Raw genomic sequence first — 71,613 nt, 5'->3', positions numbered from 1 at the left:
TCTTGGCTTCAGAGTTTTATTTTTCTTTAAGACATTTTGAGACAATGTGTAGACATGTGAACTTACAGGACAAAGAACTCTTTTACCCTGAATCATTTGAGACTAAGTCCCATCACCAGACATTCCTACAAATGAGGACCTTCACACGACTAAGATGCCACCATCAGAACCACAATGTGTGGGGACGGTACTGCCAGCTAAGCGTCAATGCTGTTTCAGTGTTGACCGCTGTCACAATGATGTCGTTTTCAGTAGAGGAGCCTGTGATGGTCATGTGTTGCATTTGATCATTGTGCCATTTGGTTTACTTCTGTCTGGAAAATTTCTCCTTTCTGCAACTCCATGACCTTGACACATGAGGTCACTCTTCTCACCCACCCCATCTCTGGGAGGGTGCCTGCTTTGCTCTGCCCCACCCCGCAGCTTTAGGGCTCAGCTGTTCAGGAACAATTAGGGAGAGGGCCCTTGGGTCTGACTGCAAAATCATACTTGAACTAGAAAACCTTGGCATAGGCATGGGTTGTCATATAGCAACATTTTCCAAAGTGTGCCCCGCGGAACACTTGTTCTGTATGTTGTTAACAGATGTTTCGCAAAAATTGGAAAGAACCTGAGCTCTAAGTTTGGGAAATGCTGAGTTAAAGTGAAACAGCTTTGCCTGGTATGAGACCTCTCAGAGTCTTTAAAGGAGAGTTGCTGAACGAAATCACGATAGAAAATGGCCAGCAGGCCTCCAGCTATACAGCAATTCCTGGACATTTGCCTGTGTTGCCTGGGGGAGCTGGTGGCCTGTGGACCATCCACTGGGAAATCCCCTTCTGTGGCGAGGTTCTGTTGTTTTCCAGAGGCTCCCTTGGAGCACGCTGGGTGGGTGGACTGTATGAGACCACACCATTAATGAGCAATGAGGCCCAAACAGGTATATGAAAAAAATGCTCAGCACCACTGATCATCAGGGAAATGCACATCATAAACACAGTGAGACATTGCCTCACACCTGCCAGAATGGCTACTGTCAGAAAGACAAAAGACAGCAAGTGTGGGTGAGGATGTGGAGAAAAGTGAACACTTGTCCACCTTTGGTGGGAATGTAAATTGGTACAGCCATTATGGAAAGCAGGAAGTTCCTCAAAAACTTAAAAACAGCTACCAGCAGTCCCACATCTGGATGTATGTTCAAAAGAAATGAAGTCAGTGCCTTGAAGAGATCTCTAAGAGATCTCTGCAGCCCCTGTTCATTGCAGCATTATTCACAATAGTCAAGATAGGGAAAAAACATCAGGGTCTACTGACAAATGAAGAAAGATGGATCAAGAAAATGTGTGTATGTATACACACACACAATGGAATACTAAGTCTTGAAGGAAATCCTGTCATTTGTGACAACATGGATGAGCTGGGAGAACATGCTAAGTGAAATAAGCCAGACACGGAAATAAAAATTTCGCATGATCTCACTTATATGTGGAATCTAAAAAGGTTGGACTCAGAAGCAGAGAGTGGAATATGGTGGTGACCAAAGGCCAGAGGGTGCGGGACGTGAGCAGATGTTGGTGAAAGGGTACAGAGGTTCCGCTATGCAGCATGAATGAGTTCTGGAGATCCGCTGTGCAGCATGATAACTACAATACTGCTTTGTGTATTTAAAATTTTCAGAGAGAGTAGATCTTGTGTTCTTTCCCCTTTCCAAATAAAAGGAAATTATTCGAGGTGATGGGTATGTTTAGCTTGATTGGGGCAATGATTTTGTAATGATACGTATCTCAAAACATCATGTCGTTCACCGTAAGTATACAGTCGACCCTTGAACAATACAGGTTTGGACTCTGTGGGTCCACTTACATGCGGATTTTTTTTTCAGTAAAAGTTACACGTGGTGTGTCTGCCCCTCCTTCCACCTCTTCCGCCTCTGGCACCCTTGACACAGCAAGACCAACCCCCCACTTCCTCCTCCTCCTCCTCAGCCTACTCAGGGTGAAGACAAGGCTGAAGACCTTTATGATGATCCACCTCCACTTAATATATAATAAATATATTTTCTCCTCACGACTTTCTTAAAATGTTTTCTGTATTTTATTGTAAGAATATAGTATGTAATACATACAACATCCAAACTATGCGCTAATTGACTTTTTGTTGGTAAGGCTTCTGGTCAACAGTAGGCTGTATTCGTTGTTAACTTTTAGGGGAGTCAAAGTCATATGGGGGTTTTCGATTGTGTGTGGGGTCCGTGCTCCTAATCCCTGGGTTATTCAAGGGTCAACTCTACATAATTTTTCTGTCCATTACACCTCAGTAAAACTGGATGAAAGCAAAAACCAAAATACTACGGAGGTTAAGAGAAAATCAGTACGTGCCACTCCAGCACCCATTCTCCCCAGAGGCAGTCTCCACTTCCTCCCCTCAGCTTTGTCCCCTGTCAACTTAAGATGAGGTTCATAAATTTGAAAAGGAAAGCTTTATTTCTTGTAAAGGGTCATAACCTGCAAAATCGCCATCCTGGCAGGCTACGTGTACCTCTGGCAGAGACCAAAGGCAGGCACTTGGAGAGAGGGAAGGATGAGACAGGAATCTATGCTGAATGGGTTGGCCAAGCATACATATTCAACAGGTTATGGGGGGAGCTATGAATATTCATGATGGGGACGTGCACATGCATCGTAAACAACCATTCCTGTTACATAGCCCCATGATCACTTTGGGGTGGAGACTTAACATTTAAATGCATTACAGTTAGGCCCTATGTGTCACAAGGTGAAGCAGGGACATGAACACCCTCAGTGCATGCCTCAGTAAACTGGACAGGACCAGTCCATGCTTTGTGGTCTCTTACCGGGAGAAGGTCCCTGAAATCAAGCTCTCGTTGAATCAAAGCTGTAGTTATGGCTGGTAGAGCAGGGGCTCAGTTAGTCTGCATCTGGCCATAGGTGGTGTGCTGAAATTGTTGCCGTATTGCTGATCTCCAGGCCCCTGCTTCTTTAGCTGCCAGAGAAAAAGGGAAAACAAACAAGGAACAAAAACAACAAAACTTCATGGCAGTTAGAACCCAGTTTATTTTTTCAGTGCAGGAGTGCCTGACTTAACCGTTGCCTGGCATGGCTGTAGGTCGTTTTTAATTTGGCATCTTATTGCCACATAGAGTCTGTTCTGTCATCTTAGGATCTGTATTTTAACACCACCAACAGACTTCTCTCTCCTTCGGGTCAAATTCTCTTAAGTTAACCTTGGCATTGACGCTGCTGAAATACTGGAGCCATTGAACTGACACTTCTGACCTGTTCCTACACTATCCTCCCACCTTTGGGTGCTGAGGTAGATTGCTATGGGTTGAACTATGTTCCCCAAAATTCACATGTTTGAACTCCTAACCCCAGTACTTCAGAATGTGACCTTATTTGGAGATATTGTCTTTAAAGAGATAATTAAGTTAAAATGAGGAATGGGATGTAATTTAATGTATGTGTCTTTATAAGATGAGGAGATTAGGACGCAGACACGCACAGAGGCATGGCCAACTGGAAGCCAGGGAGAAAGGCCTCAGAAGAAACCAAACCTACCCATACCTTGATCTCGAACTCCCAGCCTCCAGAAGTATGAGAAAACAAGTTGTTGAAATTACGCGGTCCGTGGTACTTTATGGCAGCCTAAGCAAACTAGCCCAGACGCACCCAGCAACCTTCCCACTGCCAGTCACACCATGCGTGCACATACGTGCTGGTCACTCCCCAAGGCCCTGTGCCTCCAGGACAGTACACAGAACCCTGTGTCATGATTCCTCCCATCGGAGCTGAAGGAAGCCAGAGCGTGCTGATGTGCAACATGCTACTTTAGCCTAAGGATTATTTGGCACTGGAGGCAGTTAAGAAGCAGCAAATGTATTTGCCTAAAAGCAGGACGTACATTTTTCAAAGGTTTCTCTCCTTCCCTCTCTGAGCAAGAATTGATCACAAAGACAGCTCAGACACCGTTCAGCTTGGAGATGGCAGCAGAGGTGTGCACGTAACCAGCCTCACGAATTCGCCTTCTCTACCCCAAGCTTTCCACTTGGTGCAGACGCCTCCCTGCAGCGCCGCCTCTGGAAGCCTGAAGCCACTTTCCTGTGTCCGAGCGTTTCTCTACAAATGAATTGTTCTTAGTGAAGATGCTGCGTACACCACAGTGTGAAGCCGCTCTTTCAGCTGCTGTTTCCTGAATTTCTCTCATGTCTATATGAGATGCACATGCTAAAAACTGTTTTTCTCTTCTTAATATTTTAATTTTTTTAATAGGAGCCCCAGTAGAAAACTGAGAAGAGTACACAGAATAGGACTTTTCCCTCCGCTACGAGGTTCTGTGTAGGAAGGCATGAGCATTTCTCTTCGTATCACAAGTGTCTATGCCATGGCACCTGGGCTAAAAGAGACATTCAGGAGCACGTTTTCGAACAGATAGGAAAATGAGTGGATTTTCTGCATCACATTTTCAGTAGCTCCCGGGAACAGTTAGCCTAATGGGCCGTGAGGGCATGGAGGGTGGTGAGTGGACGTGGTGGGGGCCGCCCGGATGACAGGCCTGGCCTGGGGCTCCTCATGGCCGCAAATCAGCCTCCCTGTGTTAGCTCTGCCTGCAGGTCCTGGGCCTCGTCTCTGGATTTGTTTGGGAGGGCTGCCGTAATAAAGCACCACAGACTAGGGGCTTCAACAACAGAAATGTATGTCTTCCAGTTCTAGAGGCTGGGAGTCCAACATCACTAACTCACCTGATGTCGGCGGCTTGATTCCTTCTGAGGCTGCGAGGGAGAATCTGTTCCAGGTTCCTAGGAGCACAGCGTTCCCCTCCGGACAGGCACAAAGCGGGAAACTGCCAACCCTGGGGGCCTGTTGAGGAGGACAGAAGCCTAGGACACGTTGCAGGGCCCTAAGCACAGCCCAGGGGGAGGGAAGTGGCAGGAGCAGGAGTCTCCACCCCAGGCAGGTGCCCCCTCTGCACCTGGTACCATCGGGTGGGCCCAGTGCCCAGTGACCGACTTGCTCAATCATGGCTGATTTTCTCACACATACGTGCTTCCCCAGACCTCCATCACAGCCCTTGGGGCCAGGATTGGTCTGCCCTGTGTGCTGACAGACACTTCACTGGAAGGCACCTGGATTCAGGTACAAATCTGGGCCTGAACCCGACTCTTGCCTTCTCTCTGTTTCCAGGTGAGACCTGCCTCTGCTCCGGCTCCGGCAGCTGGTTTGATCCCCTTCTCCTCCCTGGCCTTAGGGGGCACTGAGACCTGGGACAGATGAGATGCCCACCTGGAGTTTGTGTCTAGTGGGACATTAGGTGAACTGGTTTCAGCACGGGGAGTTTTGGAAAATCAGTCCCTGGTGACAGGGCTTGGAATGAGTTGATTTATTGAGACTTGACATAGAGCCAGGCATGTGCTTCTGGGCAGGTGACTTGCCCCCTTGAGCCTTTGTTTCTCATTTCTCATCTGCAGTACGTGGAGGATCAGGGGTTCCATCAGATCAGGAGGGGGTGCTCAGAAGGAGCCTGGTCTGCCATCCTAGATGCTCAGGATGGTGGCAACGGCTTGTTCTCAGTTGGCCATGGTCCTCGGTCACGTCTCCCCTTTGCAATTTTGATTGCCTGGGATATCTAGTCATCCCTTCATGGATCTAAACCATGGGGCTGGGAGATAGTGGAAAAGGAGGGATGCAGGGGTGGGTAAGGGCCCCTCTGCTCTCTGGTCCAAGTCAAAGAAAGGAGGCCTGAGTCCATTGAGCAACCAGAGTAGGGGGCAGCTGCTTTCTCCATGGAACAGGTGAGTAGTGGCACCAGGCTTGGCCTGGCGTGGCCACTGGGGAGGTGGTACCACGAGGGGCCTAGTTTCTCCTCAAAGTGTGCTGAAAGTGGGCCCCTTGCACCCTGGCTGCTTCCCATTCACATGCAGGACACTTGCGTCAGGGCTGTGGGCACAATAGGGCCGGCACTGAGTGTGTGCCACCAGCTTCCTCTGGGCTGGGGAGCGTCTGCCTTTGGCTCTCCTCCCTCCTGCCCAGGGCATGCTCAGCCTTCTGGGCGGCAGCCCCCTTGAGCCCTCCCTTGGCAGCAGCTGAGCATTTCCAAAGAAGAACCCCCCCCAAGGAGTGGGAATTATGGAGCTGCAGTCCCCCAGGCGGGGCATGCTTTTGACCAAATCAGCCAGTGGGTCTACTGGGCTTGAGGCTCAGCTGAGAGTCTCAGAAATCCAGAGTATGCCTGACACCATGGGCCTCTGTTTATCTGTACTTCCTATGTGCACGTGGAGGGACTCACCCCCCGTGCCACATGCACTCCTAGGTCCAAAACTGGGGGAGGGATGAGGTGTTTTCCACCTTGCACCACTTTGATGCCTTCTATCAGCAAGTCTGAGCCAGAGCCTACTGGGGCATTACCCCTGTGCAGAGGTAACTCCCTGGCCCAGGTTCCCAAGGAACTTGGGCTATTGCACCATCAGCGAGGAGCCTGCCCAGGAGAGGTAGTGGCACCTGCAGGAGCTCAGGTGGGTTCTGGAAAGCCCGGCCATCTGGGTCATTGACAAGGAGCAGACAGTGGGCCTGCTGGAGAGTGCTGGGCTGCTCAGTGTAGGGCAGGGAGGAGCCCTGCAGCTGCTCTGGGTTTCCCAGGAGCCTGAAGTGTTTTTGTCTGTTGCTGTGACACCATATCACCACAAACTGAGCTGCATAAAGCATGCACACTCCATGTCTCCTGGGCTCTGTGGTCAGGAAGGTAGCTGAAGGGCAGCTGGACATTGCATTCAAGGTGTTAGCTGCAGTGGTGGCCTTGCTGCAAGGCTCGTCTGGAGAAAGATTTGATTTGGAGCTCAAGTGGATATCAGCAGGATTCAGTCTCTCCTGCTGCAGGACCAAGGGTCTTGGTTTCCCGCTGGTTGCCAGCTGGAGGCACCCACAGCTCCTTGCCATGTGGGCCTCCACCACAGGGCCAGGGCTCCATTGCAGCCAGCAGGGGAGACAGACTCCCAGCCATGTGGATGTTACAATCTTAAAGAACATGATCACGGAGGTGTCATCCGTGACACTTGCCATTTCCATTGGTTACAGGCAAGTCACAGGTTCTGCACACTCAGCTGAGAGGTGAGGGTCTGTGGGCCGCTGGACAACCAGTCTGCTACACCCTCTGGTCTTCTTTCTTGTCTCTTGCTCCTCCCTTCACCTTGTAAGGCACTTTTTGGGTGGTGGGGCTGGTTTTGGGGTCCTGTGGTGCCCCATGCCTGCTGCTGTCCCAGCTTTAGTGACTGTCTCTTTGTTACGGGATCTTTGAGTGCCAATTTTCCGGCTGGAAACTTCTGTGGCCATGGTTCCTTTGCATGAGCTCTTTTCTGCATTCGGGAAGAATGAGGTATGCAGACAAGTGAAGGGTGAGCAAGACGAAGATGAGCTTTATTGAGTGTTACAACAGCTCAGAGGAGACCTGCACTGAGTAGCTCCTCTTGTAGGCAGGTCATCTGTTGAGTGTTCAGTTCTCAGTAGAGAGGAGGCCCTGGAGAGGTAGCTCCTCTCTGCAACTGATCACCCTGATGTCTGCAGCTCTCAGCAGAGAGGAAGCCCTGGAGAGGGTGGTTCCTCTCTGCCAGCAGGTTGTCTCCGCAGCTATCAGCAGAGAATGTGGCTCCTCTCTGTGAGTTGTCCCATCATCTCCAGTTATCAGCAGAGAGGGTACTCCTTTCTGCAGTTGGTTGTCCCGTCATCTCTCTGCCCTCTTCACCCTCTGGCTATCCTCTGCCCTGCTCCGGCTGAGTCCAGGGCTTTTATGGACCTCAGAAGGGAGGAAGTGCATGCCAGTTGTTCCATGGGAGGCCATGGGTGGGTCAGGAAGAGGCACCACAAGTCCCCACTCTGGTTTCTGGGACTGGCAGCCCAGGTCCCAGCCTTCAGGCCCTCCTTGGCCTGAAGGCAGGGCCTTGCTGGGGACATACCTCCTTCCTCCCAGGACTCTGTCTGCACTCCTGCTGCCATTCATGGCCCTGAGTCTCAACCCCAACCCTGCTCTGAGATCGGAGAAAGTGCTGGGACAGGAGAGAGGCCAGGCAATGGGAGCAGACTCTTCTGAGCCTGGGATGGGGACTAGTGGGGAGGCCTTCCCAGGTCCCTAAGGATGCAGGCTGCAGAGATGCCCAGGTCTTGTTCCTGGGAGGGCAGCCACAGCTGCATCCACGGAACTCCCACCCTGCCAACTCGGAAGAAGTGGGGTTCCTGCTTGTCCCTGGCTCCTGCCTGCTGTGTGGAGTGAGAGGCCCAGATCTGCAGCCACAGGTCAGGTGATTGCACCTGCATCCAGGCAGGCAGATCTTGCCTGCTGCTGGTCCCCTCCAAGAGCACAGGAAGGCTTGGATCCACAGCCCCAGGAGGGCAGGGCTTCCATCAGCTCCATGGAGTGTGCAACCCCAGCCCTGCCTCCCTGCTGCAGCCAGCATGATGGCAGCAGCTGCTGCCATCATTTCCCCGTCTGAAGAGGTACACCCAACTGCTGTTAGGATAGGGACGATAACCACTCTTAACTGCTTCATGCGGACAAGGGGCATTGTTTTGGGAAAACAACAGTCAAGTCTCTCTCAGAGACCTATCTAAGAATACCCAGTACAAGGGAGTCATCATCTGAGGCTCCATTTTCATGACCATTTGGAGTTTGATGGCCCATCCCTTGTTTCTTCTGAGCTGTAGTCAGAGATCACTAGTTGGTTCACCTTCACAATTGTCAAAAGCTACAAATAGCTCGAAAGAAAAGCTTCCTTGATTCTGAAAAACAAGATGAAGGGTCAACAATATTCCAAGCAAAAAGTCAAAACAAGATTGCTTCAGTCTTCTATTAGTTCAGCTCACCCAGTAAACTCCTATTCACAATCTCCAAAATTATCAGAAATCTGCATTTGAAGACTACAATCCATCCCTTGAAGAGGATCAAAACATGACAACAATTGTCTGTGAATGTCAAAATGTCATAGGGTATTCATAGTCAAAAGCACAATTGATGAAGAAATTTGGTCACTTCTGTGATTTACAATAACCTAATAACCCTAGCTGTGATTGATAACACAAACTCAGGCATCAGAAATCTAGAAATCCCATACAATTTTGAAACACACATTAACATTTTTCACTAAGATATAACCTGAAGATCAAACACCTTATTTTGATAATCTTATGTAACTAAAAGTGTCAAATAACCCTGTTTACCTCTCCCTTTGGATGCTGCAGGGGTCTTCTGTAGCATCTGAAACTCAGGGGTTAGGAAAGACAATTCTGAAGCTGTAAAGGCTCAAAACACTTAACATAATTTCTGGTTACTCTAAGTCATTCATTTAAATGACTCAAAGCAAAAACCTTTAGTCACTAAGAGGGAAGACCTAATTTTCCAAACAATCTATCTCTTGTCCTTCCCTTTGTTTATCAGTAGTTTACTCACAAAGAAAACAAAATCTTTCATTGCATGAAAATCTTGTTCAAGTGAAAGCCAAATTTAACCCTTACATTAGTCTATTAATGTCAACCCCAATTTAAAAAAATAAAACCTTACACAGAAATCCATCCAATCTTGATCAGTTTGACCATGAACTGAGATTGTTAAATCTTTTATAAACTTTTACATTTTTTTTGTTAAACAGCATGTAAGTGCTTCAAAGAAAACCTTGTTGTGCTTGTATTCCAATGTTCAACTTACGGAAAACCAATTAATATCCTTTTTAGTTTAGTCAATATGTTCACACACAGGATTCCTTTTACAAGATTAATTTTTTACAAACCTTCCATAACTTGTTTGAACCTTTAGCTTTATCTTACGTAATTTAAAACAATCATTTAACCTTCTGAACTAGGCAAAAATTTACATTCCCATACCTTCTTATATTATTTTGCTAATGATACATTTTAATCTCTTTACCTCGCATGTAGATCTATTTTCAGTAGTCGTCACTACATGCTATAATGGTAGCTCTTAGCAATTCTTAATTTTGGTGAAATATCCAGTAAGTTATTTTAGTTATGTACTTAGGTACAGATGAGGTCTGACTATTTCTAGCATAGCTAGGGCAGGCCTTACCAAACAGTAAAGCAGGAAAGTTGAACAATTTTCAAAAGCCAAAGCAGTTTACAACCTTAAAGCATTTAGCCAACCTAGTTTCTGACTTGCATAATTTAGACCATGTCTATATTTTGAAGACATTTCTATTTTTGTTTTACCAATAATTTAAAAGCCAGCCTATTTAGCAAAGTCTTACTTCAGTAAAATGAATTTGAAAATTGCTTAGACTTATTTACTTAATTTATGAACACTCTTTTACTTATAAGCCAATTTGGTAGACACAACATATAACAATAAGTGTACATACAAGTAAACACATCTAGACATGTATACACACACACAAACGAAGATCCAATAGCTTGGAACCCTAGCCATAGGACAGCAACATGAGCTCACCAGTTTTACTTTGTTTGCTCCAATAGATAATCCAATGAAGGCTGTGAACCAAAATTTCAGGTAAAGCAGTTTCCATGGCAGGTTGATTTGTAAAGGCCAAACCTCCACCCACTCCAAAGAACACTGGGGCCAAACAGCACCAAAGGATAGCATCACATGTTATCCAGGCTCCCTGCTTAGAACAACAGCACAAAAGCCTGGATACATGCAATGGCATCTCACTTTCCCATTCAACAGTAACCTCCAGATTCCATATAATATTGGGGCCAAACAGTATTGCAGCTGTGAGAGAAAATTCTAAGGTGGGTTCAGTACTAGATCTCAGAACCTCTGCTAAGGGGTTAACCTCTGCTAACCCCTTTAGAGGGGTTAAGGTCCAGAGGATCCCCCAGGGCATCCTTCTTTGGGATCCAATCTTAGAGTGTCAGAAGTCTCTGACCTTAGGTGGGCACTGGTGCTGTTTCATGTTTTCCCTCCAGAGGCAATGGCCTGCTGTGAGCTTTAAGGCCTTGCTTTCCCATGCTTCCCATTCCACTAGAGTGATAGCCATGAACTAAAAGGCATTACAGCTCTATTTTTCTTCAAAATATCTGATCTAAGCACTCATTTTCTTTAAACCAATCAATTAGAGCTCTTTTTTATATAAACATGACACATATGACACATATATATCAACACAGACAAACAGATGGAGATCCAGTACTTCCAAAATTTTTCATGTGCCAATCTCCTAATTGGATTACTGGCCCCAGGGTGGTGCTATTCAAGAAGGAGGGCTAGGAAAACATGCAGTTTCCAAGGCCCAATAAGCAGGCACAGCTGGAAGACAAAAACAGGTTTTGAAAGGGATCCATTTGCCTCTAATCCCCGGGGCTCTATGAGGAAAGCAGGTTTTCCTCAAAACGGGTCGGTGTTGTCCCCTCCATTTTCCCAAAGGAGTCCCAGGGCATCAGAGGTTATCTTGGGGCCCCCTCATGTGCACATCAAGAGTGGCAAGACAAAGATGGAGAAAGATAATTCAGTCAACTGAGAAGAAAAACTCTTTTTCCAGAAAAACAAGATCCACAAAGAGAAATGATATAAATGCCTTTTAAATAAACCTATAGCTTGGATATCCATGAACATTTACTTTTAATTAAACTAACTTTTAACCATGGCACTCCTTTTTAAAGAAGTCCTTTTAAGTCTCTTATTACCCAACTTTAGCCATGCCAAATGGCCAATTTTAACTCATGGAGGGGCAGATAATATAGTGATTTTTTAAAAAATCATTCCAGCAACCAGTTTGCACAGAGAGAGAAGCCAAAATTCTGACTGGTAAGAACGTTTACCCTTTTGCCAGCATGTTAGGCTGCTGGGTTCCCTTCCTCTGAGCCATGAAGCCCTATTGACCCTGGAGTCCTGTGAAAGGGCAGAAGCTTTTTTCTATCTCCAGAATCTGAGGGTCAAAGGAGTTCCAGTGATTTAGGATGCACTTGAGTGCAGGCTGAAATGACTGGTTGGTTACCCATCTGGGAAGAGAGGAAGAAGGTGTCACTTTGTTCCTTTCTCTCCCTAGCAAATACCCAGAGTATGTGATGGAGAGAAGAAGAGGTGTCCCTTCTTTTTCTTCTGTCCTTATGTCCCCAAGTGCCAGTGACCTGTGCAGGTGCCAACTATGGGTGCAAGTGCAACCTTCGCCGGTGAAGTTGGAGGCATAGCTGACAGGAATATTTGTATTCACCTGAACAGAGCCTACGTCTCCTGCTGTTGGTAACCTTTGAGTTCCCTAGACCTTATCTATGTCATGGATGCAAGCATGACCTCCATCTATGAGTGGGATAGCCTAATTGGCAGGAATTAGTCATGCTTACCTGTGCTGTGCCCCTTGACTCCTGTTGTCATCTGCCTCAGGTCTAGTGTTCCATTCCAGGGCTTCAAACTGAAGCTTGGGACAAAAAAATGCCTCAGGAGGGTGTATGAACCCATTAAATTAATCCTAGATGGTCCTTGCCAAATTGCAGTTAGCAACTGGCAGGGGCCATTCCTCTGTTGCCTCCCTATCACAAGCAGGTGAAGCTGTGGGGCCAGGTCCTCCTCAAACAAGAGAGAGAAAGGGAGTCCCAGGAATTAGGGACCTGGCCTAATAAGGTGACAACAAAGAGGTTGGGCTTTCCTGAGACACCCCTCATGGTTGTGCTAAGAGAGGATGGGGCCTAGATTGGAGAGAAGTGAAAGGCCCACTTGAGTCCAGGAGGAGGTCCACCTTCCTTCCCTTGATCCCCAGAATCACCTGGGGCTCCTGGATAACAATGGCAGTCTGAACCACTGGAGCTGGGAAGAGCAGCTCTGGGTCCTGTCAGTCCTGCTGACAGGAGACTGGCCCTGGACCTTGCAACTCACATCTCTGGGGACCATCTGTCCCCCAGTGGTCCCCACTGCAACCTGGACAGGGTCAAGGTGGCCTCCTCCTGCTGTCCAGACAGTCCCTCCTAAAATGCCCTTGTCCACCACATTTGTGGCAGTTAGCAGGTGCATCTTGGGGACTCCGGGGTTTGTGAGCCAGCGAGGAGGCTATTAGAGCCTCTGCCTTTTTCTTGTGTCTCCTTTCCCTCTCTTGGGCTTCCTGATCCCTATTGTAAAAGACAAAGGTGGCTATTTTCAGGAGGTCCTCTAAAATACTACCTGGTCCTATGGCCTGTTTCTGCAGCTTTCTCCTGATATTAGGGGCTGCCTGAGTAATAAACACATCCCCTAGGACCAGCTGTCCCTCTGTTGAATCAGGACTCCCATCCAATCCCTGGTCTACCATGGATAGCCCAGAGAAATTGAGAGGCCTTGTCCCAGTCCCTCACAAACCCAATATGCAGACCTGAAAGAATTTCCTCCTCCATTCTCCCATTTCATCATTGAGGTCCCATTTAGGGTCCTCCAATGATACTGCTATTCTTCCAATTGGATAAGTCTCATTCCCAAAATTCTCTGCCACTTACTGAGTGGCCTACTTTTCAGCAGTGGTCAGGGTTTGTTTCAAAAGTAACATGGCCATCCTTCCAGGGGAGCTCAAATACTTGAGTTAAGTTCTGGAAAGCCTCTCTATACTTATCAGTGCCATCTAAAAACTCACCAAGATTCCCTTTAATTTGCCTTAAGTCCTGGAGAGAAAAGGGGACCTGGAGTTTAATGGGGCCACATTCACCCCATCTTTTGGAGGGGCAGTGGAGACTAAAACCTGCCTAAAATGAGGATTCATGGCTGGGGTAAGCTTCAGGAGAACCTGGATAGGGAGGTATCTCTAGGGTTTGCTTTCCCATTTCCCTGGGATTGCCCCTAGTAGCCTCTCCTGAGATGGCCACTAGGAGGGCTGATAAATCAATCCTATAACGTTGGCAAAGGTCTGGGTTACCCTGCAAGGCAAAGAAGGCCTGCACATAAGGGACCTTGTACCCTTTGCCCTCATGTTTATAGAAAAGCTGCCTTCGTGAGGCAATGCTTCTTTTCTGTGCCTCAGTTGCTTGGCCCTAAGTTGGCAACCAAGTAAATTACAAGAACATTTTCACCACAAATTTACATACAGATACTAAGGCACACTTTCTTTGTCTGTGGTACTCGTAACCTTCTATTTTATACTTTTGATGACTAAGCCAAATGCTCATTCTACCGAGTAACATCTCTGGTTTAATACAATATTCTTAACATTTATCATTGTATATAAATAAGAGATAGGAACCATGACAGACACAAGAAGAAAGAAAGGAAGAAAGGAAGGAAGGAAGGAAGGGGGGGAGAGAGAGAGAGAGAGAGAGAGAGAGAGAGAGAGAGAAAGGGAGAGAGAGACAGGAAAGGAAGGAAGGAAGGAAGGAAGGAAGGAAGGAAGGAAGAAAAGAAAGAAAGAAAAAAGAAAAGAAAAGAAGAAAGCCTTCACGGAGGGCTAGACCTCTAAACTGGGTTGGAACAAATTCCCAGCACCCCAGGGTGATGGGTAGACAGCATCTTCCCCAGCAAGCCTGTCCTCCGCGTCTTCAGTCCAGCAGCCATGCTAGTAGCTTTTAACTGGCTGACACAGGCCTACTACTTTTCCTTCATTTTAACTATTAGGGACTTTAGAGACTCCGAAATAAAGGACAGAAACAGATACGCTTTTATTCACCCTTCCACAGATCCCAGACAAGCCCCAAAATGTTACAAGATCTTTGAGGTGTCAATTTTTTGGTCAGAAACCTCTGTGGCTGCTGTGCCTTTGCGTGAGTTCTTGTCCTGAGTCCAGGAAGAATGAGGTATGCAGACAAATGAAGGGTGAAAAAGACAAAAATGAGCTTTATTGAGTGTTACCAACAGCTCAGAGGAGACTTGCAGTGGGTAACTCCTCTTGTAGGCAGGTCATCTGTCGAGTGTTCAGTTCTCAGCAGAGAGGAGGCCCTGGAGAGGTAGCTCCTCTTTGCAGCTGGTCATCCTGATGTCTGCAGCTCTCAGTGGAGAAGAGACCCTGGAGAGGGTGACTCCTCTTTGCTGGCAGGTCATCTCTGCAGCTCTCAGAAGAGACAGTAGCTCCTTTCCACAGGTGGTGGTCCCATCATCCCATCGTCTCCTGCTATCAGCAGAAAGGGTACTCGTTTCTGCAGCTGGTTGTCCCATTGCCTCTCTGCCCTCTTCATCCTCCGGCTGTCCTCTGTCCTGCTCTGGCTAACCAGGGCTTTTAAGGACCTCAGAGGGGAGGAAGTGAATGCTGATTGGTCCACAGGCAGCCATGGGTGGGTCTAGAAGAGGCACCACCAATCCTCATTCAGTTCATGGGATTGGCAGCCTGGCCCCCAGCCTTCAGGCCCTCCCTGGCCTGAAGGTGGTACCTTACTGGAGACCCACCCACTTCTGCCCAGGACTCTGTCTGCCTCCTGCTGCCAGTCATGGCCTCAGGGCCTGGCCCCAACCCCCGCTCTGAGATCAGAGTGGGCACCAGGAAAGGATAGAGGCCAGGCAGTGGGAGCTGACACCCCTGAGCCTGCAGGGCTGGGGCCGGCCGGGGGAGTCTTACTGGGCCGCTGAGGGTGCAGGCTGCAGAGATGCCCAGGTCAGGCACCTGGGAGTGCTGCCACAGCTGTACCCAGGAAGTTCCCACCCTGCCGACTTGGAAGGGGTGGGGTTTCTGCTTGTCCTCAGCTACTGCCTGCTTTGTGGAGCGGGAGGTCCAGGTCTACAGTTGTGGGTCAGGCGGGTGCAGCTGCACCCAGGCAGGCAGATCCTGCCTGCTCCTGATCCCCTCCAACGGCACAAGGAGGCTTGGACCCCCAGTGGAAGTTTGGGCGGCTGTAGTCCGGCCCAGGGGGGCGGGGTTTCCACCAGCTCCATGGAGTGTGCAGCTCCAGCCAGCGCCTCCCTGCTGCAGCTGGCGTTATAGCAGCAACTGCTGCCATCGCCCTTGGAAGTATCTCCCCCACTGGACCATAGGCTGCTTGAAGTTGGGGACTGTCCCATCTCTGTGTCCCAGAGCCTGGCCCACTGCTTGACATGTATAGGGACTCAGCAGATATTTGTGGAATGAACAAAGGATCCAACACGTGAGCTAGAGAGGAGTCCCTAGGCGGCCAAAGGTGGCTTAATAAATCCAGAGAGCTTGCTCCGGAGAAGAACGAGGCTCAAGTACAGAAACTGCCTACTTTGAAGGCTGCTTTTACCTCCGTAAGCCCCTGCTTTCCCAGCTGTGGATGGGGATAGTCACAGCATCTACCTTGAAGGCTGCTGTGAGAATGAACTAGATCATGTGTGTTTAGCCCTTTGTAGGTGCACCCAAAATGGAGGCTGATGCTTTTATTACTGAGGTTCGCTGATCGGCTTGTGTCTGGCTGCAGCCCTTTCTTGGGGTCTGTGGCTGTGCGATGCTGCTGCTGTGTGCCCCACTACCCAGTGGCAGCTCCCTTAGGACCTGAGCGCAGGCCAGCCCTGAGGCCAGGGCATTGCAGCAGGGCAGTGCTAGGGCTGGATGTGGAGCTGGCTGTGGGGTTCCAAAGTTTTGGCCTGCGGTTGCTCCACTGCTCCCTTTTCCACCAGTTTCTGGCCTGAAATCCCTTAGAGACAAATAGAAGTGGGGCCTGGAGGACACACACACCATGCCCCCACTGAGGCTCGGTGGAGGCGAGTAGAGCAGGCTCTGGGCACAGGGGTATGGGCTGCAGGATAGCCAAGAACTCTGCCGAGCAGTCAGCTTGCTATTTTTTATTTTGATTTGTCTGGGTTATAAGAAATTCTTTAAAATGACACAATGGACTTCAAGGAATCAGGGGGAAAGAGTGGGAAGGGGGTGAGGTGTGGAAGACTACAAATTGCGTTCAGTGGGCTGGGTGCGGTGGCTCATGCCTGTAATTCCAGCACCTGGGGAGGCCAAGGTGGGCAGATCACCTGAGGTCGGGAGTTCAAGACCAGGCTTGCCAACATGGAGAAACCCCATCTCTACTAAGTATACAAAAATTAGCCCGGCGTGGTGGCCCATGCCTATAGTCCCAGCTACATGGGAGGCTGAGGCATGAGAACTGCTTGAACCCAGGAGGTAGAGGTTGCAGTGAACCAAGATCAAGTCACTGCACTCCAGCCTGGGTAACAGAGCAAGACTCCACCTCAAACAAAACAAGACAAAACAAAACACCCAAATTGGGTGCAGTGTATACTGCTTGGGGGATGAATGCGCCAAAATCTCACAAATCACCACTAAAGAACTTGTTCATGTAACAAAATAACACCTGCTCCCCCAAAACCTATAGAAAACAAACCTAAAAAAAAAGACTTAAATGGTATCATGGAACTAATTAGCCAAATACAGTATCTAGTACCTGGCTGTCACCCAATACTTGCCTCATACCATCACATCTAGAAAAAGAATAGATATGCTCTTTGGAAGAGCTCTGAGGGGGCTGCTAGGAGGTTTGCACGGCCTGCTCTCCTGCCCGCCTCTTGCTCTGCGGCTGAACTCCACTTCTCTACAGGCTTCGACCCCACTGACTTGCTCCCTGACAAAGCAAACATTTGATCAGGCAGCCACGTGCATTCTCCCATTTCCTGAAACCAGCACCATGGGGTAAAAGATTATTTCTACTTGGTTGCCTTCCAGATGTTTCACACTTGGACGGCAAACTGATTTCAAACCACTCCTTTCCAAAGATCTCTAAGGGAGACACTGCACCTGGCCACTGCAGCCCAGGGCAGGTCTGGCCACGCTCATAAGCGTGCTGAGCCATCATGCCCACCGTGGATGACATTCTGGAGCAGGTTGGGGAGTTTGGCTGGTTCCAGAAGCAAGCCTTCCTCACCCTATGCCTACTGTCAGCTGCCTTTGCGCCTGTTGCTGTGGGCGTCGTCTTCCTGGGCTTCACACCTGACCACCGCTGCCAGAGCCCTGGGGTGGCTGAGCTGAGCCAGCGCTGTGGCTGGAGCCATGCGGAGGAGCTAAACTATACAGTTCCAGGCCGAGGGCCTTTGGACGAGGCCTTCCTTAGCCAGTGCAGGCGCTATGAAGTGGACTGGAACCAGAGTGCCCTCAGCTGCGTAGACCCCCTGGCTAGCCTGGCCACCAACAGGAGCCACCTGCCGCTGGGCCCCTGCCAGGATGGTTGGGTGTATGACACTCCTGGCTCCTCTATCGTCACCGAGGTAAAAGAGCCTCTGTAACACGGGAGTTTCTGGGACAGGGAGAAATATAAAGCAAACCCTGTGAGGTTCAGGCCCACATCAGGAAAAAGGTAGGGGGCTGTGTTTATTGTGCACTTAGTGTCTGTCTGGCTGTGTCCTAGGCACGGGGCATTCTTTTCTCTAGTTTAATCCACCACAAACTCTGGGGTCTTTGAGGAGGACGCTGAGGCAGGAGAGACCAGCCAGCACAAGTAGGGGGCCAGTTTGCTGAGTTGCTTGAATGGGATTCAGCTGGGAGACCAGGAGCCTCTCTGCCTATCCCACTGGCTTCTCCCAGAACTACCAACTTGCTCTGGGCCCTGCTTCCCCACCAATAGTACCATGGGCCCCCTGCTTCCACTCAAGAGCGATGACAATTGACCTAAATGATGGTGCTGAGGTGGCCTGAAATTGCCCTGGCTTGGGAGTGAGAATGTTTGGTGGAATCCCAGCTGTGCCCCTTATTAGCTGAGCATCACTGGGTAAGTCACTGCCTCTCTGAGCCTCATTTCCTCATCAGTCAACCAGGAATGAGGGCAGCTGCCTCATAGGGATATGAGGTTCAGCTGGGATCTGTGAAAGCACTGAGCAAACCCACACTGAGTCACACCGTGCGGTCCGATGGGGCCTCTGGGATAGGGCGATGGCCTCAAAAGGGCCTTGCTTGAGTAGTTTACTTGATTATTTGAGCATTTTGCTTTGAGAATCTTTTAGTAAAAAGTGTCACCACATTTTTTTCCCATCATGAGCCCGTTTGAAAGTATTGCACGGTAACAAGTGTGGACGCTTGGTCGGTTGGAGAAGCCGTAGGCCAAAGCCTGTCAGAGCCTCTCTGTTAGTAACGAGCAATGGCGTGGTTTTGGCGCGGGCACTGCTTCCCTGAAATAAGAGGTAACCGGGTCCTCCCTGCTTCTGGTCCTGCCCAATTGTCTGCCCCCACTACCCTCGCCCAAGCTCTCAGGGCTTCTTGAGTCTCTGCTCTTCCTGTCTTCCCTTTCCTGAGTGGTTTCAGTGGTGACACATGTAGGGCTATTACTGGAGGAAAGCGTAGGGTCTCTCCCCTCTGGGCCTCAGCATTGCTTTACCTGCTTGCCTGGAGCAGAGCAGCTGCCCGTGCGACTGGCTTTATGACGCTTAGGAGACATCTTGTCTCCAAGGCATCCTCCAACAATGGATGACAAGTTAGGCAGCCCTCCTTCCAGGGATCTCCAACCATCTGACATTCCCAACTGGGAATCTAGAAGCAGAGCAGGATGGGGACGTGTTTGCTCTCTGGGACTGAGACATACTCTGCTTTGAGGAGATCAGATGTGATCATTCCTCCAGTCAGACATCCAGCCAGTATGTGCGGCACGCTCCCTCTGGTCTGGTGCAGGGGCGTGATGCCGCAGGGGAGATACAGAAGAAGATTGTGAGGTCCCTCAAGGAGTCTGCAGTCTTGTGGGGACTGAGAGGGGAGGAGGGTGGCCAGAATGAGACCAATGTTCATTTAATGACAGCCCAAGGCCACCTGTGGTGAATGCCATGAGCGGGGTGGAAAGGGACTGGTGGGCTCTAAGAAGGCAGAGATCTCAGCTGCTAAGCTCTGATCTGATCATGGATGTCTTCTGGGAGGAGGTATCTTTGAGCTGAGCCTCAGGTGGTATTTTGACCAGCAAGGAGAGGGGACAGGTGGGAGGGGAAGTAGATCCCAGATCAAGGGGAGAGCTTGAGCCCAGGCTCAGGGCCCAAGGAGTGTGTGCTGCATTCAGGGTACAAAGAGCCCTGATATGAAGGTCGTGATATGAGGAGTTGCGGGGAGAACACTGGTGTCTAACCTTGGGGCCAGAACATGGAGTGCTTAGTGTGGGGTTGCCAGGTATAATACAGGATGCCCAGTTAAATTTGAACATTTGAACTTCAGATAACCCAACTGGATAAGATACGTACGTCCCAGATACTGCATGATATTTGATACTGGGATAACTCAGACTGCAAATATTGCATGAACATACTTATCCTAAAAAAAGTTGTTTATCTGAAACTCAAATTTATCTGGGCATTCTGTATTTTTATCTGTGAACCCTGGCAATGCTACCTCAGCGCCCAACGAAGGAGTTTGGGTCTTTTTTAGGCAGGCAAGCAATGCGATCCTAGCTGGACTCATGAATGGGTGGGAAGGGGTGGTGGTGGGATTGGAGGCTTTAGGACAGGTAGAGAGATGCTTGAGGAGGCCAAGAAAGAGCCCCGGTGAGAAGTGTTGGCCAAAACATTGTTGTCATGGGAATGAAGGGAAGACACGATGTAAGAGATGCCAGCATTGTTGGGGCTGGGGAGAAGGAGGCGCAGCTTGGCAGAGGGCTCTGGCTTGGGGAGTATGTGCAAATGGAGCTTCTGAATGCTGAGCTGGGAGCCCCGGAGAGGCAGCCATGTGGGCAGATGGAGGGGCCTTGTAAGAGGGGACCTTGGGGTGCAGCAGCAGGGGGGAGATTGGGACAGATGAGAGGAGCCCGAGAGTGCTTTAGAACAGCCTGCCTGTCCATGGTAGCTGTGGAGGGGACTTCCAATAACCCCAAGATATAGAGCCTTGGGGAGGATTGTGGGAATCCTGGAACTCTAACAGGTAGAGACGGTGAAGAGGATATGATTACAGGAGAAAGTGTTCTTTTGGGGCCATGGTGAGTTGGAAGGGTGGTGGGATTCATGTGAAGATTTTCCAAGGTGATTGGAAGCCTAGGGGTAAGTGGAAGGGTGATAGAAAACTGGTTCCTGGGTAGGAATTGTCTCCCACTGTAACCCCAACTTCGTTGACCCCAGTTCCTCCTCCAAAACTGAAAATTATTGTTGGGGAATCAACCTCAGTTTATTCACTTCTGCAGAACTAATTTTTAACCTAGCATTGCCTTGGACATTGGAACTTGCTTTAGGAGGGAAGATGAGCTAATTTTTTTGAACACCAAGTTTAACTCCCACCCCAAGGCTAGGTGCTAAGATCATGAGGTTCACTGGGGGACGAATGTGGGCATTTTCCTGGCTTTTGACTCTCCCAGCAAGAGGAGCTCCTCTGTCAGTCCTGGTTTCAGCCACAGCCCCCACAGCAGGCCAGGTGTCTTCCATCAGCCATGAATGCTGAGGAAGGGAAAGGGGTCTCAGGCCAAGGGAGACAGAGGTAGTTACATCAGCGTTTCCCAAACTTGGCTTATCCTCAGGATCACCTGGACTCCTATTTGGGACCCACTGAGGCAGAATCCGCAGGGAATCTGTGGTTTCACCAGGACCCTGAGTGGCTCTTGTGACGAAGCAGTAGGTTGCTTTATAACGGTGCCAGAAAGAGCTGCCCCGGCCCTGGTGAAATCCCAGCAGGAGCAGCGAGTGGGCTTAGGAGATTCCCACCCTCCATCCCGTCCCTACCTTTGTGCAGCCCCAGCTTCTCCCAGGGCTTGGCCTATCTTCTCAAGGTGCACAAATGTTTCGGGGTACTCATGGTTGGGCTGGCATTTTGGAGCAAAGGAAGCATGGCAGGTTTACAAGCTTTGCAGGTGGCTTTAGAAACATCCTCAGGGTAGCCTGGGGGCAGAGTCAGTTCTCTGTGGTGTTGGAAGGTGCGATGCACTCCAGCTCTAGGAGCTCGCTGGCTCCATACACAGTCCTGGGGCTTAATGGCAACAGGGTGTTTCAGGAAGGCGGCAGCCACATCTTACAGAGACACCAACTTGCAAAGATTATAATGAAAACCAGAAAAACAATGGCTGAGAAGGGAGTAAGCCGAGGCCCCAGGTAATAATTGCACATCTTTCCCTGACCCCTGCAACTTGAGTGAAATCCTGTGCAGTGGACCACACAGGTGGAGGCTGCAAAGAGAGAGTTGGGCAGTCGGAGACACAGACCCTGGGAAGGCCAGATAAGCTCAGGAAGGATGTGTCCATGTGTATTCTAATGGCAGAGCACACGGCAGGCAGGAAGAGAACCACAGTCGAAAAGAGTTATATGTCAGGCGGGTGACCTGGGAGGGGCTCCATGGAAAAGATGTGTTTTAAGCTGAATTTTAGAGGAAATCAACATCGAGATTGGCAGAAAACATGAAAGTGACACTGAGCAGTAGCTTGTCGCACGCCCCAGAGCTGTACCACCCACAGGAGCAGACACTGGGGTCTGGGCAGAAGGCAGTTACTAGGAGAGGTTTGTATTTGTTTCTGAGATTCAAGTGGTAACACAGAGTTTAACCTGTATTTCAGGAAAAAAAAAGTGCTCATGTCAAGGAACTAGTCAGGCCATCAGACAGAACCCAGGCTGGCTGAGTTCAGAGTCCTTGAGGCTTTGAATGTTGTTTTGTTTTTGAGACAGGGTCTCACACTGTCATCCAGGCTAGAGTGCAGTGGCTTGAACACAGCTCACTGCAGCCTCAACCTCCCGGGCTCAATCGATCTTCCCACCTCAGCCTCCCAAGTAGCTGGGACTACAGGCATATGGTACCATGTCTGACTAATTTTTTAAAATATTTTGTAGAGATGAGGCCTCACTCTGTTGCCCCAGCCTGGTCTCAAACTCCTGGGCTCAGGCAACCTTCCTGCCTCAGACTCCCAAAGTGCTGGGATTAAGGCGTAAGCCACTGCTCAAAGCCAGTTCTGAATGTTTGACCCCAGGATCGGGGCATGGTGTGGCTCAAACTGGCAACTTCAGAGATTTGAGGGTTGGAGGTTGGGGTAGTAAAACCTGTTTCTAAAATAAAAGGGTTTATTATTTATTAAAGCTGTTTGCATGTGATTCCTCCCCTCCAATGCACACAGCAGCCCTATGGGTGTGATGGAATGGGTACAACACACGTTTCAGACAGGGAAACTGAGGCCCAGGGTTGTGAAGCGACTTGCTGCCATCACACTCAACAGTGTTCTGGTTAGGGAAGCCATGGACCTGATGCGGACAGAGCAGTGCAGAGGGACAGGGTTGGGAAGGTAGGATGTGTCCCCCACCCACCAGGAACTGAAGGGTTCAAGAGGCCCCCACCCAGCACCCTCTGTTCTCCCCAGAGTCCACTCTTTCTGCCTGTCTCAGCTCTAAAGAGGAAGGGGTCATTCTTCTGCTATCCAGCCTCTACCATATCTAGGCATGTGCCAGTGTCACCATGCTCTATACTGGGGGAGGTAGGACTCTTGGATGTCCCTCCACTCCTGGTTTTCTTCCCCAAGGCCTCTAAACCCAGGAAGCATCTGCCTTCTCCAAAAACTCAAAGAAAACAAGCCCTTCCCAGCAACCCACGCTTGTCTTTTCCTTTGTCCCTGCCACCTTGATATCTCCCCTCTCCTGGCTTTTGGTGCATGGGAGCCTCTGATGTTCTTCTAATCCTCAGTCTCACCACGTGACCCTAAGGAACACTCTATTTCAAGGCAACCCCACTGTCTTTGCTTCCCTCTTCTCGGGTTACCACTCACCGCCCCAACAGCGACAATAGAATGTACAGAATTGTTGGTGGCACTTTTATAACTAAATATATACTAACGAATATGGAATGAAGGATCTTTGGCCAATTCCGGAAAACATGTATTTCTCTTGGTACATTTCTGTTTTGGAAAAATTACTTCCTTGGCTATATTTCTTTTTAGAAATCTTACCTAGCAGTTGTGTCTCTTTTGAGAAGACATTTTGCTTTCTTTTCCAAAGACATTTTGTCCTTCAATAACCAACTACTAATAGCAAGGCTGTTGACAACAGCCTCTTTAATTACTGCATGATGAGAGTGGTACCAGGTGTTAGGAATACAGCTGGTGTTAGGAATACAGCTGATCTTAGAACAACGTAGGGGCTAGGGACACCAAACCCCTTTACACAATTGAAAATTCACATGTAACTCTTGACTCCCGAAAACTTAACAGCTAATAGCTTACTATTGACTGGAAGGAAGCTTTGCCAATCACATAAACAGCCCATGAACACATATTTTGTATGTTATATGTATTATACACTGTATTATTACAATAAAGTAAGCTAGATAAAAGAAAATGTTAAGAAAATAATAAGGAAGAGAAACTATATTTGCTATTCACGAAGTGGAAGTGAATCATGATCAAGGTTTCACCCTCATTGTCTTCAGGTTGAGTTGGCTGAGGAGGAGGAGGAAAAGAGGGCTCGGTCTTGCTGTCCTGGAGGGCAGAGGCAGAAAAGGTGGAAGAGGTAGAAGAAGAGACAGGCACACTCAGTGTAACTTATACTGGAAAAAAAAAAAATCTATAAGTGGACCCGTGCAGTTCAAACCCATGTTGTTCAAGGGTCAATCGCATTTGATATTTGCTGAGTGATTCATCAGAAACTTTGAATTTGTCTTATGAAAATGTAGTAGGAGAAAACTCTGTGAAATAGCCCAGGGATACCAAGTTTCATGAAACGCATTTGCTTTGCTGAAGAGAAGATGGAAAGGTATAGTCCTGACTCACACATCATTCTGTGCTTTTGGTCCTCCTCCTGCTGCGGTGTGACTGGCAGTTCAACCTGGTGTGTGCTGACTCCTGGAAGCTGGACCTCTTTCAGTCCTGTTTGAATGCGGGCTTCTTGTTTGGCTCTCTGGGCATTGGCTACATTGCAGACAGGTATGTAAAGGCCAGTCCAGGTAAGCCTCCCCTGACTGCCATGAGAATAGATTCTAAGGGACAGTGGTGGAGAACATGACCAGTCGGAATCAACTGCAGAAGCTGCTGGAGACAAGACACAGCAGACCCTGCTTTGGGCTACTGTGGGGCTGCCAGGGGAATGGTGGAGAGACCTGAGGTGTGTTTCAGGGTCGAAGCTGCATGTGGATTCTACAGTTGGCAGGCTGAGAGAAAGGGAGGACACAGGAAGGTTGATGCTTCCAGCAGGTGCATGTTCGTGAGGCCATTTTGAGATGGGAGGCAGAGGGTTAGGAATGGATTTTGTTTCAGCAGTTGATAGGGGAGAGGTTATAGAGGAAGCTAGAGCTCTTAGAGATGTTAGGTTTGGAGATGTGTTGCATGGCCTGAGACATCTACGAAGAGATGCCAAGGAGCCACTTGGGTATGTGAGTGAGCTCTGGAAAGGGGTATGGGCTGGAGTTCAATATCGGGGGTTTTTCACCAGTAGTTGGTATTTAAGGCTATACAGCATATCAGGATGCGCTGGAAGAGGGTGTTGAGAGAGAACTGCAATGCAGAAACGTAGGCAGGGAAAGTGCCTTGGCAAAGGAGATGTAGGAGAAATGGCAGCGAGATCAAAGGACAACTGTTCTCCAGGGCACTTGTGGAAATGCACCAGGAGACCCCGAGGAAGAATGGTCAGAATCTGCTGTGCGGGGCGGGGCACCCAGGACAGGGTGGTTGGAGAAAACTGGAAGGCAGGAGAGTGGAGTTGCGTGGCAACTCTTTAAAACAGCGTGGGGAGGGTCCAGGATGAGGATACCGATAGGGGAGGGAATCAGGGATGCAGGAAGAAGAGAGGGGCCTGAGACCTAGGCCTGGTGGGGGTCTGGGGCCCAGCTCAGAGGTGGAGACAGAGAGAAGGGACAGAGAGCCAGGTGCTGCTGCAGGAGACATGGAGAGGAGACAGAGCTGCCCCAGGAGACAGGGAGAGGGGATGGAGCCAGGTACCGCTGCAGGAGACAGGGAGGTAGGACAGAGCCAGGCACTGCCCCAGGAGACAGGGAGAGGAGACAGACCCAGATGCCGCTGCAGGAGACAAGGAGAGGGGATGGAGCCAGGTGCCGCTGCTGGGACTGAGCATCCCTGGTTAGAAAACGTGGCTTCTGGCAGAAGTCCCTATGGTTTCATAAAGGGTGAGGGTTTACTGGCTGGTTTGGGGCTGTCCTGAGGTGGGGTGGAGGTCTGAGGCCAGGGGACACAAGGTAGACAAGTTAAGTGGCATGGTGGAGGCAGGTGGGGGTGGCCGAGGGCACGGGGTTGGCAGGCGGGTGGGGAGCACGGGCGGGTGGGCACACCGCGTGGCCTGCCCTTGGCTTCTTTCCTTGGCTCTGGGAGAACGTGGGGTGTGGTTGAAAAGATTGGGTGGGAATAGTGCAATCCTAGAGAGTAATTTGCCCATTTCATTCCTGGAAAAAGGAGAAGAGAAACAGCCTTGTATGGCTACACTATCAGAGCTCAATATGGCACAGAAAAGCTTCCATGATGGTTGATAAGACTATGGGAGCAAGGAAGCCTGGTTTGGGTGCAGCCTGACCAGTGGCGATAATAATGATGCCATCTGTTAAATATGAAGATAAGGTGAAGGGACAGGCATGAGAACTGGAGAGGGGCTGCAGGCACTGCCCGGCTGAACTGTGATGCTCTGGGAGCACTCAGACTCCTCTTCAGACCCAGCAAGGCTGGAGAGCTTGTAGGGACAGATGAACAGTCTGGGTGGTGCACTGGGCACTGCTGTCCTGATAGACCCTGCAGTTTCCCAGGACAGTGGTGCAGTGTCCTCTGACTGTGACCCTTGGCATTCCACCATGAATGTCTAACCCCAAATTTTAACCTCTCCCACCTGCACTCCATGTCTCCTTGTCTCTGAAGGTTTGGCCGTAAGCTGTGTCTCCTGGGTACCGTGCTGGTCAACGCCGTGTCGGGTGTGCTCATGGCCTTTGCGCCCAACTACATATCCATGCTGCTCTTCCGCCTGCTGCAGGGCCTGGTCAGCAAGGGCAACTGGATGGCCGGCTACACCCTAAGTAATTATCATGGGACTGAGGCCAGGTCTCAGGGTAGAATGGGATGGGCCTAACATGGGTGGGGGGTTGTTTCTGGGGTCAGGGAGCTTGCGGGGGCACCAGTTCCTTGTTGTTATGTGACTAGGGCAGGACGTGGGCTAGAATGGCCTCCTGTCTTTTTGTGTCTGAGACACTTAAATTATTACTTAGATTAGTGATTTACTAATCAACTAATGTATTTGGAGAACAGAAAGACCCCATGCTGATGTGCTCACAGCAGTCGGGGGGGGGGGGTGCAGAAGAGGAGATAAGTGACAGAATATTCTAGCATCTTACGTAAGAAAGAACCAGCAACTCCTTAAAAGAAATACAGCAAACTCGATGGGCTTGAATGGCACTCAAGAATCAGAAGAGAAAACAGGAGCAAATAAAATAAGGATTTTGAAAATCAGGATTTTGAAAAAGTTGAAGTATAAACCAACATGAGGAGTTTTACATATCAGCCTTTTTTTCCCCCTTTCAAATATTCTACAAAGATTAAGAATACAAAACAAAAAACCTTTTCCGGGAGGGAAGCAGCCTAAGAGTTGTCTGTCCGTCCCCAGGCCAGGGCACGGCACACAGCAGTGAGGATTAGCCATGCTTTTACTCCTTTGTCGGGGGGAAAAAAGAAATAGCCATGTTTTATCATCTTCGAAAACAAGGTGCTATCACTTGGCATTCTGAGAACTCATTCACTAGGGCCAAGAGGATCCACCTACGTTCCTGCCTTGAGATGCCATGAGCAGCCTGGTGAAGCTGAGGTGGCTCAGCCCCATTAGTGTGGAGCCTCTGACAGCCTCTGCTGCTAGGCACCGTCCCACACATGGTTAGGGGGTCTGACCTGGGACCACATCCACGCTCCAACACCACCCGCAGCCCCTCCACCCCTGACTCCCCTGATTTCCTTTTCCCCTTTTCATTTTTGTTCCCCTAACATGTATCACGCTCTAACACAGGATTGCATTCTCTTATCTGTGATGTGGATCATCTGCCAAATGAGGCTTCCGAAGGCAGGAGTCTACCTCCTGTGCTCACGATGTACCCCAGACACCCGGAACAGTGCCAGGTCCCCAGTAGGCACTTAAAGATATTTGCTAAATGAATGAACACCCCTGGGGTCCTGACAAATATTCCAGCTGAGTCTGGAGCTTCTGGAGGAAAGCGCTGGGGAGGAGAGGCCCGTGGACTGAGTCCTGAAGCAGGCAGAGGGGAGTGCAGCTGGTAAAGGAACATGCAGAAAGGGACGGTCAGGGAAAAGCCAGAGAAGGAAGCAGCCTGGTGGATCTCCGGGGCCTTGGTTTGATGGGTCCGGGGCCCCAGGGAGAAGGGGGAGGCGTGAGCGCGGCTGTGATTTGGGAGAAGGAGAAATGGGAGACACACAAGAGAGAAGCCTGGGAGCAGGTGGGGCTCGGCAAGGCCGGGTGGGAGCTTCCTGCGGGGAGACAAGCTGGACTGGGGCTGGAGCTTCTGAACGCACAGCGACGGGTTTTTGTGCTCCTGCGAGGAACCCACATAACGACCACGCTTCCTGTTTCAGTCACAGAATTTGTTGGCTCGGGCTCCAGAAGAACGGTGGCGATCATGTACCAGATGGCCTTCACGATGGGGCTGGTGGCGCTTACCGGGCTGGCCTACATCCTGCCTCACTGGCGCTGGCTGCAGCTGGCAGTCTCCCTGCCCACCTTCCTCTTCCTGCTCTACTACTGGTGAGGCCCTTCCTCCCGCCTACGGCTGCATTTTCTGTCCTCTCGAAGAACCAGGCTCTTGGAGTGGGGGGGACCTACAGGTGGTCTTCCAAAGGCCATGGTGTCCACATGGATAACGCACGGGGCTGCGCGGAGCCCGGCGCCTCCCACACGCATAATGCATAGGGATGAGTGGAGCTCGGCGCTTCCCACACGCATGATGCATTGGGATGAGCTGGGCCCGGGGTTTCCCACACGTGTGATGCATTGAGGTGAGCTGGTCCCGGAGTTTCCCACACGCATGACGCGTAGGGATGAGCGGAGCCCGGCGCTTCCCACACGCACGATGCGTTGGGATGAGCCGGTCCCGGGGTTTTCCCACAGGCATGATGCATAGGGCTGCACAGAGCCCGGGGTTTCCCACACACATATCGCATGGAGCTGCGTGGAGCCAGCGCTTCCCGCCACTTGTACTGTTCAGGTTATTCTGTTATGACCAGGCGGCCCTGGTTACATGTGGAGCCATCCTCAGACAAAGCCTGTTTAGATTGGTTTCCCCAGATAAAGGTGAGCCATGCCAAGAGTCAGACAGAAATCCAGGGAAACGCAGGGCCTCAGCATGTGCACCTTCCAGAAACACAAGGCCAGGCCTCGCTCCCCGGTGAAGGAGGCCAGCTTTCTGAAGGTTGCTCAGTGGCCTTGGGAAATCTGTATCAGCGTCCGGTGGTAGGAAAGCCTCCATCCGTGGCAATTCCACTGCAATGGCTACCACTCCCGAGAGTCCCCTAGAGTCTCTCCTAGGGGTGCTGGCATGAAGGCAGATATTCTGTTATCTTCTTGATCCTCTCCCTCTTCCCCCTCTTCTCTTCCTCTCTGCTGTCATCTCTGCGCTTCTCCCACTTCTTCATTTTTATAGCACTATTGGTATTATTAATAAGGCTCTGAAGTGCCTCTCATCTAGCCATAGAGTAGACATTTGATCTTGATTGAATGAATGAATGACAGAACGAAGGAACAACAGGCCTACTCAGTGCAACGATCTCTGGGGAATGTGTACCCTGAGCCATTATGAAACAGAATCAGTCCAAACAAGGTGTTAATCATATTTGCTGTGAGTGCTTGGCAGGCTCTGAAGGGCAAAGAACTCCACAGGTCAGTTTTTATTGTGGTGGAGAAAAGAGGAGGTAGCCACAGAGGAATTTCTCATCCCTCCACCTTTTGTCTTCGTTTTGCTGAGAGTAGACCTCATCTGTGGGTGGCACTAGAGTTAGCCCAGTCTCCCTAAACGAAAGAGTTGTACACGTATGGCTAGGAAGTTCTGCCTGCCCCCTGCCTCGTCCGTGTGAAAGGCAAAGTCTGCATAGTCAGGCAGGGTGAGGCAATCAATGCCTGCCAGCTTTCAGAAGACCCTTGTGCCAGAAAGGCCGAGTCTTTGAGTTGTACCCTCCTCGTCCCGTTTGAAAGAGACAGCATGGTGTTGATTTGATTTTAAAGGACAGTAAATACATTTTATTTTGTTTGGGAAATATTTTGAGAAGTGTTCAACAGCCCTTGTATTGCCTGGAGATACCCTGATGTCATCGGGTAATGTACACGGAGCATCTCCTTTGTGAGCGTTTTCCCTGGGGGACAAAGGCTGCCACGTCCAGGAGAGATGGGACCCCTGCTGCACAGAAGGAAGGCTACATAGGAAGTGACGGCTCCCTTTTGGTCTATAAATCTTAGGTGACACTAGGAGTATGAGTGACCCACAGAGCTCCCGCCTGTGCCACATGGGCTAATAGCGCACAGTGACCCCAGGTCCTCATCTTCTTGAAGGATTACTGTCCCAGTGTGAGGGGGGCAGGCTGCACTGAGCAACAGCATCACCCTGCTCAGGGCGGAACGTCAGATGAATTCCAGGGAAAACGCCAGATAGTGATGAGTGGTGTCTGCAGGTGTGTGCCGGAGTCTCCTCGGTGGCTGTTATCACAAAAAAGAAACACTCAAGCAATAAAGATCATGGACCACATCGCTCAAAAGAATGGGAAGCTGCCTCCTGCTGATTTAAAGGTGAAATCTAGGAAGGGGTATCTCGCATCACTGAATCTGGGGCTGGGTTCCGGTGCAGATTCTCCTGGGGCTGCCAGGGGAAGGAGCAGAACTGGGCTCCTTGTCATGGGTGTGAAGCACAGGGGTGGCAAGGCCCACCTCCCAGGTGGCTCTGCTCATGACAGCGGGAGGGTGGCTGATGCTCTCCCTCCCTCCTAGATGCTCTCCCTCGAACAGGATGTCACCGAAAAGCTGAGCCCTTCGTTTGCAGATCTGTTCCGCACGCCATGCCTGAGGAAGCGCACCTTCATCCTGATGTACCTGTGGTGAGGGGCATTCCTGTGCGTTTCCCCAGGCAGAATCAGCGCGCTTGCCCAAACACTGGCCTATAGTTTAGAGACAGTGGAATAGTCAGGTGGAAAAAGAGAAAGGGAAAAGGAATTTTAATATAGTTGTGAGTGGTCAAAGAGCTCTTTTTATTTCTCCTTTGGGGATTGAATAATAAGAAAAAGGCTTCATTTTAGTAAGGGGCATTTGATACCTATGGGAGGTCACCAGTGGGATGAATGAAATAGGATAAAGGGTTGTCAGGGCTGCCTCCATCCCACATGGTCTCATCTTCTGGGAACAGCCAAGTCTTGACTCAGCGTCAGAAGGTGGATGAGAGCTCCTGGAGCTTTCGAGGAGGAAGCTCCATTCCTCGTATCTAAACACTCTAGAGACCCCACCTGAGCATCTCTGTGCATTTGTTACCTATTGACTAGAAGATGCATACCCACAGGGACCCACCCACACACGCTTTGCACATTCCAGGGATCTGCATGCTCCCCCAGCTGCTGTCATGAGCAGGAATCCCCTGCCCTGCTCCCTCGGAGGACGCTGGCTCACCTCCTCTGTGCAAGGGCTTTCCCCTCAGGATACAGTGAGGGCCCGCAACTGCACTCTGGGCCTCGCCCCTTCAGCCGAAGCATCTCTGCTACCCAGGCACACTTGTTTGCGCTTCTATGTGAGGTTTCACTGGAACAAAGAGTTTGTAGTAAGTCAGTGCCTGGCATATTGCAGACCCTCAATCAATATTTGCTGAAAGTTGAATGAGTAACCACTGTGCCCCAGAATCTGTCCAGGTTCACCATGTCCTCTCTTGCCTCATCCTTCACCTTCTCTGTCTCCGAGTTTGCCCTTGGGGTCCTGCACCCAGCCACATGCTGGGCCCGTGACCCTTTGCAAATAGCCCCATGTACCTGGCGGGTTTCCATGGATTCTCAGTGCTGGACTCAGCATGGAGGCTGGGACTGGCCGCTGCAGTGGAAATAACTGCCCGCTCTGCTGTGCTGTCCAGCTCCCCTCCCCAGCCCCGAGACTCCCTGCAAGGCAGCGTTTTTGACTTTTTTTGACTTTTCTGTTCTCTTACCCCCACCTCCAATCCTCTGGCAAGTTCCACCAGCTAGCTTGGAAATGCCTTCAGAACCTGCTGCTTCCCATCGTGGGCACCCTGGGTTCCCTTGCTGGGGTTGTAGCCCTGTCCTTGGCACTGATTATTTGTATAAATGTCAGCTGTTCCATGGACACTTCTGCAGCATCTCTTACCTGCATTGCTGTAAGTGCCTTTTGGGTGGCCTACTGGCTTTACCCATGCCCCTCGGTGCTCCACAAAGAAGGCAAAGGCATCCCTTAGGGCTCAACAGACCTTGTCTCTCCCTGTTTATCCTCTGCTGGCTTCCTAATCACTGACAATAAAGCCAGATCCTTCTCTGTGGCCCACAAGGCCTCACGCCATTGGCTCCTGGACGCCCTTTTCTACTGTCCTGCTCGTTGTCATGACTGAGACTCAAAAGGTCTGTCCACCATGTCCTGGCCGTGTGACCTTCCAAAGGGCCTTAATCTCTCTGTGACTCAATTTCCCCCTCAGTAATGAGAGAAGTGATAGTACCTATCTCATAGATGTGTTGGGAGGATTAAGGAGATTATATGTGTAACTGACATAGAAGAGGGCAGAGCATCGATGCAGGAAAATGTTCAATGTCAATGTGTTTTTTGTTGTTATTTTAATACGCACATGCAATTCATGGGTTCTGCCCACAGGCGGCAGCCTGGCACATTTGTTAACTGGCTTGTTGACAGGAAAATCAAGGTTATATGTTCCTTTCTCTTAAACCAGTTTCTTTATCAGTAATATGACTGTTGTCTTTAACTGGCTAAATGGTATGGAGGCACTCAGGCTAATCTCAACTCACTGAGTTGGTTGCAGGCAAGCACCTTCTTTCTTGTTTTCTTGACCCTTGGTCCAATCAGGAATAATTTAGGACTAGAAACAAAAGCATCCCAATGCTTCTTCAGGCGAAATTTTATCAAACAAGGAGATATATTCCTTAGCAACATCCATTTTCATCTCAGTTTTGGAGCTGATAGGCAATTTGCATGCTGGGATGAGACAGTAATTTCTTATGACCCAAATCTCTTCTCACAATGTAAATATGACTGTAAAAGCTTTCTAGCTTCCAAATGATATTTTCCCCACAAAGTGACACACGAGGCGCCCTGCATTTTGGCTCAGGTGAGAGTGATTTAGCCAGGCCTCGGCTCTGTGTGCCATATGCTGTAATGTTGCTACATTTTCCCAAATACGGACAGAGGGGGTGTACAGTGGATGGAAGAGCATAGGTGAATCAACAACGCCCACTAAGGACAGCGTAATAAGGGGCAGGAATGCCATGGTGCGGTTGGAAAGACCTGGCTCATGCCTCTCTGTTGTGCCGTGAGTCCTCCGAGTGCCCTGAGTGCATACTGTGTGCCGGGAACTATAATTGGCACTTCTGTACGCTAACTCAGTGAGTACTCAAGACAAACAGAAGTGGGAGGTACTATTACGATCCCATTTACAAACGAAAGAACTGAGGCCCAGAGAGGTTAGTTAACTTCCTCAAGGTGACACAGCTCATAAAGCAGTCTGACACCTGCCCCCTTACTTCCTGCCCTCTCCTGCCCACCTCCTCGTAGGCCTGTTGGAGTGTCCAATGAGGTTACGCACGTGAAGGGCTGGTGTAGAATCAGACATCTAAGTGTGCGGTGAACAGTAGCCATCATCACGTGCAATCTCCAGGAGACTTGGGGGGCATATCCTACAAGTGATACTCTCACATCTATCATGAAAAAAAATTTATCATCAAGGGCCCTTCTAGGACACGCTCTCATTTTTACTCTCCTCTCCTCTCCTCATATTGCTCTAGGGCATTCTAAACCCAGTGATTCAAGCTCTTCTCCATCTGGGAGGGGCTTCTTTATCAGTCTCTGACTCACGCCTTTGACTTGAAACCTCCTCTCGGCTCAGGTTCACCGCCTCTGTGGTCTATCAGGGGCTGATCCTGCACATGGGCGCTACCAGCGGGAACCTCTACCTGGATTTCCTTTACTCCGCGCTGGTCGAATTCCCGGGGGCCTTCATCACCCTCATCACCATTGACCGCGTGGGCCGCATCTACCCCACAGCCGTGTCAAATCTGTTGGCGGGAGCAGCCTGCCTTGTCATGATTTTTATTTCACCTGGTGAGTTCTCTGCTTTCATCATTTCCCAGGCAATCAAAGTGTGGGGAGAGTGTCGTAACTCTTTGATAAGCCTCTGGAATGAGAACAAAGATGAGGTGCTACCTTTGTCTAAGATGTGTTTTTAAATTTTAAATTGAGGGGCCGGGCGCAGTGGCTCATGCCTGTAATCCCAGTACTTTGAGAGGCGGAGGCACGTGGATCACCTGAGGTCGGGAGTTCGAGACCAGCCTGGCCAACATGGTGAAACCCTATGTTTACTAAAAATACAAAAGTAGCCGGGCTTGGTGGCAGGTGCCTGTAATCCCAGCTACTCTGGAGGCTGAGGCAGGAGTATGGCTTGAATCCAGGAGGCGGAAGTTGCAGTGAGCCGAGATCACACACTCCAGCTTGGGCAACAGAGCGAGACTCCATCTCCAAAAAAAAAAAAAACAAAAAAAACCCCCCAAAATTAAATTAAGTTTTAACATACATACAATCAGCAAACAATAAGTGCACGACTCCATGAGTGTGTAAAAATGTGTACACCCGGGCAGCATGATCCTCATAAAGATGGAGAACAATATGCCAACTTCTCCAAAGCCTCCCTCATGCTCCTTCACAACAACCCCCGCCACCCCTCCAAGGTCACCACTACCCTGCCCTTTGGCACCACAGATTGTGTCTGTTCTTGAGCTTCATATAGATGACACCATACCAAATACATTATTTTTGTTGTTGTTGTTGTGTTTTGAGACAGAATCTTGCTCTGTTATTCAGGCTGGAGTTCAGTGGTGCAATCAACAGCTCATTGCAACCTTGAACTCTTGGGCTCAAGGTATCCTCCCACCTCAGCCTCCTCAGTAGCTGGGACTACAGGCGTGAGCCTCCATGCCAGGTTAATGTTTTCATTTGTTGTGGAGATGGAGTCTTACTATGTTGCCCAAGCTGGTCTCAAACTCCTGGACTCAAGCAATCCTCCCACCTCAGCCTTTCAAAGTGCTGGGATTATAGGCACAAGAAATTCATCATTGCACCTATGAGATCCACCCATGTTGTCACATGAAAGTGTAGTTGGTACTTCAAACAAAATTATTGTGTAGCATTGCATTGTGTAAATGTGACACTCTGCATCCCTTTCACTGTTGATTGTCACTTGTGTTGTTTCCAACGTTTGCCACTTATTGGGACTAAAATCATCCTTGCACGTATCTTTGGGTGGGCACATGCTCTCATTTCCCTTGGGTACAGGTCTGTGAGAGTACTTGCTGGGTCCCAGGGAGGCATATGTTTAGCTCTAGCAGACACTGCCAAACAGCTTTCCAAAGTGGTTAGACCATTTTATGCTCCTCCCAGGAACACATGGGAGCTCCAATTATTCCAGATCCTCCCAACACTTGATATGGCTCGTCTTTTTAAGAGTGGCCATTTCGGTGGATGTACACTTTAGTCTGTAATTCTTACAATCAAAGATAAACCAAGCTACATTTAAACCTAAAGCAGATTAACTTCCGTCAGTTTTAATTTGAGTACATAAATTGCCTTTCACATTCACTGCTCTTGGATATGTTGTAAAATAAATACAAGGGCAGATTTGCTCTTTTCTCCGTTTTTATTGCATGTGCTCTGCACTTGTTGGTTTAGTGAGTCATTTTGACAGGCTTTCGGGCAGGGTATTGTAGAGACCGTTCTGTGAAATCTGTATGCCCAAGAACTAGGCTATATAGATCAGGCTGGAAAGAAAAATGGGTGGGGAAAGAAAGCTCAGTTTTCTTTTCTCTTTTTTCATGGAGAAAGAACAGAGAACACAGGAAAAGGGGCAGCATGGATTTGAAATAGATTTTGCCCACTTTCTTCCCAATCTCTCTGTTTTTGGAATCCTGGGTAAGATGTGATGGATGGGCAGACTTTTAAAAAGTTAACAGCATTGAGTGCCAAGAAGGAGGGCAATCAAGGGCTAAGTCCATTCAGTTGTCACCTGGACAGCGCCAGGCATGGTCCCCTCCCCAGCCTCCTCCTCCCAGTTCCTGCCCGCCCCTCGTCCCTCTGTCTTAGTCCTTATCACATTTTAGGACAGTCATTCATTCCTCCAGCAGGAAATATCTCCAGGCTTTCTATATGGCTGGCGGGTATCTAGGCACTAGGATTTCAACCATGAGCAAAGCAGAAAGAGTTCCTGCTCCATGGAGCTGACATTCCAGAGGAAAAAAGAAGGATGTCAGTGCTTTCTACAACAGGCACGGGAGGTCTGAGGAGGCCTAAATGAAGTGGGAAGAGCCATGTAACAATCTGGGGAGAGTTTTCTGACACATGCAAGGCCCTTGTGGGGAGAAGAGTATGGCATTGCGGGGACCGCTCAGGATCTAGGGACCAGGGTCAGGTGAGCTTGTGGGGAGCAGTGCAGCGAGGCATGGAGTGAGCTGGGAAATAGCCAGCTGTGGACTTCATCCCAAGAGTGGTAGGAAACCACTGGTGGCTTTGAGCAAGGGTGGACTTGACCTGACTTCAGTCTTAACTGGATCCCTCTGGCTGCTGTAACGAGTGGCCCTGGTGGTGCAGAGTGGAGACGTGGTCGGTTCTTTGAAGCCAGGGATGCTGTTCACCTCTGGTCAAGCATCACCAGGCTAACGACCTATGAACGTGGACCTCCCTTGAGGCATTGGAGTGAACTGCTTGCCTTTTATCTTTTAGAAGCTAGATGAGGTGTGGTCCTTAACAGAAGGCTCAGCTTGGCTTCTCTATCAGGGCTGAGAGCTGCAGGAAGCAGAGAGACTGTATCGCACCCGTGAGACGGGCAAGGGGCACTCTCGTTTGGACCCTCACACTGGTTAAGTGAAATGAAACAAGACTTCCATAAATAGCCAGTATCTGGGGACAAGGGTCAAGCTGACATCGTGTCTGTGACCACAGAGGCCTTTATAGTGAGCTGGTGTGTCACAGGGTCACTTGCATTTCAGTGCTGGGGGTAACCCATGCAGAGAAGATGCTGGTGGTTATTAAGGATCTGAGCTTCTTTCCAGTGGAGCCAAAATCTTTGACCATTCTCAATAGGGAGAGGGCTTTCTGGGCCTTCAGATGGTCAAGAACCCCATAGCAGCCTGCCAGCGTGAAACAAGGGCTCGCTTCCCTAATTCTCAGCCTCTGAGACTTTTACGAAAGGTGTTTCAGTTAAAACTGTATTGGAAACAAATAGTAGATTGAGGAGTAGAAATCTGTTTTGTTAGTTTGAGAACTACTACTAGGGGGATTATGTTTATTGAGTACTTTTTGTGTTTCAGGCACTGAACTAGCAATGGATACTATCATGTAATAAATAAAAAGCCAACTTTAAAATTCTGTGGTCACAGTGGACATTTGACACACATCAGCTCTAAGTCTCATGACGATCTGTCAGCTGGGTGTCATTATTCCCATTTTACAGCCCAGGAAACCAGGCTGAGATTCAAAAAGCCCATTCTTTTCCCTGCACAATGGAGTCTTCTTGAATATGTCATCATCAAATCCCCAAATCTCTTGAGACTCAGTTGACTTATCTCTAAATGAGAAAGTTAGATAAGACAACCTTCCAGGCCCCACCAGCTCTGACAGTCCAAGCATGACCCACCGTGGCCTCTCTCAGTAACTCAGAGAACGAAGCCCCCATCCACCACCCGCACCCTCTTTGTGCTTCCTTTCCAGACCTGCACTGGTTAAACATCATACTCATGTGTGTTGGCCGAATGGGAATCACCATTGCATTCCAAATGATCTGCCTGGTGAATGCTGAGCTGTACCCTACATTTGTCAGGTGAGTGCATGGAACAGGGGTAGCCAGTGACATGGCTGTGAACCCACCAGCTCAGTGGGAACCAACGTCTCCAAGGTGCTTCCTCAAGGTGCCCCCGCATTGCTCAGTTTGGACATTGAGGGGCATTGTTAAGAAATCACATTCAGAGAGATGGGGTTAAGCATCAAGAGAGGGTCAACCCATAATTACGGCAAAAAATGTGAAACGGGACCCTATGAGCTGACAGATGGTGTCAAAGTTGTTCTGTACATACAACAAGTACAAGAACAAAAGGCGGCTGGTGTAGAGAAGTGAGCACTGGACAGGGACTTGGGAAACCTGTGTTGTAGCCCTGTCCTTGGCACTAATTTATTGTATAAACATCAGCCATTTCATTGACACTTCTGGGCATCATTTTCTTAAACAGCGGACATTTGTATAGTGACACATGAGTATTTCCATACTTGTGATTCCATTTAGCCCTTAAATTTGTTCTTGGGTATGATTATCCCCATTTTACATATGAGGAAGCTGCGATTTAGAAAGGGAAAGAAGCCTTGCAGGGGTCAGACAGCTAGAAAGAAGCAGGGCGGGGTCAAGGACCACATCTTCCTGACCTGGAACCCTGTGGTTTTTCCATTACAGCACATTACTGTTGTGTAAACTGAGGAACTTTTCAAAATTGCGGTAAAATATACATAATGTGAAATTTACCATCTTAACCACTTTTAAGTGTACAGTTCAGTAATGTCAAGTACCTTCACACAACCAAGCTCCAGAACTCTTCATCTTGCAAAACAGAAACTCTGTACTCATTAAACACTAGCTCCTCAAATTCTCCACCCTCCAGCTCCTGACAACCACCTGTCTACTTTCTGTTTCTATGAGTTTGGTTACTTTAAGTACCTCATATAAGTGGAATCATATAATATTTGTCTTTGTATGACTGGCTTAGATCACTTAGTGTAACGGCCTCAAGGTTCATGTATGCTGTAGCATGTGCCAAAATTTTCTTCTTTTTAAAGGCTGAGTAATATTCCATTGTACATATGTACCACATTTTGTTTATCCATTCATCTCTCAATGGACACTTGGGATGCTCCACTGCTTGGCTATTGTGAATAATACTGCTATGGACATGAACGTACAAGTATCTCTTCAAGACATCTTTCAGTTCTTTGGGGTGGAATATCCAGAAGTGGAATTACTGGATCATAATGTACTTTCTATTATTAGTTTTTTGAAGGAACTGCCATATTTTTTTCCATAATGGCTGCACCATTTTACATTCCCACCAGCAGTTCACAAGGGTTCCAGTTCCTCCACATCCTTGCCAACACTTGCTAATTTCTGTTTGTCTTTTTGATAGTAGCCATCCTAGTGGGTTTGAAGTGTTATCTCATTGTGGTTTTGATTTCTCTGATGATTAATTATGTTGATCATCTTTTCATGTGCTTGTTGGCTATTTGTGTATTTTCTTTGGAGAAATGTCTACTCAAGTCCTTTCCCCATTTTTGAACTGGTTTTGTTGTTGTTGAGTTGTAGCAATGGTTTATACAATCCAGAGATTGACCCTTTATCAGGTATATAATCTGCAAATATTTTAGCCCATTCCATAGGTTACCTTTTCATTCTGTTGATTGTGACCTTTGATGCACAGAAGTTTTTGATTTTGATGTAGTCTAATTTATCTCTTTTTACTTTTGTTGCCTTTTCTTTTGGTGCTGAAGAACTTACTTTTTTTAAATCAAGTTTATTGAGGTATAATTGACATAGAGTAAAATTCACTGCTTCTAACATGCAGTTAGATTAGTTTGACGACACACACACACACACTGTCTCGCACACGTATATATAGTCATTTAGCCACTGCCACGATTAAAATAGAGACTATTTCCATCACCCTCAAAAGGTTCTTCATGTCTCTTTGCAGTCAATCCCCTTTTCTTCTCATCTCCAGACCATGCAGTTTTAGCTTTTCCAGAGCGAGCTGTAAATGAAATAATAGGGCATGTCACCTTTTGTGTTTGACTTCCTTCACTTAGCATGACGAAACTCACCCGCTTGTTGGATGTATCAGTGTTTTGCTTGTTGCTGCGTAGTCCTCCAGCATGTGAATGTCAGTGTGCCACAATTCATACACTGTTTAGCTATTCACCACTTGGGGGACATTTGGACTGCTTCCTTTAGAGTGATTCTGATGCAGATGCTATAGACACTTGGATGCAGGCCTTTGAGTGGATGCATGTTTTCATTTACGTTGGGTTAAAAACTCAGGAGTGGGATTGTTAGGTCCTATGGTAAGTGTGTGTTTAACTTTATGAGAAACTGTCAGACCGTTTTCTGAAGTGACTGTGCCATCTTGTGTTCCCACCAGTCGTGTGTGAGGAATCCTGTGGTTCCACATTCTCATCAGCGTTTGGTGCTGTCAGCCTTTTTTTTTTTTTTTTCAGATGGAGTTTCACTCTTGTTGCCTAGGCTGGAGCGCAGTGGCATGATCTCCGCTCACTGCAACCTCTGCCTCCCAGGTTCAAGCGATTCTCTTGACTCAGCCTTTTGAGTAGCTGAGACTATAGGCATGCACCACTGCGCCCGGCTCATTTTTTGTACTTTTAGTAGAGAGGGGGTTTCACCATGTTGGCCAGGCTGGTCTTGAACTCCAGACCTCAGATGATCTGCCCGCCTCGACCTCCCAAAGTTCTGGGATTACAGGCGTGAGCCACTGCACCTGGCCTGGTGTTGTCAGCTTTCTAAAAGTCGTTTTGGTAGGTAATGGTATTATTGTGACTTTATTTTTCCTAATTACTAATAATGTTGAGTATCTTTGCCTGTACTTACTGCCTTCTTGGAAGTTTTAAATGAAGATTATTTTAATTATAAAAGTAACCATTTTGCTTAAAATTCTAAGAAATTTTAGTTTGTTAGAAATTCCGTATGTTACCTTAAACTCTTTTTCCTCTGTATACATTGTTTCTTCTCCTTATGTCATCATACCAATAGTTTCTAGGAAATACCCCAGCTCCCCAGTCTCATCTCATACATGCACAGTGCTCTGAGCCCTTCAGTAAAGCCAGAAGACACCAGGATGGCCTTGATTCACTCTTACCTGACTAACCATTTATTAAGAGACAATGTCTGAGACTCTCATTGGTAAAAAGTTACTTGGACTGAGTACAGGAGATGAAGGCAAATTAAAGAGAAAACCTTCTATATTTGGCAGTTCTGAGCCTAGAGTCTAAAATAGCCAGGCCATACAATTCCATTGTCATGGCCACCGGGCCAAGGGGACTGACTCAAAATGTAAACTGTGAAAGGTACTGAGTGCATAGTTCTCTAGGGAGAAAGGGCAAGTAATCCATCCCCGAGGAGCCCTTGACCACTGCTCAGAGAGCCGGTGGGAGAATCCTTCTCATTCACTAGGGACGGAAGCTAGATGTTCAGAAAAAACTCTCAACTTCTTACCTACACACACGTGCACACACAAGGTAAGACAGTCATTCAAGTTCCAATATTTCTAATCAATTGAATCAAATTTAATTTGCAGGGAAGGGATAATTTCTGTGACTTTATTACTTTATAAGCACTCCAAGTTTAGACAGTCTCTATGTAAAGCATTTTGGCCCTGCAAATGCAGGTTCCAGGCGGTTTCAGAGTTGGACTGCTCTTCTCCCCCTCACTTTGTGCAGCGCGTGTTGTAAGAACATTCATTTGGCATTAATGCTCACTGCCTTGCTTTGAAAATGATCTTTCCATTTTTATCTCCTCACCTTCTTATGAGCTCCTTGAAAACAGAAACCCCGTGTCAGGTCATACTTCTCTGTACCTCACAGAACTCTTCCCTGGCCACACTCACTACATGCTGTAGAATGGCTCAATGAACGAAGTACCACCAACATCTGAATTGTAAATTAGGTGCCTAGTCCCCTACTTCTTCTAGCTTCCATGTGCTTGCCACTTTTTTTCCTTTTTAACAATAATTTTTTAAAAATAGTAAAAAATAACGGAGTCTTTTCTTACGCCTCTTGAAAATCACACAAAAGCTATCAGAAGAATGAGGGAAAATGCAAATGCGTTTGAAACCAGGATAACATGAAAAGACAATCTACAAGAGGAAGGGCTGCCTAGTGTGTGAGGTCTAAGGGGGTCCGAGAAGATTCCAGGAAAGGACCCCTGTGACAGCAAATCATAGGCAAGGCCAGCGGCTTTCCAAAGTAGACAGCGTGACTTGAAGGGTGTGACCCACGGCCCCTTGTTTGGAGGAACAGAATGACAGGTACATGGGCTGGAGGTGGAAGCTCCCTTCTCTGGAGATTGTATGGTTGAAGGTGAAGCAGGGAAGGCAAGGCTGTAAAAGAAGATGCGCAGGAACTTTCATACAGCAGTTACTGAGAGGCCGGTGGAGGAGACTAGTTCTACACCGTCAGCCGCTGTAGATGAGGAATAAGTGAGCTAAAAGCATCTACTCACATACAACCCTGATCAAAGAATTTCTACTAGCCCAGAACATGGCCTGGCTGCTTCCCCACAAACACTTCTAGAAATGACTGATGGAGGAAGAAATCACAGTATGAAAAGACGAGTAATAAACCAAACAGTAACTCATTCAGGAACTACACAAACATACCATGAGATAAAGGGTGAAAGGAGCAGAAAAAGCAAAAGGCAAATGAAGAATACTTACCAGAAAAATACTGTAACAACATAGATCAACGTTCTAACCACATATATGACCAAAATGTAAAGTATTAATAAATCAGTCATCTCTATAAAAATGAGTTTAAAGCAGAGGTATAGTTCTAGAGAGAATATCTGGCAAGGCAATAGAAGACCCTGAAGCTGTCTTAGGAAAGAAACAAAACAGAAAAATTAAGAAGTAGAGAAATTCTTGCATTTGAGAAATGAAAATCAATGTGAGGGAAAGGCAAGACAGGACTAAGAGTTGCAAAGTAAAATGGAAATAAGAAATAAGCAGAGTTTAATCTGGGCGCAGTGGCTCATGCCTATAATCCCATCACTTTGGAAGGCCGAGGCAGGCAGATCACCTGAAGCCAGGAGTTCGAGATCAACCTGGCCAACATGGTGAAACCCCGCCTCTACTAAAATTACAAAAATCAGCTGGGCATGATAGTGCATGCCTATAGTCCCAGCTACTCAGGAGGTTGAGGCAGGAGAATCACTTGAACCCAGGAGGTGGAGGTTGCAGTGAGCCAAGATCATGCCACTGCACTCCAGCCCAGGCAGGGAGACTCTGTCTCAAAAAAGAAGAAACAAACAAACAAACAAACAAAACAAAACAAAAAAACAAAGAAATAAGAAATAAGTAGAGTTTCAAAGGTTTTGTGTATGTATGTATGTATACAGTCTGTAATGCTTTTGGTAAAAAAAAGGATATATATACACTCCCCGCCAACACACATACACAATAAATATACTTCAGGAATACATCTGAAAATAAAAGAATGCTTGAATCTATAAATTAAAGGGACACATGTAACAGGAAATATATAACCCAGTGAACAATATTAGGACATATTTTTATTTGGTTACTATACTTTAAAGATAGAGAAAGAGTCACCAACTAGTCAGACTGAAAGTTTGTCACCTATATAAAGAGAACAAATTGTTATTTCATGAAGACAGTCAATGCCTGCAATGACCTCAAGAAAATAAAGTATAATCCAATTATTTTTATTATTATTTTTTTGAGACAGAGTCTCTGTTGCCTGGAGTGCAGTGGCATGAGCTCGACTCACTGCAACCTCTGCCTCCCTAGTTCACGTGATTCTTCTGACTCAGCCTCCTGAGTAGCTGGGATTACAGGCATCCACTACCATGCCCAGCTAATTTTGTTATTTTTAGGAGAGATGGGGTTGGTCAAGCTGGTCTCAAACTCCTGACCTTAAATGATCGCCTGCCTCGGACTCCCAAAGTGCTGGGATAACAGGTGTGAGCCACCATGCCCAAATCCAGTGAATTTTATCCAACCAAGCTCTCATTTCTATAGAAAAGCAATAGCCAATCATTTAAAAATATCTCATATAATATGGTTCCTATGATCATTTCCCAAAAAAACTGTTAGAAAAATAATTCAGTAAGTACAGTGATGAATGGAGTAATGTGTCAGAATTATTGGTAGTGATCATTGAAATTGATATTAAAACGAGTGTGTTTTTGGCTACAAAACAGAATATAATATCACAAATCTGAAAATAAAGAAAAGTTATAACTAATAAAGATTGAAAAAAGAAAAGAGAGAGAATGTTGGAGATGGTGTAATACACTGATTTCTTCAATACACCTTTTTTTTTTGTTGGAAAAGTGTATCATTTAAAACTGACAAGTATAATTTGTTCAGCAGCAATATATTTGTAAAAACTGATAAGTAACATCCTAGGTATATTTTAAGATATAAAGGAAAACACTGAAAGTAATGATATAATCAACTAAATCAGGTTATGGAGGGATGGTTTGAGGAGGAAGTAGAAAAATACTAATTTTATGATTGTTCATAATAGGAAGTTAGTCAATACTGTCTAAAGAAATAGAGTATTAATTATATAAGGTTATACAGGTAATCATTTGACTAAAAATACAGCCCTTCCAAATTATCAGGAAAAATACACATAACCAACACATACCGAAAATAAGACACCAGAAGCAATAAAAAGCCCTGGTGTGAATAGATGATAGAATATGAATAGATGACAGCATTGATGTGACAGAATTGACATGATAGAATTAAGACCAAACATTTCTGACATTTAAATAAATTAAAGGAGGCTTAACTCCTTTATTGGGGAAAAAAAGATGACTCCCTAGCTTGATTACAAAGCAAAATCCAACAATATGCCTGCATATATGAAGTATAACTTTTCTTCAGAATAGCTAAAAAAGAAGGAATGCACAAAAGCATACTAGGGAAATATACAGCAAGTGCCATAATCTAATCAAAGTTGAATTTATGGGAAGAGGTACTAAATAAGATAAGGAGGGCCCTAAATAGTGATAAAGAAGGAATCCACAATGGTTTTAAAGGGAGATTTTAAAAAATATTTAACAGAAAATTCCAATAATATTTAAATTGCTCTAAAGCCTAGAAAAAGAAGGAAATTTTCCAAGCTTAAAAAATAAAATTAGCATAATATTGATACCAAAGAACAACAAAGATAAAGGAAATGAGGAAACTACAGACATATATTTGTGAACATCGATCTAGAAATCCTAAACAATATATTATCAACCAGTGGAGAACATTAAAATAATTGCTATTCTGTATCTTAGATGAATTACTCCAGCAGTGCAAAGATGGCTCAGTATTAGAAAACCTCACAGTATAAATCAAGTTTATAAGTCAAAAGAGAAAAATTATATTATTATCTCTACTGATACTGAAAGGCATTCAATAAAATTTCTACCTCTACATTTGTTTTAAAAATTTCTAAGAGATGATATAAGCATTTGTATCACTTAGGATATAGATCATGGAGGGAGGGCTTGGAAAAGAAATATAAATATATGAATTTTGTAATTAGTCATTGTAGGGAGTAAGAAATTATGCAAATAATTGCAATAGAAGAAGCTTAAAAATAATACCCTAAAGGATAGAACTTTTCCTGATTTATTATTCCTATTTTAATCATGTTTTCAAAACAAAGCTCAAGATTGTTTCTAGTAATACAAAGTTGAGCATGGAACAAAGTGAAATTTACAATTTCTGACATCCAGTAAAAAATTACCAGGCATACAAAGAGGTAGGAAAAGAGAACCTATCTTGAGGAGAAAAATAAATACATTCAAACTGACCTAGAAATGGCACAGATGATAGAATTAGTGGACATGGACATTAGAAGAGTTATGATACCTATATTCTCTATGTTTAAGAACCTAGAGTAAAGATTGAGCATGTTAAGTAGAGATAAGGAAAAAAAAATGTTTTTAAGTCCCAAATTAAACTTCTAGAGATAAAAACACAATGTCTGAGATGAAAAATACACCACATGAGTTAACAGTAGATTAAACATTATGGAAGGAAAGATTAGTGAACTTGAAGATAGCAATTGAAACTCAAAAAGAAAAGACAGAGAGAATCAGTGAGCTGTGAGACAATTCAATGCATGTAATTGGAGTCTGTAGAAGTGAGTAGGAGATGTTAATAGAAAGAAATAATGCTTAAAATTTCTTCAAATTTGATGAAAACTTCAAATACATAGATCTAAGAATCTCAATAAATACTAACCACAAAATACATCAAGAAAGGTACATCATAAAAATCTTCAAAAGGCCAGTCTGGGCAACATGGTGAAACATTTCTACAAAATCTACAAAAATTAGCTGGGTATGGTGGTGCATGCATGTAGTCTTAGCTACCATGGAGGCTGAAGTAGGAGGCTTGCTTGAGTCCGGGAGGTGGAGGTTGCAATGAGCTGAGATCATGCCACTGCACTCCATCCTGGGCAACAGAGCAAGGCCCTGTCTCAAAACAAAAACAAAAACAAAAACAAAACAAAAACAAAAAAAATCTTAAAAAGCAATAAGAGAAAAAAGATATCACAAATAGGAACAAAGATAAGAATGACAGAAAATTTCTCATTGAAAATGATACAAACAAGAAGATGGTAGAAAAACATCTTTAAAGTACTGAAAGAAAGAAAAAGAAACTGCCGACCTAAAATTCTTGACCCAGCAAAAATACTTTCAAAAACAAAGAGAAAATAAAGACTTCTTCAAACTTACAAAGTCTGAAAGAATTAATCACCAGCAGACCTATACTACAGGAAATATTAGTCTTGAAGTTCTTTCAGAGAAAATGAAAACAGTATCAGATGGAAATCTACATCTACACAAAAAAATGAAGAGCACTGAAAATGATAACTACATAGGTAAATGGACATATTTATTTTTTTCTGGTTATTTTCTTTAAAAGACAATTGAACTTTTTAAAGCAGGGATTGGCAAACTTTTCCTGTACAGAGCTGGATAGCTAATGTTTTAGGCCTTGTGGATTACATATAGTCTCTATTGCATATTATTCTTTGTTTTTTTTTTTAAAAAACTTTTTAATCATGTAAAAACCATTTCTAACTCAAATCTAAAAATGTTGTCTTTAGCCTGTGGACTGTAGTTTGCCAATCAAAACAATAATCACAATGTGTTGTGCAAAGTCTAGGAGGGAAGAAATACAAGTATACTATTGTAAGTTTCACATGTAATCTATGAATGTTACAATATTACTTGAAGGTACTGTGATCAAAGAGTTAGGTTTACTATAAACCTAAATCAAAAATTAAAAAACAAAATAATTATAGCTATTAAGCCAACACAGAAAATAAAGTGAAATCATTTAAAATAACTTGTAAGAAGGCAGAAAAAGAAAGGGTTACAAAGGACAAACAGAACAAAAAGAAAACAAATAGCAAGATGATAGATTTAAACTCGATCATACTAGTAATCACAAGAAATATAAATGGTCTAGATACTCCAGTTAAAAGGCAGAGATCATCAGATTGGACAAAAAAGTGAAACTCAATCACCTGCTGTCTACAAGAAGCTCACTTTAAATATAAGCCGGCGGTGGGGGTGGGGGAAGATAGTTTAAAAGTGAAAGCATCCCCAGCAACTCTTCAAGTGGAAAAGGCAACTAGTCACAGTTTAAATCTCATTCTCCCAAGAAAATGCTCATCTTAGCACAGACCAAAGCTTGCAGCCACAGGAAAGGAGCTTGAAGTTGGGATTTCAACGATTAGTCTTATCTTTCTCAACAACTACAAACTCAGCACCAGATTACCCTCATCAACACTGCAGATCCCCCGTGGTGCTAGTGCTAGAAGCTGGAATTCATGTTTTTCTTGGGAAGATTTACTTAAGGCCTGTTGCCCTGGGCAACAAATCTCTGGATCACATGCATAAGGAACCACATTCACTGACCCTTAACCAGTGAACGCCAATGGCAGATCCCTCATTCTGATTAGGTCTCCTTTTTTCCCCACGTGCCTCCTCTAAGGGTCACTTGTTGGCTATTGAGGTGATGGATTGGTGAGTCAGTCCCTGGCGCAGATCAGCCAGGATTTCCCTCCTGGCTTGACCCCACTCCCAGGGTCTTAGGGCTGGGAAGGGCCCAAATCCCACTAGACTCAGCCACTCCCAGACATTGTGCTTTCCTCACAGGTGATGACAGGTCATGGACCTAGGACAGGAGTGCGGTAAAATGGAAGTTTAGAGCAGGGAGCATGTGTTCTTTTTATCTTTGTAAGGCTTGCAGCAATTCTTCAGGAATTATACAACTAAGAGCTAAATATTTGAATGTATAGTTAAAAAGAGGTAGGCTCTCTGCCATTGCATGGGCAATGGATGGCTCATATCCACTTTCGCTCTAGCCTATTACCTCCTCTCAATACCCTCTGGGCTGGTCCTCATGGTTCCCCCTGACCCCTGCAGTTTTCTTCTGAGGTGCTGAGCACTGGATACCCACAGCAAGCTGCAGGTATTGGCATTGTGTTTGTTTTAGGATCAGGTTAACATTTGGAAAAGTGAATCACAGAATTACCATATTTTTTGTCCTTTGTATTTTATCAGGAACCTTGGAGTGATGGTGTGTTCCTCCCTGTGTGACATAGGTGGGATAATCTCCCCCTTCATAGTCTTCAGGCTGATGGAGGTTTGGCAAGCGTTGCCTCTCGTTTTATTTGGTAAGATTTTGTGAAGCATATATTATTTCTTCTTTTCCAGCTTGGCAGTGGGCTCAGCATGGGTGGAACTGAGTGTGAGTACTCAGTCATATTTGTGAGTGAAGGGAATGATATCTCTCAGTGAGTTTACAAAAGGCAAGGATGGTGATGCTCTTGGGATGTCTCCTGGCTTATTCTCTCTTGCTTCATGGGAAAGATAAGAAACCATTCCTAGGATATGGGTCAGGGATTTCCATCCTCTCGCTCTGGACTCCAGTCATTCATACTATAGGACAGAATCTGAGAGACCTTTTGACATAGTCTCCTGATAAATGTGATCACCAATTCTTACACATTTAACATATAATTGCTAGAGTCTTGAAGATGCTGAATTATCACCTGTCTTCTGTATCTAGATCTTAACAATTGAGAACACTCACAAGGAGATGAGTGGGAATCAAAGTTCTGTATCGCTTTCTTTCTGATACAGTTGGATGAGAGAAGGGAGAGAGGATTCCTACTTATCTCTCCAAACCTAGGCCAGGGAACTTCCAAGACCCTGCTTACCCACTTGATAGAAGGCAACAATTCCTGGTTGTTTGCACAGACCTGCCATGCCTGGGCACAGTTGAATACAAAAAGAGGGGTGGAGGAAGACATAGGGAAAGGGAGAAAGGAAGAAGGAGGGAGAAAGGGAAGTAGAAGGCGAGGGGAAAAAAGAGGGAGAAAAGAGTGATGGGAGGGGTCCACCCTGCCCGCATATAGACTGTGCTCTATAGCTAATTCTATGTGTATATGTACCCCAATCAACAGATCCCCAAATACTTAAACATCAGTTACTATGGAACTTTATACTTCTATCGAAGTAAAATGAAGGCAATGTTTCCTTTACTTACTCTGACATTTCCCCAGTTATCCTATTGTTTTAATTTTCTTTTATAAATGTTGCTAACTTTTTTTCTTTTAAAAAAATAGTATCTGTCCCATCCGTGTTGTCTCTTCCTCTCTTTGGCTGGCTGTGATTATTTCTGTAAATGACATTGGCTGTGCTCTAACGGCTCCATTTGCAATCTGTTTCCTTTGAAGGGGTGTTGGGCCTGCTTGCCGCGGGAGTGACGCTACTTCTTCCGGAGACCAAGGGGGTTGCTTTGCCAGAGACCATGAAGGACGCCGAGAACCTTGGCAGGTGAAGCCCATGGTGCCCAGGACTCTGAGGCCCATGAGTCTGACCCGCCATCCAAAAGGGGCCTAATATCACTCCACATTCCTCATTTCCTCTATCTTAAAAGTTTAGGAGAGCTTTACAGATATTTGTGTGTCTTTTTATTACTCCCAGAACTGCTGTGAGGTAAAAAAAACCATGATAGTCACTGACTTTATGTAAGAAAATAATGAAGAGCATGAGTTGACAGTTATCTGTTCTTGACTGCATGGCAGAGAATGATTTGTCTGTGATGTTGGCTGTGGTGCACCAAGATCCCTAGCTCATCCCAAGAGTTACAAGATCCCTAGCTCATCCCAAGAGTTACATGATCCCTAGCTCATCCCAAGAGTTACAAGATCCCTAGCTCATCCCAAGAGTTACAAGATCTCTAGATCACCCCAAGAGTTACAAGATCCCTAGCTCAACCCAAGAGTTAATGACTCTGAGTGGGGAACATTTTTAAATCAATCTTCTGTCCTCTGAGCAACTGTCTCAGATTCTTTAGTAATTTTCTTCACAAAATTCTTTTGACAGAGAGCAAGATTTGCTGGAGTTTCATATTCTAGTCTTAGAGCAATAAGAAAGGAAATGAAGGAGCAGTGCTTGATGAGGTGATCTCTCTCAGGATCCTTTACAGGCTCAGTTCTATGGATTCCACAGCAAGGATGCATGTGTCCTTGGGAATAGAGAGAGAAAAGTCTATGCAGTCCTACAGACTTAGGTTTGAACCTAGGTCACCTGACTCAGTAGGCCATGTGACTTTGGGAATGTCATCGAACCCTATGGAGCTTTCTTTTTCATTTAATTTCCATGCCTGCAAAATAGTCACAATAATACTTAATTTACAGAGTTTCTTTAAAAATCCAAACAGATTAAGTAGGTGACAGTGACTAATCCGTTGCCTGGCATATAGTAGGTGGTCAATAGAGCTCAGATTTTCTCCATTCTTCTTGCAAATTGTGCTGTTTCCCCAGTGATCCTCAAAACTAAGTGTGCAGAAGAAGCACAAAGGGAACATGCTAAAATGCTAAATTCCTTAGCTTTCTTGATTTTTGAGTTAGAATGTGAATGATGCAACTCAGGAATCTGTTTTAATAATCTCTGCCAACAATGCCCATGCAGATAGGCACCCTGTACACCTCACTTGGAAAAATTCTGGATTTCTCAGTTCTAATAAGGGCAAAATACTATTTTAACAGTAAATACATTTTCTAGTTGCTGATGATTTCCTTCTTTTTGATCCCAAATGTTGTGTTATCTGATTTAAAGATGTTTCATTCTAGTTTGTTAACAGCCACTTGGTTGTCTTTTTTTTTTTTTTTTTTTTTGACTTGGAGTTTCCCTCTTGTTGCTCTGGCTGGAGTGCAAGATATGGCACGATCTTGGCTCACCACAACCTCCGCCTCCCAAGTTCAAGTGATTCTCCTGCCTCAGCCTCCTGAGTAGCTGGGATTACAGGCGTGTGCCACTGCACCTGGCTAATTTATTATTTTTAGTAGAGATGGGTTTTCTCCATGTTGGTCAGGCTGGTCTTGGACTCCTGACCTCAGGTGATCCAACCACCTCGACCTCCCAAAGTGCTGGGATTACAGGCATGAGCCACCACGCCCGGCCTGGTAGTCTTTTAAGATGTTCTGTTTAATCCCTTTACTCCCTCATCCTAATCATTCCCGCCCAGAGCCCTGAACCCCCTGAGCATCCTCAGTTCTTGACAATACTCTTCACATGTTACAATAATTGTTTATTTCATTGTCTGTCTTCTCCACTATACCAATTCCATAAACAGTAGCCACAGTCATGGCCAGAGTGATCATGTTGATTACTCCTTCTTCCCCACTCGCAAGGGGAGAATGTCAGGAATGGAAGTGACTGCAACTCTAGCTAAGCTTCATGGGGTGCTGACTGTGTGTGTCAGCCTCCCTGAAATGTGCATTTCATCAAATCCTCCCAAAACATTGGGAGGCAGCTACTATGGTTATCAGACCCATTCCACAGATGAAGGAGATAATGACATGTATCCCAAAAGTCACCAGATTCAAAACGAGTTAGCCAGCAACATGATCAACCTTCTACTTCAGGGGTTGTCTGACTCTTTCTGGAAAGGGTCAGATAATAAATATTTCAGACTTTGGGGCCCTGTGTTCTCTCGTGCCACTACCCAGTTCTGCCCCTGCATGGGAGAAGCAGCTGTAGACAATGCATGAAGGAATGGTTGTGTCTGGATTCCAGTAAAATGCTGTTTATGGATGTTGAAATTTGAATTTCATGTCATTTTTTAAGTGTTGAAATATTTTCATTTTTTCCAACTATTTAAAATGTAAAAACCATTTGTAGTTCACAGGTTGTACAAAAACAGGCTATAAGCTCAACTGGGCCACAGGCCGTAGTTTGCTAAGCCCTTTTCTTCTTTGTTGTTTGTCATTCTTAATTTCTCTTTGTCTTGACACGTATGCATTTCTTTGTACAACTTTGCAACAGTTTCATCATCAACAAACTGATTGCTTATTTATTTATTTTAACTTCAACTTTTAACTTTGTTGTTACAGAAAAGCAAAGCCCAAAGAAAACACGATTTACCTTGAGGTCCAAACATCAGAACCCTTGGGCACCTGAGAGAGTTGCTTTGCGGGCATGGAGTGTTGGAGGGATGAAGATGGAGTTATCTTCTGCAGAAATTCCTAGACGCCTTCACTTCTCTGTATTCTTCCTCATACTTGCCTACCCCCAAATTAATATCAATCCTAAAGAATGGTTTGCGTGGGCTTTGTTTTATTTTGTTTTCTTTCTTTTAAGCTCTCCAAAGCCTTGGCTATCTTCCACCTGTGCATTTGTTCTAGGGAAAGCTGTTGGTGCTATTGGTATCAGGCACTTAATTATCTAAAGACTTTTGAAGATCAGTAGAATTTAAATACTGCTATAAAAGAAGCCTATGTAACTGGATTCCTAGAATAAGTATTCTAGAAAGAATTTTCTAGAAAGAAAATTAGTTTGATTCACTCTCTGAAAGAAAATGCCTTTGCGTTTGTAGGTATCTATATTGGTGAAAGCCTTTCAACATGTAGATTGCTTGGAGAGTACGATTAGCCTTCCATATCCATGGGTTTCACATCTGTGGATTCAACCCACTGCAGACTGAAAATATTTGGGTAGCTGGGGTTGGTGGCCCACGCTTGTGATTCCAACACTTCGGGAGGCTGAGGCAGGAGGGTTGCTTGAGCCTAGGAGTTTTCGACCAGTGTGGGCAACAGTGAGAGCCTGTGTCTACAAAAAAGAGAAAAAAGTTAGCTGGATATGGTGGCCCACACCTGTAGTCCCAGCTATTAGGGAGGAAGAGGTGGGAGGCTCACTTGAACCCAGAAATTCAAAGCTGTAGTGAGCCATGATTATGCCATTGCACACCAGCCTGGGCAACAGAATGAGACTGAGACTCTCTCTCAAAAAAAAAAAAAAAAAAAAAAAAAAAAAAAAAAAAAAAAAAAAAAAAAAAAAAAAAAAAAAAAAAAAAAAAAAAAAAAAANCTGAATGTATACAGACTTATTTTTTTGTCATTATTCCCTAAACAATATGGTATAGCAACTACTTACTTAGCATTTACATTATATTAGGCATTATAGTTAATCTAGAGATGATTTAAAGTATAAGGGAGGATGTAGGTAGGTTATATGCAAAAATGACATCATTTTATATCCAGGACTTGAACATTCTCAGATGTTGGTGTCCATGGGGGTCCTGGAACCAATCCCCACGGATACCGAGGGGCAACTGTATTGGTTTTTAGTACGGAAACTCTGCCAGCAAACCATGTCCTCGTGACCTTTACATACACATGATAGAATAAAACACGCTCCTCATTCAAACACCAGAAGCACCATGGCCATTTCAGGGAAGATATCTCTGTCCCCTTGTTCCAGGAAATATTTTATTCTATCTCACTCTTGGTTTTGGTTCTCCTTGGTGATTCTAGAAGGTCAACGCCTGTGCAAGCCATGAGATATCACAGTAAATATACCAAAGACAGTTCACTTCACAATGAGTTATGTGCTTCCTGAACCTACACCATGATTTTGTTCCTGGAGGACACAAAAAACTTGATTTTAAAATTTCTTTATCTGTCAGACAAATCACAAAGATAACAATAGCCAGTCTTCAAAGTATATCAGGAAAAAGCTTCTAATTGGAATTGGAGGCATGGTGAAATACACGTGGCTGTATTATAGACACTTCTGGCCTGATCTAGCTGAGGTCAGTGATAGCCACAAGGACTTAAGATCATGGAAGTGGGTGCCAAGTAGCACTTTGGTTGTCCTTTGAGAATAGACATTACTACCTAGAAACTCAAATCTTTGTCTTTGGCAAATAAACAAATAAATAAATAAATTCTCAATGGTGGAGTGAACCTAGCCCTTCATTCCAGTGTTGGAAGCAAAGCCCTTGCCCTGTATCTTATACTTTCTGATGATAATGATCACACCGTTTACTGGTCACAAATTTGTAAATTGTAGGCTTTAAATGATGTTTTTTAAATGTGTATTAAAAATGTCCTCTCTAATCTTTCTTAGAATCCTCTTGGCAAAACTTCTGTGGAAGGCCTTAAACAAACAAAAAAAAGTCACCATTAAAAACAGTGACACTCCCTGGCTAAACTTCCCCATGGCTTGTGGACACGTGTGAAAAAATGAGCACGTGTGCTGTTCTTGCAGCATAAGGCACAGCTAGTGTGTACTTATAGCACACAGCGGCATTGGTGCGGGTCGCAGTAAGGTTTGTCTGACCATTCAGGAAGTGGATCTGGGAGAGTGGCAGGATCCCTGCAGGTGTGTCTGCTCAGGCTCTCCCAAGGGAGGGAGGGAGCGTAATTCCAGGGAGTGGTTTAAAAATGGAGCCATGGAAACAAAATATATTTCATATTGCCTGATGCATCATGAAGGGACATTGAGGACCCTTCCCTTCCTGCCTTCCTCACTGTTGCTGTGACAGAGCCAAAGTCTGTCTTGATAAAAGTCGGGGCGGGGGGCCGTGAAAGGCATCTGGCAGTGTGAAGGCAGAAATAAGTGGGTTGGGGGCCAGATGGCGTTCAGATGCTTAGAAAGGCTGGTAGCTGTGACTTGGGCATCAGGAAACATACAAAGTCCCTGGTCAGGGCCTTGCTGTGAAATGCCCGGGCCCTTCCTACAGGGCCAGTGCTGTGGAGTTCCCTGCCTTTCAGCAAGTGTGTGCCGTGAGCTGGGGGATGCCCCAGTCCTCCTGGGCTGGTAAGAGAGCCCAAAGATAGTCACAGCAACGAATCATGCAAGAATTCTCATAGCAGTGGGGGGCACTCAGGTGGTGCTGTGAACATCGGAGCAGCACGCCTGACCCTATGCGTAGATGGAAGGGATCTGCAGATCCCTGCAGTCACCTCCTCAATCCCGCCCCAACATGTCTTCATGTGGGTCTTGCAATGAAAGAAGTGAAATTTTACCTTGGTCAGCAAGTGATGGGTGTGAGGGCTGCAGACCAGGAAAGATCAGGATGAGGTGGTAGCTGGGGGTCTGGCGGTCCAGGGACAGGTGTCTGACAGAGCAGGAGTGATGGCGATGGGAGGAGGCTGTCACTTTCTGCCTTGCTGCAGAGGACACAGCTTTCTGTCCTGGAAGGAGGGAGGCAGCTTTCTGTCCCAGAAGGAGACTGGACCCTGGCAAGAGCTGGATGTGGTTCCAGGATCTTCTCCACTACCTGTTGATTTTATGGCCTGGAGCAGGGTCCTTGACCATCTGAGACTCTCTCTGAGACTCCGCCTCCTTATGGCACCCCGCTCCCAGTGGTTGTGAGGATTCCAGGAACTGCAGGCTTCTCCCGGCAGAGCCCCAGAGTCAGTGTGGGGGCTGCTGCGGCATCAGGTGGCCTCCTAGCCACGTGGTCTCATATCAGCAGCTTATGGTGGATTCAACAATCTCCAGCTGAGGAAAGAATGACTGTCCCTTGACGCTTACTCCCTATACCTGGTTGCTAAGGGCAACATGTCCTATTGTCCACCCCACCTGCACCTCTGCCCAGCAGGTGGCAAGTGAATGTCAGATGTTTTGAGACATCAACAGAGCAGGCAAATTAGAAACCTATCTGGCTTAATTTAAGAGATCCCTTACAAAAGGTCATTTATGAGACACATTGATAAAGACTCAGTCATCGCCACTTTGGGAAGTTGAGGAAGCTAAGTTCAGAGACACCAAATGACTTGTGCTGACTAGCACACAACGGGACCTTGAATTTCCATCTTCTGGGTCAGATTACAGGAGGAGCAAGTATCAGTTTGCAAATTAAGCAGGAAGGAGGGCGGTTGGAGGGAGCTGGCTTTAGAGGCTACGTCCTCTTTGGGATGAACTTCCTGGCATTACTGATTGGGCATTTGTCCCTGGCCCCATGCTGTTGAGCAGGACAGAGGGAAACCTAAGTGTGCCCTGGGCAGAGTTCGAAGATCCCATCCCAGAGCGGTGACACTCTTGGCATCCTGTGCTCACTTGCTGATTCTGCTGTTCAGCCTGGACAGTGGCATTTATCCTCCACAGGGTTCCTGTCTGAGTAGAGCATTTCATCTTTTTATACCATTTGTAAAAAGGATATATACATGGAAACTACATACACATCTCCACATTCACATACACAGCTACATACACAGCTACATCCACACATGGTCTGGTTTATGAGGGTATTGGATTAATTTCAAACCTCTCGCAGAGTACATGCTGCTTTCTCTGACCAATCTCATCATTCGGTTAAAACAAATACGAGATTCTGGTTGTCTGGGAGTTTTGAGGAATGGCAAATCTGTGACTATAAAAATAACAATAGCTCAGATGTATTCAGAGCTTGCTGTGTACTAGCTACTGTCCTAAGCACTTTCTTATATTATCTTGTTAAATTCTCGTAACGCCTCTATTATATTGGGCAATATTACCTAATTGTAAAGAAAAGGAAACTGAGGCATTAGGAGGCTAAGTGGTTTGCCCAACATTACCAGGTAGTAAGTGGAAGAACCAGTACTCTTGCTCCAAAATCTAAGTTTTAAAGCAGGATACTGCATTTCCAACTGACATCTGGGCAATAGCATCCTTATGCATTACGAAGAAAAACCTCCCAAAACCAAAAAAAAAAAAAAAAAAAATTCATTTTTTTTTGAAAGAAACAATTTTTTTCCCCCCCCCCCTTTGTGTGCAGTCTTTATTTCAGTTTTCGTTTTCTTTTTCTTTTTTTTTTGAGATGGAGTTTCGCTCTTGTCACCCAGGCTGGAGTGCAATGGTGTGATCTCTGTTCACTGCAGCCTCTGCCTCCCTGGTTCAGGCAATTCTCCTGCCTCAGCCTCCTGAGTAGCTGGGATTACAGGTGCACCACCACGCCCAGCTAATTTCTGTATTTTTTAGTAGAGATGGGGTTTCACCATGTTGGCCAGGTTGGTCTATAACTCCTGACCTCAGGTGATCTGCCCACCTCAGCCTAGCAAAGTGCTGGGATTACAGGCGTGTGCCACTGTCCCCAGCCTATTTCAAATATTTGTTAAAACACCATTGTTATTCCTCAGGACAAGAGCAAAAAACACCCCCCAGAGCATAGCTTGCGTGGTCCCCGATTGCAGGCTCTGTTTCTGGAAGGTTCAGGTACAGTGCGGGAGTCCATTTGTCTACTTGGCTACACCCCCGGCTGAGGTGTCATGGGTTCAATGTCACTCAAGTTCCTGGCAAACCAAACTCCTGCAAACAGTCCCAGATTGAGGATCAGGTTCCTCTGGAATCATTCCTATCAGTGGCCAAGCGGTGGACACCCCACGACAGTCTCCCCCATTGTCAGGAACTTCAGGAGCTTCATTGGCTAAGCCTGTAGCACTCAGGGTGACCCGGTTGGAAGCCAGAGTAGTTGAGAATCATTCTTTTGGAGACAAGACTGAAGAGCATTTCCTGGCTGGTCTCAGCAGGAAGTTCTCAGGGTGGCTGCTCCTTGATGGTGTGAGAAGCACATTCTCTTTAGAACTGCAATAACCAAGCAACTATCTGCAACTAGGGCTACAGTGAGTTTGCCTCGATTATTGCTAAATTGCAGTTTACCTGATGCCTCACTTGTGATTTCGTTTAAAATTTTGAAATACCAAGAAACAAGAAAAAATAAAATAAAATAAAACTCACTTTAAATCCCACCACTTAGAAGAATTCCGTGGAGGAAAACTGAAGGTCGGTCACCGCCCCGTCTCCCCCAGCCCAGGGAGTCAGTGTTGACAGGCGGTGAGTTTCCACCCTTCCTCTACAGATGGAGCTTGCTGACTAAGGGAAAAACATCAAGCTTTTAAAGTTTGCTTTATTCAGAGGTCTTACTGAGGACTACAGCCCAGGAGAAGTCTTTCAGAGAGTTCCTTTCAGACTGCTCCAGAACACCATTTTGGCTCAGAATTTATATGCGGGTCATGGAAGTTCAGTGCAAAATCACATCAAGCTTGTTTGTAAGTTACATGAAAGCAGAATCAATCGCATCAAGGTGTGGGAGCAGGAGCACATCTGGTTATAGAGTGCAGTGGAACAATCACCAACCCTGTCAGACGTTACCTTCCATGTGGGAAAAGGCAAGGCTAGAGGCATTCAATACTTTTTTAAAATTTTTTTTATTTTGAGACAGAGTCTCACTCTGCCCTGCAGCCTGGAGTGCAGTGGCATGGTCAGGGCCCACTGCAGCCTCTGCCTCCCTGCCTCAAGTGATCCTCCCACTTCAGCCCCCCTAGTAGCTGGGACGACAGGCATGCGCCACCATGCTAGGCTAATTTTTTGTATTTTTAGTAGAGATGGGGGTCTCTTGCCATATTGCCCAGGTTGGTCTCAACTCCTGGACTCTAGTGATCTGCCTGTCTTGGCCTCCCAAAGCTCTGGGATTACAGGCAGAAGCCATCGCACGTGGCCAAGTTATTCAGCTTTCGAGGAAAGACGTGACTCAGGCAAGAGGCATGGGGGCTTCTCGGGCTCCATGTGCTCCATCCTGCTTTATCTTCAAGCACCTTTCCAGGGAGCTGCACGGCCTCCCAGTCAGGGGTTTTGTGAAACGATGTTGGTAAGCAGAAATAAGCATACCTGGCTTCCTACCTTTCTTACGAGCCATATACAAAAATATCAGGCAGGATGACCTTCTGAAGCACCAAGAATGCGTGTTTCCCCCACACTCTTCCTTTCAACCCCTATTCTGGCGACCATTGCCAGCTGAGTGGCCAAAGGGGAACCAGAAGACAAAGGCTGCAGACCCCCAGCATTGGGCGGCAGGCCAGCTACGACAGAGCCTCAGGACACCAGCCCGGGTCTCCCTGTCGATGGAGGAGGTAGAATTGTCAGGGTCGGGAAAGCTGGCTCCTAAGGGGTGCATTAGTCTCAGTGAAATTTGCCTGTGAGTAGCCAAAATCTCCAAAATATCAGGGGCTTAAACAAGATAACATTTCTTTCTCATGTTCAAGAAGCTTGAAGGTCAGAGTGCAGTGCTTGTGTGGGATGTGGCAGTGACAGGCCCAGGTGCCTGCCGTCTCATTCTGTGGACAGCGCTTCCTCCCCAAGGTCCACGCTGGCTGCTGGGCTCCCCATTACATGCAGGAGATGGGGTACCATGAGGAACACAGATCCTCCCTTTATGGGCACTTCTGGACACTGCCCGCAGCCTGTCAACTGGACCTCATGGCCAGAGTATCTGGAGAAGTGGGTGGCTTCGGGCCTTTCCTAGAGTTGGGTTGCTTTACTGTGGAAGTAGGTGAGAGGGGATGGGAGGCGGCCGAGTGCATCTGCTCTGGTTGAAGGGGTGGATGACCTTGAGGGTCTGAGTAGGGACCTGCTTGGTTGCTGTAGGTGGCCATGACGCTGCCCACCTGGGATCCCTGAGCAGGTGGACCTGAGGCAGCTCAGAGATTCCTTGTGCCGTGGGGGCGGGGGGAGCAGCATGATGTGACTTAGGGCTTGTCATGGCTGGTGATATGGTTTGGCTGTGTCCCCACCCAAATCTCATCTAGAATTGTAGCTCCCATAATTTCCACGTGTCACGGGAGGAACCCAACTGGAGGTAATTGAATCATGGGGGCGGGTCTTTCCTGTGCTGTTCTCGTGATAGTGAATAAGTCTCACAAGATCTGATGGTTTTATAAAGAGGAATTCCCCTGCACAAGTTCTCTCTTCCCTGCCACCATGTAAGATGTGTCTTGCTCCTCCTTGCTCTTTTGCCATGATCATGAGGACTCTGCAGCCATGTGGAACTGTGAGCCTATTAAACCTCTTTCCTTTGTAATTACCCAGTCTCGGATGTGTCTTTATTAGCAGTGTAAGAATGAATGAATACGGTTGGGATGAAGGTTCCACCCACAGCTAGGGCACGGACTGTATAACTGGGACCACGTGGGAAGAAAGACACCCCGGAAAGTCTGGTGTGGGCACAGGCTGCCCAAGGAGGGACACCACCTGCAGAGCCATGGCATGAAGCAAGCCTCCCAGGACCTATGTGCCCTGCTCTGGGGACACCAGGGGAGGGGAACAACCTGCAATTCATGAAATTTACATGAATTTATGGAGGGGAGAAAAACCCTGATGTCACTGAGCTTACTTTGAATTGAGAAGATTACGTTTTCCACTGCCTGCTGGAGTAGGGGCCTGAGGTAAGAACAAAGTCATACAATTACAAGGTCATGTTCCTTGCACAATTAACTTTTGTAGCCTTAGAATTCATGGGGTTGTGCCGTCTGTATTGGTCTGCAGCTTGCTTTTTCAAGTTAACTTCTTTCCACTTCAGCACACAGGGATCTCACTGGTTTGAGCAACTGCATAGCAATGTATTGAGTGCCATCATTGATTGAATCATTTCTGCTTTCTGTTCCTAGAGTGTGGTCCCCTTCATGTGAATGTCAATGATGGGGTTGTTAGTTGGCTCTCCCGCCTCATCCTGTTTGTCACACCCCCCTTAGTGGTCCGACTCTCCTTGGGAGGGGTTAGGGCAGCGGGCTGTCCCCTGGGTAGTCACCCAGGCCTTCTGCACCGCCTGGCCCAGACCCTCCTGCCTGCAGCCCAGCAGGATGGGTGGATCAGCTTGGATTCCTGTGTGTCTTGGGTGCTTATGGCGCTTGGCCCACCACAGAGACAGAGAGCAGGTAAGGCGCTGTTCTGTGGGTTCCTGGACTCCCCTGTGCTTGGTCATCCTCTTGCACATCCTCTTGCACCTTCCTCTTTTTTGTTTTTGTAAATGTCAAAGCTGTAGACTCTGTGTGCAAAACATATTTTTCTTGCTGAACCAAATCCTGTTTGCCTCATCTTACATATTCATTTTGTTCTATTTCTGTATATACAGAACAAAATATGTATTACTTTTTGTTTTTATAAATATATTTTTAATGTATTTATAAATGTATTTTATAAATGTATTTACAATGTATTTATTTATGTATTTATTACATAAAATACATAAATACATTTATTATGTAAAACATGTAAATACATTTAATGCATAAAATACATAAATACATATGTATTTATTACATAAAACACAGACATTTATGTATTTATTTGTGTAATACATTTATTATGTATAAATGTATTTTATAAATCATAAATGTATTATGTATAAATGTATTTTATACATAATACATAATGTATTTTATACATAAATTTATTATGTATAAATGTATTTATATGTATAAATGTATTTATACATAATAAATTTATTATGTATAAATGTTTTTAGAAATACATTTATTATGTATAAGTGTATTTATATAATACATTTATGATGTGTCTAAATGTGTTTTATAAATACACTTATGTATAAATACCCTTATGTATAAATACACTTATATAAATACACTTATATATTTTATAAATACACTTATGTATATACTTATGTATAAGTGTATTTATAAAATACATTTATTATGTATAAGTGTATAAAACACACTTATGTATAAGTGTATTTATAAAATATAAAATATAAAAGTAAAATATATAAAATATAAATATAAGTGTATTTTATAAATACATTTTTATATACATTTTATATACATAAATACATTTACTTTTATATTGTATATTTTATAAATACACTTATATTTATATAAGTGCCTCCTTGGGCAGCCTGTGCCCACACCAGCCTTTCCAGGGTGTCTTTCTTCCCACGTGGTCCCACTTATATTTATGTAAGTGTATTTATAAAATATAGAATATAAAAGTAAAATATATAAAATATAAATATAAAAGTATATTTTATAAATACATTTATTATGTATAAATGGATTTTATAAATTTTATACATTTATTATGTATAAATGTATTTTATAAATACATTTATTTGTATATATTACATTTTACATTGCATACAACAGGGCTTACAAAATGACCTCAAACTTGCAGGGCTGTATTTGAAATCTCTTAATAGGTACATTTCCTAAACATATCACTGAAACATTTTGCTCTGACTCAATTAAATAACTCTCATCTCTAATAGGCACTATCCTTAGTCCTCAATGCAAGAGACAACGTTTTTACCTTCCAACACTTGAGAAGTGTACAGAGGAGGGGACCCATACCGTCTCCAGTGCTGCAGTCCCCTTGGAGTGGGGTGGCTGACAAAATAAATCTCAGGGGGACTAGATGGCCTTGGTGCACAAAAGAGATCACAACAGCCCAATGGACCCCCAAAAATGTACTGCCTGTTTCTGTGGCTCTCACACAGACCCTGGCTGGTGACACTAGATGGATTCTTTGCTAGTCCTAGGAGGGTAAAATGGGGACCTTATGAGCTAAAGAGCAGCTGAGAGGAGATGTGAGTAATCCACGACCCCACGTTCCATCCTCTTCATAGCAGATTCTAACATTGTTTCAGGCTAGCCCTGGTCAAAAAGGCTGAACTATTCAGAGCATCATGCTTGGGCATTCAGTTACCCTAGTTTAAGAGAGAGTCTTTCAGTTTTCATCCATCCCTCAAGGGAGCCTCTGGCTGTGACTAGGATTTCCACCCAGTCTCGGGTGGCCTGCAAAATACCAGCACACCCTTCATTTCCCCACTGCTCTCTTTCTTCTCCAAGCATAGCGGGTATTTTCTTTCTAGCCCTAAACACTGGCTGTTCATAAAACCAACCCCTACCACTTATTGTCCAGCTCAGAGGTCCAGACCTCTAACTGTTTCAAGAATGTTCAGGTTTTATCAGCTCATAGTCCCAGACATGAGCATTATTAATAACATTCATAATTGTTCTTCATGACAAAGAGCTGTTTAAACATTGGATAGTTTAGCCGTGGGAGGCAAGGCTTTTGTGACCTCATTTTCATCACTCTTAATTTGTACTTTTAGCTAAATGTCTTGAAAATATTTGTAATTTCGCCCTGATTTAATCATCATAGACACTGGCTTGTTTAACCATCTATTTGTTGGGGCTGCACCACAGCTATTGAGATGATTGTCCAGTTTATGGGCTCCCAGATAGACTCCCTTCCAGTTCAGGACATAGAGAGGAGGCTGTCTTTTGCTTGTGGCTGTGGCCCCCCCAGGGTCCCTGGGGTTCATCTAAGCCTCACTAATGGAGCTGTCAAACTTTACCTCTCTCCTCAAACCCAAGTATTAAACTCCTCCCACCCATGTATTCATTTAGGCCTTTATTTAGAAAACACTCATTGAGTACCTGTTATGTGCCAGGCACTGTCTTAGACAATGAGGATTCAACAGTAAATTAAAAACAAAAGCAAAACCAAAAAACCTCCGCCCTCAGAGAAGTTACTTTCTAGTGGGGGAAAACAGACCAAAGCAAAATAAGGAAATGACATATTATTAAATCTTTGGAAAGGATTAGGCCTTGTGGATATGAATAAAAGAGCAGAGTTCAGCAGTTCCAGTTGGCAAAAGCTGAGAAGGAAGAAATGATGAATCTTGTCCAGGACTTGTTGAGTTTGAGCAAAGATGTCCAATGGGTGGTGGGAGATGGCTTTGGGGCTTGAGTTCATGTCTGGAGAGGGAGAAGCATCAGCATTTGATGGCTACTGAAGAGAGGAGAATGGATGAGCAGTCTGGAATGAGAGAAGATGGCGTTCAGAGGAAAACCCAAGACGGAGGAAAGAATAGAGACTTCGTAATAAAGACTTGGGAAACTGCTGAAAACAAATGATAGTGTGGGATATAAGTCAGCCAATGATCATCATTTCACTGCTATTTGGGCAAAACCCTGTGTTCTCTGGCTCACTCTGACTTAAAATCTAGCAGAAAATATGATGGGCATTTAGAAGGAAATCCCACTGTATTCAGCAATTTAGTGACTACAACATACTGGGCAGCTGGAGGCTTCGTTCCGCCATATGTAATTTGCAAGATGGTCTTGGGTCCTGTCTTTGTTCTGGAGGGGATGAGGAGCAGGGTGATTATGTTCTAGTTCTCATATTTGTAAAATGGGACGGGATTTTCCACCTTACATCCAAGGAGGAAAAACTACTGGAAGAATTATACTAGCTTCTATTTATTTACCATCTCGTTTTCTGATGTGTGTTCTAAACATAGACACAGTTTAAGCAATATTCTAATAGAAACGTATTTTTGTCTTTAAAATTGCTGTCCCATTCCCATACATGTCAGTAGCTGGCCACAGTGGCATCCCTGCACCCTCGAATAGTTAACTTGCTCACGGCCTCTGTCTTGCTTAAGTATTTTTAAATTGCTGGATGATATCCTTTTTAAAAATGTTTTATTTTTAGAGACAAAGTCTCACTATGTCTTTCACCCAGGCTGGAGTACAGTGGTGCAGTCATAGCTCACCACAGCCTCAGATACCTGGGCTCAAATGATCCCCTCATCTCAGCATCCTAGGAGCTAGGACTACAGGCATGCACCACCATGCCTGAATAGTTTTACACAACTTTTTTTTTCTTTTTTTTTTTTTTTGGTAGAGACTGAGTCTCTCTGTGTTGTGCAGGCTGGTCTCAAACTCCAGGCCTCAAGCCATCCTCCCACCTTGACTTCCCAAAGTGCTGGGATTACAGATATGAGACACTCTGCCTTGCCTGCTCTCCTCTTTTTTATTAAGAAAGAAAAATGAAGATTTATAAAGCTTTGGATAATATTATGCTGTAGAGATGTGGTTTGGTGGGAGGAAATAAAGCATGGTACAACAAAGTTAACCAAAAGGATCTTTTATGTAAGAGAATGAAATAGTAGAGAAGAAAAATTCATAGTTCACTAGGGAAATTTATTTTCACATGAAAACATGATACCCAAGGACTTAGTAAAATCAGTCTAATGGGAAACTCCACATGTGCTATGACTTTGAAGACTTCCCTGGTCCCCTCAGTGGCTGGGGCTGCCTCTGATACGGGGCCGCTGTGGCTGGTCCTAAAGACAAGAAACATGCAAAGTTCAAGAAGGTCGGGGAAATGTTTTTGCCAAAGAACAAGGACTCTTGGAGATGTCTAGGGTAGCGGCAAAAGACAAAGATGCCTAAATATGGATGGTGCTCAATGCCAAGCAGAGACAATTTCAACATTCTGATGACAGTGGTTAAAGTCAAGCAGAACAAGTTGAGCCTATAAACAAGTCCACGATAATACTCAGATGGAACAAATAGCAAGCACGCCAAAGAAAAAGCACACGAGTTTCCAATAAAGTTTACAAGATGTTCAATTAGTTCAACAAAACTGATGTGAGCCCTCCACTCCAGGTTAGATAAATACCGAAGTTACTAATCACAAATAAGAAGCAGATATAGAGAGGAAATAATTAAAGCATGCTTAACATGTATGATGTCTATGGTTTGATCATTTTACATTACAATATTTTGGCCATCCAGTATTGTAGTGACTTATAAACTAAGGTCAAATCTTTCAGAGGCTCAATCCAAATTGAAAATGATACATTTGGAATTGAGAATGTAGACCTGCTTTGCCCCAGTGGGAATAAATGATCTGCAGGGTTGGAGGCTGGCAGCTAGAGGCTGGAGGCCCTGAGGCATTCCCCTCTCTGTGGTTCTCAAGGCCCAGATTCAGCTACTGGTCAACAAGCCATGGAATTTTGTCTTGGGCAGAAACAGCCACAGAACTGTTCATCACTTTCAAAGATTAAAAAAAAAAAAAAATTAAAATGGTATCTTAAAACGTTTTAGTTTAGGCTGGGCATGGAGGCTTACACCTGTAATCCCAGCACTTTGGGAGGCTGCCTCTGATACGGGGCCGCTGTGGCTGGTCCTAAAGACAAGAAAAATGTAAAGTTCAAGAAGGTCAGGGAAATGGTTTTGCCAAACAGCAAGGACTCTTGGAGATGTCTAGGGTAGCGGCAAAAGACAAAGATGCCTAAAGACGGGTGGATCACCTGAGGTCAGGAGTTCGAGAGCAGCCTGACCAACATGATGAAACCCTGTCTCTACTAAAAATACAAAAATTAGCTGGGCGTGGTGGCACATGCCTGTAATCCCAGCTACCTGGGAGGCTGAGGCAGGAGAATGGCTTGAACCCAGGAGGTGAAGGTTACAGTGAGCCAAGATCAGGCCATTGCACTCCAGCCTGGGCGACAGAGCAAGACTCCACCTAAAAAACAAAACAAAACAAAACAAAACAAAACAAAACAAAACAAAACACCAAAACTCTTTAGTTTATACTGAAAGATCTGAATTGCAAGACAGTTCCTCCTACCTTAGCTGTCATACTCCTAACGGTAATTACAGTCAACCCTTCAAATGGTACTTTAAATTCCAGGCTAGAACTGTAAGATTCAGAAATTCCCACAGCCCCAGGCTCCCTCCCAACCTGTCCCCTGCTCGGGGAGGGTGAGGTCAGGTCATGACCCAACCCGTACAGACCTGATAAAGCCACCAGGAAGGGACCTGGGAGCTGACCACTGAGGAGGTCAAAATGGTCACCATCGTTGTGGAATTGGAAAACAGTAGTCAGATGTATGCATTTAAAACAATAAGTATTTGGGGTTTTTTTAGAAACAAAATTTGAGGGAATTATTCGATGCTGATTTACTGATTAAAGTTAGCCAAAAAGGCTACTGAAATGATAAAAACCCTTTGACCGTGGGAGGCTGAATGGGGAAGAAGTGTGGGGTGGGTGGCCGAGCGGGGAAGAGGGGTGGGGTGGGGTGGGTGGCCGAGCGGGGAGGAGGGGTGGGGTGGGTGGCTGAGCGGGGAAGAGGGGTGGGGGAGGCAGCAGTGTTCCTGGACCACACTGAGGGTGGGGCTGCTTATTCTCGCCGTTCAGTAACGAGATGCAGATGAACTGGGAAAGAAGAGAATTTACTTCTGTAACCGGGTACAGGGAGAAGGCCGGGAAAATATCACCAGACGGACTCAAAATTCCAATGTTTTCTAGAGCTTATAGGCCTTCTGAGCGGTATGTCTATGTATAAGTGTACATTCATCTAAAGATATAAGTGATTAACATGTTCTAATCTCTCAAGTCTGAGTCCTGAAGACCGTCCTCTGGAGCCTCAGTAAGTTGACTCAGTCTAGATGGGTCCAGGTGCTAGGGTGATTACCCTTATCTTGTCTCCTGCTACATCATGGAGGTTTGGGGAGTTCCTTTAGACCCCAATAAAACTTGTTTGTGGATGTCTGGGGAATTCCATTAGACCCCTGTTAAACTCGTTTAATCCTAAATGGGTCCTGTTAAGAATTCCTTTGTTATCTTGTCATGCTTCAAGGCCCAGGAAAAGCCTGGGCAAAACTCTTGGTGGGCTTTTGTTACATTACAGCCTTTGTATAAGGACACAGGCTCTATCAGCTTTTAATATTTAACTTCACCACTCAGTCGGTGCTCAAATAGTTGTCATGGAGGTCTGCCTGTTCAGCTGTTAGTGAGACCTGGCCTGCCACAAAAGGAAGAGGTATCTATGACCTAAAACAAGGACATGAAGAAATACTGTCTGGGGATTTGGGAAATATAACTTGTGATCCACAGTCATTTAAAATGAGGAAGTTCTGGAGACTTCCTTTTCCAGGGTGGTTGTAGGGACCAGCTGTTCTTGACATGACTGGTGGTATTCAAAGCTCAAGACACAGCCCACTGCATCCCTACCCCATGGCCTCTGATTTTGCAGGGTCCAAACCAAAGGCTGCTCTCTTTGGATGAGAAAAACATGTTTAAGACAAATGAGCCTGGGGATGATACCTCTACCCCAAATGCCAATATGCATGAGTGGCCCTTGAAACCTTGTTCCTGTGCTGGCTTTGTTCTAAAGAACAGTTGTGCAGTATCTGACTACTACTATCCAAGGAAAACGATAGGTCATTCCGACATTTGGTGCAGAAACCCTGGTTAATTTGGTTAAAGAAGCATTTCTTCTGCCAGTGAGAGCCACTGTGTAAAGACTGCAGAGACTTGAATTAATGATTAGTTAAAGAAAATGGTGCACTGGGTAATTTTTAAAATTCAACAAGGCAAATGTAGTTGGTGAATTAATGACTCGTTTAAGACTAATGAATGATGATCTTCTGATAGCAACGGTAAAAAATGCTCTTACCTGGGTGTTCTTGGATCATTACAAAATTTACCATCATCGTGGGGACACACAGCCAACAATTATTCCCCCCTAACTTTTATTTTGTCTTGGGTAGAGGCCACACAAAGGAAAACTACGGCTCAAGAAATTTCTTACCAGTTTCCATTAATGGATGCATCCATCATCCAACCATCACCATAAACTCAGTTAATAGTTGTTAATTGACCATCTATTATGTGCCAGGCACAGTTCTAGGTGTTCGGCTTTCAGTTAGAGGACAACAAAGGCACAATCTCTTGCCTTCATTGAATTTACATTCTAGTTGGGGGAGACAGACTAAAGACATTAAGAGATCATCAAAATAGTTTCAGAAGGAGATATAGTCACTCAGGATGATGGGATGCAGAAAGGCTTGAATGGATGCCCGGGGCTAATTTAGTTTAAATATTTGTGGAACCATTTTCTCTTTTTTCTTGAATAGAGAGTATTAATACATGTTTACCATGGCTCCTGAATGAGTATATGATCCCCTTTTTCTACTGAAGAAGGATTAATACTATGTAATTTCATTGCTTTGAAGTTCTTTTCTTAGGGACCTTTCTGGCTCCTGGTTATAATACCCCTCCCAAACCTACTTAGGGAGAAGTTTGTGTCTTAGTTTCAGGCCTGTTGTTATTCAGTAAACTCTACTGACATTAAACCCCAGCAAGGCTGTGAATAAGTTTCTTTATCAAGTTACAATTTCTGTTTCCTTAACCTTCAGTTGCTGGAATGGAATGACCCCCAAATTCATAAATTTTAACTCTAGGCCATGGGCACAGTATTTTATTTCTCTGCTTCTAATAGGAACAGCAGCTGACGGCGCTAGCCCTGTTCAAAGGCTTGACATTTCCCAAGCAGAAGCTGAAAGAAATGCAAATGGTACAGAGATACTGTTTGGACGTTGCAGTTTATCAGAAAAAAAGCGTGGGTGGAATCCGCTAACCAGTATCAGACTATCAGTGCCAGGAAATTTCCATTTCATTGTGAGCAAGAGAATCAGAGCAGTCTGGCCCAGAGACAAGTAGCAAATGCAATTTGCAGCAAGTGTCAAAACATGGGGCAAAGAGAAACCAAAGCAAATCTAAACTTTTCTATTATCCAGAGGTCTGTGCCCTGAAGATGTGAAGTGTGACTCACACATCCTGTGTGTGTGTGACTGTGCCAGTGCCCTTGCCCATGGGTCTTGTACAAAATCATATTTACGTATCATTGAGAAAATCATCTCATCTACTAATTCTGAAAAAGTGTAGATTTTGCCTACAAAAAGATGGAGAATCAGAGAAAAGATAATCAATCATTAAAACCATTTTAGGAGTTCAATACAAAATGATAAACCTGAGATAACACAGTTATACAAACTCCCCCTGTGAAAAAGGGGAACATTTTGGAATCCTCTAATGCATGCTCTTTCCAAGATTCTAGAAGGCAATGAAGTCACAGAAAGGGGAGAATTTGTTCATACATATATCGCTTTTAGAAAAAAAAAATCTGGAAAAGCAACAGAAGCAACGACAAGTAGATTGAATATTATGGAAATCAAATTTGGGAATTAGAAGATAAGTTTGAGAAATTCTGCTAGAATGAAGAGAAAAGAGACAGACATGAATTGGATAAGGAAAAAGATAAAGCACAAAGAAAGCAGATACAGTAGACGCCATGTGCATGTGTAGAGGGGTGAAGTTTGAAATTAATTCCCATTTGTTTTACTCCTGTGCTTGAGGTTTAGCCTGAGTTCTGCAGAAGCAGAGGGGAACTGGATCAGGGAAAGAATCCCAGAGATGCCAGGAGTGTGGGAAGAGGGAGGAGTTTGAGCTAACAGGAGGATGCATTATTTTGGTGATCTCCAGGGACATCTGAGCAAGTACCAAGACCATGTTGTTTGTTTGTTTGTTTGTTTATTTATTTTTGAGACAGTCTCACTCTGTTACCCAGGCTGGAGTGCATTGGCTTACTGCAACCTCCACCTCCTTGGTTCAAGTGACTCTCCTATCTCAGCCTCCCAAGTAGTAGCCTCCCACTGCACTAGGCCTGACCATGTAGCTTAATCACACTAAAGTTATTCCTCGAGCTTGGGAATGCCTGGAGCACCACCTAAACATTGGAGTATTCCATCGGTACTCTCCAATTTACATGAAAATATTCTGGTAGAATTATTTAAATGTGAAATATAAAACCATTTGACATACTAGAATATGCTAGGGGTCAACATTTATGTAATTTTTATTCAAGCAAGACTTTCTAAACATAATACCAATTAAGAAACCACAAAGGAAAACAAATGTAGATTTGTCCACTTAAACATTTAAAAAGTTTCTCTCTATGAAAAATACCAAATAAAAAACTAAGGGGCAAATAACCAACTCCAAGAAACAATTTGAAAAAGGCTCTGACCTGTTAGTCAAGGAAAATAGAATATCCCAGAGGGAAAATGGGCAAAGAAAAAAAATAGTCACTTCATAATATAAAGAAAATTAACAATAAACATGAAAACATGTTCAACCTCACTACTCAAAGAAATTCAGATAAAATGGCCAGGAGATATTATTTGTGTGTGTGTGTGTGTGTGTGTGTGTGTGTGTGTGTGTGTGTTGTGTATGTGCATGTGTGAGACAGCAAGAGAGAGACAGAGAGAGATACAAAGGGAGAGGGAGAGGGAGGGAGGGAAGGAGAGAGAGAGAGCACGCTGTGTGTGTGGGGCAATGAAGACATGGAAAAGCCACACTCTGGCATTGTGTTGGTGAAATTAATTTGTAACACATTTTGAAGGACAATCTGATGTTTATAGCAAAAGTCTTAAAATGTTCCAGCACATAGTAAACAAAAAAAAACCTCTGATTTTCGCAATACTCATACTCTTAACCACTTCTTTCTACTGCCTCAGAAACTGATTGCAAGTAAAAACGTAAAGTAACTGCAGTAAAGACAGTTTGATCTTTCTCTCCATCCCCCTCTCTCCCTGTCTTTTCCCTTTACCTTCTACCCTCCTCTTCACCACAGCACAATGACTAACTTTGTTCCATTTAAGAATCCTGTTTAATGATTTATGGTACTCTATTTAACTAGGGACACTGTATTTTGTACTACTGTTACCAAATCTTGCCTCTTATGGAATACTTTAGAGAGAATCACTCCACTAGTCTTAGTCAGCAGAGTTCCTTAGAGCCAAATTTAAAAGCAGGGGTTGGGGTAATCTCCTTTTTTTTTTTTTTTTTTTTTTTTGAAGTTTCCCTTGGTCCTCTCATCAAGTTAATTACTATTCTGAGTATACTGCACATTGAACAGTTATTCTCTTGTACCTAGAACAGAGGAAATCTTTATTTTAAAATGTGAGCTGAGATAATGCTGTGTCAGCGTCTGACCTTGGGCGACTAATTTCCCAATTAGGAAAACTGGACATAGCCAGGCATGGCTTTGGAGGAGTCCCCTGAAAGCACCGTAGCTGGTGTCCGTTGGATACCCAGGCACAGACATTTCCTTGGCCTCCTGCCTTGGTCTGTTTGGGCTGGTACAACAAAATA

General features: G+C 45.6%; 1 protein-coding gene and 1 pseudogene across 2 annotated transcripts; one reads left to right on the top strand and one right to left on the bottom strand.

The window, feature by feature from the left end:
* Positions 1–17,296: 17,296 nt before the first annotated feature.
* SLC22A1 (solute carrier family 22 member 1) lies at positions 17,297–52,361 on the top strand. Of its 2 annotated transcripts, XM_025383023.1 has the most exons (11): positions 17,297–18,057; positions 24,532–24,635; positions 26,568–26,722; positions 28,281–28,449; positions 30,366–30,480; positions 30,679–30,785; positions 33,788–34,002; positions 37,657–37,765; positions 48,317–48,429; positions 49,495–49,594; positions 52,159–52,361. In XM_025383023.1, exons 1-11 carry the CDS (start codon positions 17,647–17,649, stop codon positions 52,223–52,225), a joined length of 1,665 nt encoding a protein of 554 aa, XP_025238808.1. In that variant the 5' UTR covers positions 17,297–17,646; the 3' UTR covers positions 52,226–52,361. The 2 variants fall into 2 exon arrangements, with proteins under 2 accessions (XP_025238808.1, XP_025238809.1); XM_025383024.1 differs by lacking the exon at positions 48,317–48,429.
* Positions 52,362–57,274: 4,913 nt separating this feature from the next.
* LOC112622662 lies at positions 57,275–59,459 on the bottom strand (annotated as a pseudogene).
* Positions 59,460–71,613: the final 12,154 nt, after the last annotated feature.

The sequence above is a fragment of the Theropithecus gelada genome, chromosome 4 (assembly GCF_003255815.1).
Source record: "Theropithecus gelada isolate Dixy chromosome 4, Tgel_1.0, whole genome shotgun sequence".
Taxonomy (NCBI): Eukaryota; Metazoa; Chordata; class Mammalia; order Primates; family Cercopithecidae; genus Theropithecus; species Theropithecus gelada.
The sequence above is the reverse complement of the archived record's forward strand: the minus strand, read 5'-3'. Positions and strand labels throughout refer to the sequence as shown.

Excerpts from the sequence above, each read along its gene's own strand:
- SLC22A1 (XM_025383023.1), top strand. The coding sequence starts at position 17,647 with ATGCCCACCGTGGATGACATTCTGGAGCAGGTTGGGGAGTTTGGCTGG. Across the intron at positions 30,481-30,678 it reads TGCCTCCTGCTGATTTAAAG|ATGCTCTCCCTCGAACAGGA; the intron begins GTGAAATCTAGG and ends CCTCCCTCCTAG. Across the intron at positions 48,430-49,494 it reads GTTGCCTCTCGTTTTATTTG|GGGTGTTGGGCCTGCTTGCC; the intron begins GTAAGATTTTGT and ends TTTCCTTTGAAG.